This window comes from Anomalospiza imberbis, unplaced genomic scaffold, assembly GCF_031753505.1.
Source record: "Anomalospiza imberbis isolate Cuckoo-Finch-1a 21T00152 unplaced genomic scaffold, ASM3175350v1 scaffold_56, whole genome shotgun sequence".
Taxonomy (NCBI): Eukaryota; Metazoa; Chordata; class Aves; order Passeriformes; family Viduidae; genus Anomalospiza; species Anomalospiza imberbis.
In genome coordinates, this window is record NW_027100171.1 from 19,003 (window position 1) to 90,555 (window position 71,553).

Sequence of the window (71,553 nt, forward strand, 5' to 3'; positions counted from 1 at the left end):
CTGCTGATTGATTGAAAGCATTACCTAGAGTTTGTGCTATTCTTTATTTATTTATTTGCAAGGAAGGAGTCTCAGCACTCATTAGGTCTTTATTCCATTGACCCGTCTTATCAAGGCTTTTGAAGTGCTATAAAACAGGCTAATCAGGTGAGCAACATTTATATTCATGGTTAGAGTGGCTACAAATGAATTGATCAGGTCCAAGGAAGCTTTCAATGGACGAGGTTTGAGGTTTTGCAGCCCAATACTCCAAGATGCTGAGGCTCTTCTAAACGTTACCTTAGGGATAATAACTGGGAACCTCCCTGTGTGAAAATGAACTGCTCAGCAAGTTTGGTTTTCCCCAGAGAGGGTGGCAAACTTTGAAGAGCATGATTCCAGTATCATGGAACTGGTACATCTCTAACCCACGGATGGGAGGAGCAAACTTGTGTTTACAATAATGACAGGAGAGTCACTACAGCCACTGGGCACACCTGCAAGGACAAGGGTGACCAGCTTCAGACACGTTGTGGTATTTAGAAACATGTCCATAAGAACACAGTGCAACTGCAAGAGCAGGACAGAGCAAAGGCACCGTGCATGTCCAGCTGCCAGCTGGGATGGAACGTCCCAAAAGGCGTGGCAGTACTTCACTTGGTGTTTCCTTCCAGTACCCTGCAGTGTAAGGACAGACAGCAGAATTTTTTAATTTTTATTTACAAAATAACAGCATCATTTTTTCATCCAATGCTGAACCAAGCCATCTTGTGCTGTGCTTCAGGAATTGTTACCTTTCAGATCAGATGTAAAGCCAAGCCAATGCCCTAATCCCAAGAAGCATTAAAGATCACTCCTACTGCATTTTTTCATTAATGGTAATCCTGATGCCCTGGCCATATTCCCACCGAGATAATTGCTATTTACCTCTGCAAATTCCTCCCTTTGTTTCTACAGGGCCTAAGCAGACAAAAATCATCCCTATGTAACAGCACCAGCATGTTTATTCTGTTCTTCCCCCAGGTTCTCTGCTTGCTGTATTGGGAACATGGTGCACTCCTGTCTCTTTTAGCAGCAGCATTACCCTGTGTCATTTCAGCAGGGGATGGTGCAATGCCACATGCAGAGTGGAAAGAGGGCTTTTGTCAACACTAGACTGAATATCCTCCAGGTGCTAAGAATTTCCTGAGTAAGCTGAAGCAAACACACATTAGTCAATGTTAAGTTCGAATCTCCCCAAGCACAAGAAGGAAAAAAACCCAAGCCTGAGACCAATGTGACTTTTACCAGAGAGAGTACAGAAGACAAATCCTTGGTGAGGAGTGAGTGGCACTTGAGTGTGCAGACACCACACTGCACCATCCAGGACTCTGGCACCCAACCCCAGCTTCAAGGTTCAGGGAGATGGTACACTTGCATCTTCCCTCCTTCAGCCTCATTTTTAATTGCAATTACTTTATGTACAGGAAGGTTGTTATTCACTAAGGCGGAATTCACCTCTTGGAAATTAAGCTAAACTTCAGGAATGAAACCTGGTCATGTGGACATGACCAGGAAATTGGTGAGGCACTCCTAGAGGGAAAAGTCTTTACAGAAACATTTAAGACATTTCCTGGCTCACCCTTTGCAAGTTGCATCACCTCCTAGCAGGAGCTCAGGCACTAGTTTTTACAGTACAGACGTTTTTTCTTCTCTAACTTTTAACACAGAAGAGGTGTTTTAATTTAAAAAGGTATTTGTCCAGAGCAAGTGTAGCAGAGATTAATCTCTCCATTCTTCAGAGCTGGCAGCACAGTCCCTCCAACAAACATGAGAGATGTGGGAACTATTTAAAGGAACGCTCAGCCAGCTGCATGCAGCACACTGCATGAAACAATATTCCTATCATTAAATACACCCCATGGAACATCCTTTCCTTGACATTACTGTTTAATGGCACAAGGTGATAGCCATCAAGTTACTGTATGAAATCCCAAAATATTCAAAACAGAGGGAAGGGACAAGGGGGTAAACCTATTAACTGTGACCTGTTAATGGGGCGTTGGCTTCTGCTCAGGTTCCAATAATCCATGGGCACAGGGGGTTCACTTTTTACCCCTTTAAGCTGGCACAGGTCAGAGAGACCATGCCCTCCTTCGTGGGTCACCAGGCTGCAGGTGCCAAATACTTTTTATTTTCTGGGCAAGCAGCAGGTCTCGAATCTGCACATGGCATACTCAAGACTGCTCAATGCATAATAAAGTACCTTCTTTTTGCAACCTCATCTCTCCCTTAGGCAAAGCATGGACAATTTTAAGGAGCAATTTTCAAATTTTTTCTCTCACTGCTGAGCTAGCACAGGCAATAGATCATCACTCCCATTTTCCTCCTTCCATCATGGCTTGTCAGTCACAATTAGAACCATTGCTCAGCTCCTGGATTGCTGCCTATGAACAAAGACAACTTTGAAAAACAAAAAAAAGTCAACTTCAAACCATCTGATCTCTTCTTTCATCCCTAGCCAACAGCAAACAACACTAAAACACAACAAATCCAGATGTTCATGCATTCAACAGAAATGATCAAAACATGTCACTGTCCTAATCCAAGTATTCAAAATGCAACAATCAAAATGAGGTATTAACAAGGGACAAAAGGATTTAGAGAGTACCCAGTGGTGTTCCTATCATTACCCAGAAATTATTTTTACAGTTATTGTGCTTTATGAAAGTTTTGTAACAGATCATTAATTTGACACAGAGCAGAAACTTCCCAAAAACAGTCCTAGTTTTTGAGCGGCACTAATCCAGCTGTACAATTTGTCAAAATTTTTTCCAAATTTATGAAAACAAATTCTTTACTATATTCCAGAAGATGAAAAACACCCTGCAGATGGAATGCTGGATATAATTCAGTCAGTAAAGACAGTCATGTTCATCAGAAATCAAAGGTATTAAATGAGGTTCAGCTTTGCACAGGATGTGCAGAAAAACATCACCTGCCTCATGGGAATTGTGTAGCTAACGCTCCACCCAAAAACACTTATAATTTGAACACAACATGACAACTTGCTTTTCACCACTTCCCACGAGCCTTCTGGCTGATGAGACTCTCCAGGATTTGCAGCAGAGACTGATGGCAATACCTGGCCATGGCTTAAGGTTGGCATTGGAGAGACACGTTGTAGTTTAACTTCTGTTTTAGAAAGAACATCCAAAGCTGGACTAGAGCTACTAGAACCTAACTTCTTAAACCAAAGCCGGACAAAGCTCTACTCGTGGTGCTCACACTGTGTCTGTGTTTCCACAGCAGGGGCATTAATTTCAGCAGTTGGTTCTGGTGGATGTTGGGTAGAAGGTCACAATTCAAGATTCAGCCCGTAGGTTGCTGTTCTCCTTCCCCTTCATCCTCATCAAAATTGGTTCATCCAGGTCTTAGACATGGTCTCCCAGTTCACAGAAAAATTTAGGAAAGAAACTGTCAGGAAAAGATCTCCTCCTATCCCAACAAACTGGTACTAACACCTGAGGGATATAAAAGCCATGACCACACATTAGTGATAACCGGCACATCTACAAATTCAAGATTGCAAATATTTACTATCTCGTTTCAAAATAAGGAGAGCACCCAAACAATGCCAAGGGAAAAGGGAAAGAAAACCCTTCCACAAGCTCCCTGAGAGCAATTGGTGTCACAAGGACTAAAATGTTGGGAAAACTTCTGTGTTGATGGGAAAACAACATCAGAGGTCAGAGATGCTCTGTATGCATGTCACTACCTGCAGCACCATTTCACTGCAGCTGACATGTCTAGAGAAAGGATTTCCAGCTGCCGATGTTTACTGAGCTGAAAAAGGTCAAAGAAATAGAAGTGACCTTTTCATGTGGGCCTGCTGGGTAAACATGAGGCATTGCTAGGCTTGAAAATGGATTAAAGGGGGCAGAAGGGGAGAAAAGCTCTTGAAAGAGCCTCCATGGATAACATCCAGCAGTGCTTCCCTGCTCCATCTAGTGAGATCTCAGCAGTCATATGGGCTTCACTTTGTTACATTTTCAGAGTAGGGGCTTTTGGCCAAGTGTCACATCTGACAGCATATAAAGACTGGAAAGCTCTCCTGCTCAGTCACCTAGGAAGGCAGACCCAAATGAGGCTGCAGGTGCACCCTGTGCTTTACTGCTATCACCACTTGAGAGACACAGAAACAATTGCATGAAATCTTGATTTCCCCATGGTCCTTCATTTGGGGAAAAGGCAGCACTTTGTCTCTTTAGGCCAGGGACAGAAGCTGCCTTAGCTTTGCACAGTCGGGATTTCAGCAGTGATCTCCTCTCACACCCCAGCTCTTCAGCAGTAAGAGCTAGCCAGGCCCTCGCTCTCACTTCAACACACAGCACCAAATTCTCTCTTCTGTCACTGCTACTAAGACCTCTTTAAAAAGTGTCAATAGAACAGGATTGCAAAGAGCTCTATTTACCAGACACACTGAACATGCATGATCCAACATCAGCATGCTGCTTCAGCAGCATGCACAGGAAACACTGAGCAACTCCAAAAAGCTCAAATTACATGAAGGCAAGCTTAGTCCAACCCTCAGTATTTAAAAAAAAAAATCTCAGACCAAGTGCTGAAACCATAGTGAAATTTGTAGAAGTACAACTACTCAACTTGCTCTGGTCATATCAGCACGAAGCTGCTCTTGTGAAGTCAGAAATAAAAATGGACAGCAGCCAACAATATGAAAGCTTCATAATTCCTTGGTTTTTAATATAGCAAAGTATTGTCTCAAAAAGCATATTTGTCCTAACTGCACCATTCTTCCATATCAAGTTAAAATTCAACATTTTGCTGACTTAAAAGCCTGCTGAGGCAAGTGACTATCACCATGTGAAATGGACATGAAAAGAAACAAGCAGGAAAAGAAATACAGCCTGACCAGTAACACATTTAGAACAGTCCTGCCATTTGAAGAGAACGTGTCATTTCAAAAGACAGAGCAGTATTTCCCTTTGTGTGCATTCTTTTTTTAATTTTACTTTTGTCCTAGAACATTCAAGTGCCTCTTGAATGTATTATTCAAACAGAAGCAATGATTAATTAATCAAAACTCCGTTGTATAGGGAGAAGAAAACTGGGCTCTTGTGCAACACCCGGCCAGATGCTCCAACTTAAAGGGAATCATAAGGGAGGATGTGTCAGCAAAAGTGCTTAATTATGCAGTAAAAAACAATGGAATTTCAGAGACAGCTTTAAGGGTTTTCGCAGCATCTCTTTTCAGTGCTTCTCTTCACCACATATAAACCATGTGCCCCTTTGCATATCCCATCTACCAGAGACACTGCAAAGAGTCTTGATCCAATCTCACGGAAACCGGCTCACACGGAACCACGAGCAGCTGGATTCAAAACTGACCAATGTCTCTAAATTATGCTGCTTTAAATGACAAGTGTCCCTGGTGAGAAGCTCAGTACTTCTTAGGTAAGGAAGATGGTCTGTGTAACAAACCAGGAATCAAATCTGGAGTTAAGAAGGCTCTTCTCTGCTTTTGGCTTTGTTGAGCTGTATAAGCCTGCTCAGTTCTTGGTGCTTCTCTTTCCTTTCCCACACTGCATCTTCTTAAAGCTGAGTATTCAGCCTGCAAAGAAAAAAGGAATTTAGAATTGTTTCAAATGCTTTAAATCATCCTAATATATTATCCTAATCCCATCTAGGACGGGTTTGAGCAGGGCTGTTTCAAAAAGGGAACAAATTTCTTTTCAGGTTTGTCATGGGCAGGAGAGGAATCAAAACCTGCAGTCCCTACAAAGAAAATGCAAACTGAGTATTAAGAGAAAAGTTCCTGACAGCAATAGCAATGATGTGTGAGAACAGGTTCCTGAAATTTTCTATTCTCAGTAGCCCAGACCTTCTGAAGCATAGGCTGGATACATTTCTGTCCCAAATAGTTCAGGTTGAGTTGCTCTGGCCACAGGGAAGAAATCAGCAATATAAGCTCTCATGATGTCTTCCAGCTCTACTTTTCTACAATTCCACATTTTTTTAATATCAGAAATTTAAAAGTTTCAAATCAGCATATCTTTTTCAAAGGACTGAGCTCTTCACTGTTTCCATTCATCAAAATATTTGTATTTGTCCTAATTCAACTACACATAAGAAATAGGTTCATCTTTTTTGTTTTTTTAGTGTTTTGCACAACATAACATTTTTGCTTCTGGTTAATACACCAAATCAGAAGCTACAGGAAAACATCAGCCCAAATAACTGATTTTTTTCCCCTGTCATTTAAAGCACAAACTAAGGTTTTAAGAGATTAAAAATAATGTAACAAAAATATGGAATGAAATAACTATTCACTACTCATCAGTCCTGGAGCTCAAAGACCACCAATTTTGTTTCCAACCAGTGTTATTTCTCTTGAGAATCACTATCTGAAACCCATAAGACAGAAAAAAAAAACCAAACCAAAACAAAAAAAACCCACCCAAAAAACCATAAAACAACACAAAAAAAAATACCCCCCAAAAAAACAAAACCAAAACCAAAAAAAGACCAGCTAGATGTACATGGACGGTGCACATGCATACAAAATCTCAAGGCAGAAAATGTGTCGTTTTGAAGATTCATATTTACTCACAATTCTTTATTGTCCCCTCAACTCCGTATTTCTTTCCCTATCCTACTGCATCCTTCTCAAGGTCACACTTTTCCACTTTCACAATCACATGCATTATCAAACTGCAATGTCATGACATGGTAAGGATGCAGACAGTAATGGCAGCAGACTCAAGAAGAGTTATCCACGAGGAAGAGTACACCACAGCAATTCTTCCTCAGCCACACAGTCAAACTTTCTGATTTGACTACCTAAACAGGCAATATGGGTTTTGCTTTTCCCAAGAAAACATATACCAGTATGCAGAACACAACCACCAAAAATTTAATGCCAAATTAATTACTCAAAAATATGCAATATGAGCAAAGACAAGTGCTTGCTGGATACTTCTCCTAGGTGAGAAGTAACTGGCAGATGCACCTGTCCATCCTGAATTTAAAGAAACCGCTCTGCTTAGGCCCCTTAGAACAATCAGTCTGTAAAAAAGTGAAGCCAATTACTCGTTGTTTGTTCTTTTTCTGAAAGCTGACAATTGCTAGGGGCAAAGCTCCATGATACACAGGTATCTGAACCCACTCTGCTTCAATTAGCCATTATGTCCAAATGGCCTCAGGTGAAACCAAGGGGCCTGAGGAGGCCCCTGGAAGGCAGGTAGCCCTTCTGCACAACTCTTGAGCTAATTAGCCCTTTCAAGAAACAGCAATAATTAGTGTAATTTGAGTCCCTTGCTACAAAGGGCACATTCCCTGCAGGTCCCTCTGCCTGGTGCTGCAGCAGGCAGACCTTGAAAGCTGGACAGCTGTGCTTCTGCCAGAGCTGGGTCTATAACATATTGATGCTAGCAAATCCTTCTCAAAAAATCATTTCCATGCTTACGTCTACTCCTTCTCCATTTTGTTGTTAAAGATTAATTTTTTTCAGACCTATGTCCCTGGGCTGTGGCTAGTTTCATTTTTAGCACTTACATTCACATGGATGATAAAAAATGGGTTGTTAATGGGTATACTATGGTGCAAAATGGGTTTGTTACATCATCTTTCTTTGATCAGTAATCGTTAATACTAGTTATGACAAAAAATAACCTACAGGTTTCCCTATCACCTGATTTTTTTTCATCTCACTGAATCAGAAATAACTGGGGAGCAGGTGCCAGCAAGACTGGTCCTATCATTGGTTGGGAACACTAATGTATCTTAATCCAGCTGGCCTAAACGCTTCCCAAAACATTGTGCACCATTAGCATCAGAGTCCAGACAACCCTCAAACTAATAAGGACAGTCCCAAGAAGCAGCTTGAGCTGATTTTCTTTGCCCTAGTCAGTATGTACAGCTCTTTTTACATTTGCTCAACCATTCTGTGAGGTGTATGACCAGGAGGTATCTGTCTCACTCCACTTTGTGAGCAGCTCAGGAAGGAAAAAAAAGAACAACTCACACACCTGTTTTCCCTTTTCCAATAGAGCAGAGCAGTTAAAAAGAATCAGCAATTAGCCATTATAAACCCAAGCCTTGCTTTCCACATTTGCACATCAAATGTGGTGATGAAGATGGTCACAGTAACAAGAAGACAGAGTGGCAGTGCTACAGATGCCCTGAGGAATTCAGTCCATGTTTGGCATCCTTTAAGGCAGATGAAAAAAATGAACTCTTGCTTTTTTCTTCACTGGCAATGGAACAAAGCTATTTAATTTTAGAACAAGAATCATCTCTTGTCTTTCTTCTAAGGACAAGCAAAGGAAGGTTGGAAAGCCACAAATCCACAGGCAAAGCCATGGCTGTGTCACTGCTCATCACCAAGGAGTGGGGACAGGTGACAGGTCTGGAGTTGAATCCACCTCCACCATGCCAGATATATCCCCAGCGTGATGGCACCCTCAGGCTTGCTCCCTTGGCCAACATGATCCTAAAACTGCCAGAACAGGCAGCCAGGGGGGAGCTTTGCTCTGGTTCACCCTTGACTTACTGCACACACATCAGTCAGTGAGGAATGACTTTGCACTCGAGTTCAGATTCCTGTTGAAACTCCTGCTTTGGACACAAACCCATGTAACTGTCTCCAGATGCAAGGGTCACAGCTGTACAGTCATGCTGCCAGATGTCTACCATGGCCAGTTACCAACCACTGACTGATTCTCTTCATTCAAGTGCCAGATCCCTCCTATTACAGCTCCTCTCCCCCTTGATGCCTTGCATCACAGCCAGCAGACTATCCTTCATCCTGAGGATCTAGGGTGCTCTTTGCCAGCTGCATCCAATCTTGCATCTATTCTTCATCTCCATTGCCACTACCAAATTATACTGTGAGATAGCTCTTCATGCAGATGAAGGCTGAATGTTAATTAACAGTGTTAATATCTGCCAATGTGTTTCCTTATCATCTCCACCAAGCTCTTTTACCAAGACATAATCAGCCTGTTTTACTTCTATCCTGGCTCTGATCCTCTGTCTGCATCTCTTGTTACCAGCCAGTGCTTCTACATCAGGTAAGTCCAAAATCCCCAATAGAACAAAACCAACACTCTTTCTCAAAAAGATCATGTTTCTCTCTTTGCATGAAATCTATCCAGCTATTTACATCTAAAAGAGTGAAATGTTCTTTTCCTTCTAGAGTGACTTTTGAGCCAGTCCTGGATCTTAAACCACTATTAAAACCTATTATTTGGATTGTACTGCCCCAATGCACAAACCTCACCTTCTCCCACATTTCCCCCTGCCTGCTCTTTCATTTCTCTAGGCCATGTCCCAAAAACTTAGCTTTCTAACACAATCATATTATTCTTCTCCAACAGCAACTTCCATTTGCTGCCCCATCCCTGTATTTTCCAATCAACATCTCAGCACACAGTTTTCCAGCCTTATCCTCCCCCAGTTTTACTAGGTCTTCCCTCATTCTCCACATTGCCCCACAAACAGAAAGGCTTCCTACCTGGTTAGAACACATTTCTACCCCAGTACTGGTTCTTCAGTGGTAGAAAACATTTCAGACCACAGTAGATTTTCTTTCAATTGAGATAGCTCAACATCAGCTTCTCAAAGCTTACCAACAACCAAGGCTCAGCTTCTCTGCTGCAAGAAACTCAGCAGACTACTTAAAGCTTCACAAACTTCTACAAAAGACCCTCAGCTCTCTACACATCCCTCATATCCCTTCCTGGTCATTAATCACTCCTTCCACCTGAGAGGGCAGGAAATTGCAGACAGATGGGTCCCTTTCAAGGGCCTCTTGACACCCTGAGAGCTTCCCTCATCTTCCTTCAAACTGCCTTCTTCTGCTTCTCCCCATACCCTAAAATCAGTGCTCATCTCCTGTGTTTGTGCCCATCTGTATCTTCTTCAAGCTTTTTTTTTTTTTTTTTTTTTTTTCTTCCTTTCAAAAGTTAATTGTCTAAATCACAAAAACCTTTACTTGGCTGAATGGAGTGCTCGCATAATCAATGGATCTGTAAACCCCGTGTTTCTGCTGCTCCTTATCGCCTGTTCACACCTTTAAAACAGCAGCAAACATCCACCCTACCTCCTCCCTGAGCGGGGCCACTGCAATCCCGTTATCTGACTCCTACATAAAGCACTCCAGAGCATTCCTTGAGACACCTTCTGCCTCCCAGGTCATGGCTGAAACAGTTCTTTAAACCAGGAATCAAACACTTCTCTTTAAAGCATTTCAGTGCTTGATAGAGAAACATCGTACATCGATTGCAATTAACAGGGAGGAGACATCTCCTTGCTCCACACGAAAACGTTGTCAGCTATTAACACCTTCAGGAGGCTCTGCTTGAGTGGAAATAGTGCACCTTGGGATCTGGGCTATCAATCTGCTCAGCAGGGGAAGGGGTCAGAGTGGTGAAAAAACAGCTATGTGGGCCTTCAAAACAGTTTCTCTTGCAATTCATTCTCCCCTTGAGTTTCTGTTCTAGTTAACAAATGGTGAAGCTGCCACACTTCTGATTTTCCACAGAGCTATCCTCAGTAAAAGCTGTCATGTCAATGTTTCCATGACATAGCCCTGGGGGCGGCGGGAGCGGGCTCGCCCGCTCCGACCCCGGGCTCGTCCTGCGGGGCAGCGGCGTCTCCCGTTCCCGAGCCTGCGCAGCCTGCTGGGCGTGCGGCGGCAGTGGGAGCCGCCGGAGCCGGGGCGCTGGCCGCTGTTCCGTCGGGCCCCGGCCCAGCAGGCGGGCAGCCCGCCCCGCTCCGCCCGGCGGGGGCGGTGCCCGCTGCGCGGCTCCGCGGCACGGCTCCGCCGCTCCTCGGGCCGTGCCGGGCTCCCTCGTGTCGGCCCGCGGTGCCGCGGCTCCGCACACCGCGTCTCTCTCTGCGCCCCATCCCTGCCCCGCGCCGGGGGCGGGGGGCGCCGCGCCGGGTCTGCGTTCCGCGCCGGCGCCTGTGTCCGCCGCGGTGCCCTCTGCCAGCGCTGCGGCGGGCGGCACCGCCGAGCTGCCGGCTGCTTCGGCCCCGCTCCCCCGCCTGCCGCGGGGGCTGAGGCTGCGGCGGGGCGCGGGGCTGTTTACCTTGAGCGCGGCTGCTGACGCGGCCGGCGGGAGACCGGTGGGTTCCCGTGGCCGCGGACCCTCCCCGTCGGCTTTGTGGACCCTCCCCGCCTGCCAGGTGACCGTGCGTCCGAGGCACCGCGGGCGGTTTTGGCAGGAGGTCCTGGATAAGGCTGAGGAGATGTGCGACTCTGCCTCCTCGCAGCGCCTGCAGGATCGCGGAGGAGGCTCCTCTGGCTCTGCTGCTGCTGCGGGGAGCGTGGTGTCAAGTGATGCTGCGCTGCCTCGCAGTCAGGCGGCTGCTGCTGTCCCTGTGGAGCCCACGGGACGGGACAAGGCAGGTGATGCGACCTTGCCAGGGGGTCCCCAGGCTTTCCCTGTGCTTAGGGGCGTTACTCACAGCACCCATCAGCCTTTATCGTTTAAGATGGTGAAAGAAATCCGTGACACCGTTGCCCAGCATGGTGTCGGGTCTGCTGAAGTTATGCGGACGATCCGAATGCTCCTTGCTGAGATGCTGACACCTTCCGACATCCGTTCTGTGGCACGTGCTCTTTTTGACTCTGTGCAGTTCGAGGTTTTTGAGGCCAAGTGGGCTCGTTTGGCGGCCAGCGCAGTGCAAAGGAATGCTATGCTCGGGCCGCAGGATCCCCTCGTGAGGATGACCTCATGCAACAAACTCTGTGATGTCACAGCCCAATCTGTGACCTCACAAAACCCACGCTGTGCTGTCACACAGCCCCTCTCTGACATCACAGCTGCTCTGTGCCTCCATGACACAGCCACAGAGGTGCTGCTGTCACAGATTGGGCTATGGCATCACAGAGTCTGTTGTGTGAGGTCATCGAGCAGCTAAGGCGTGATAGAGGGGACTGTGTGACATCACAGAGCAGGCTGTGACATCATGGCACGGCTGTATGACATCATAGAGCAGGCAGTGAGGTCAAAGTGTGTGCTGTGACATCACAGAGTGGCAGTATGACATCACAGGGAGGGTTTTGTGACATCAGAGAGTGGACTGTGACATCACAGAGTCGGGTATGAGGCCATAGAGCAGATTCTGCTGTCATGGAGGGTGGCTCTGTGACATCAGAGTGTGGGTTGTGACATCACCGGGTGGCTGTGTAACTTCATAGAGCAGGCTGTGACATCAAAGAACAAACAGTGAGATTGCAGGGTGACATGTCAGAGTCTTCTGTGAGATCACAGAGCAGCTGTCTGACATCACAGGGTGACATCTCAGAGTTGTCTCTGTGACATCGCAGGGGCTGTGTGACATCACAGGGGCTGTGTGAGGTCACTGGGGAGGTGACTCTGCCCCAGCCCCCCCTCCCAGTTCCCCCAGAGAATTCCAATGCTGCTCGTGCACAGCAGGGTCCCCTGTCCCCCCAGGTCCCCCCGCCCCCGGCGCCGCAGCCTCCCCCAGAGGATGTTCCACGAGATCGACCCCAGAGCCTGACACAGGGCCATGGGGGGCGGGACAGGGGACAGGGACCCCCGGCAGCGTGCTCGTATTCCCCAGGGCCACAGCCTGGCCCACGGCTCCTTCACCCTGTTGCCAACGAGGGCTTGAGAGCGCTGAAAAAATCCCCGGCAAGGGAGCAGCACAAACCAGATTTAATATTGAGCAACAGCACCACAAAGTTCCTTGGCAAGAGTCACTCTGCTCCTGACTGGACACTTCAGGCACACCAAGGAAACAAAGCAACAACAAAACCAAACAGAATCCAGGCAATCAAACCAGAAATGAACCAAGAACTGTCCCTGTGTGAGTGTGAGACACAAGGAAATGAGGGCAAGGATAAAAGGAATACAGGCCCAAGAGCATACAGAGCTCAAACTTAACAGAACTTGACTTATACCTTAACCTTAACTTCCACCTTCAACTTCACAATTTAGCAAAAGAGCAGCACTTTACAGTATTTAACCTAACTTATAACCTATGACTTTGCAATTTAACTGAGAAATAACATTTAACAATATTCAACCTGACTTATATTTTAAATGTAAAAACTTAGCAAAGAACAACTCTTAGCACAAATTAACTTATATTAGACCTTGTGATTTAACCTTACTGACAGGCCTGACTGGCTCAGCTATCCAAGGCACTCAGACCCCTCCGAGAGCAGCATTTCTGCCACATTTCCCGAGCACAGGCACTCCTGTGTGCACACAGACACAAAGAGTCAGTGCAAGGCACCTGTGAGAAATTCCCCTGAGGGCCGGGAAATGCTCCCTGCCGATGCTTTGGCATCTCCCCAGCGGGGGAAGGGTTGAGCCTGGAGGAGTGGGGGGATCGGCCCAGGCTCCCTCGTTGTTGGGGATCCCCGAGTGCAGCAAACGGGAGAGTTCCCGGCTCGGAGAGGCCCCACTCCGAGGGAGTCGCTGGCCCAGGAGAGCTCCAAGGGGCTCCTTTTGGAGCGCTGTCTGTAGGGCCCCAAGAGAGGGGCTTCAGTGCCAGCAATGTTTCATCCTGGCCGCACTTGGCATCCACAGCTTTCTTTGGCAGGGTGAGAACAGGGCTGTTGTGCCACCGAGGGAACAAAAACACTTCCCGGGGCTGCTCCTAAAGCAGCCAGGAGCTGGTTGGGCAGCAGCAGTGCCTGGAGCAGACAGTGTTTGTGATGAGCTCCAAGGAGCTGAGCCCAGGGGCTGTTGGCCAAGGCCGAGGCCCAGCGAGCATTTCTCAGCTGGCAGGGCGGCCGGAGAAGGTGGAGGCGGGGGAATAATTCACGCCCTCAGTGTGCTCCCAGTCGCTCCCACTATTTCCATGTCCGTGCCCCAAGTGCTGCTCCCAGCCCTGATCCGTGGGGATGGGAATGTCCCGCTCCCTTGCCGGGGCAGGGTCACACCTGAGCCAGGTGTGCAGGGCAGGCCCTTGCCCTGACCCCCAGCACTGTCCCAGCTGCAGGATCTGCTTCCCACCGGCCTCTTCCTCCTGCGGCCCCGAGCCCAGCTTGGTGCTGAACAAAGGGGCTGTGCCGGGGCCATCCCCCGGCGGGGGCTGCACACCCCCCTGCCCCCTCCCCAAATTCCCTCTGGGGGAGACGGAGCTGGGGCTGGAGCCCTGTGGGGAGGGACAAGGGGGTGACAATGGGATGGGGGGTGTCACACACGCTCTGGGGGGACACACACGGCCCCGGGGACCCCCCCATATCTTCTGCAGAGCCAGGACGATGAACCCCACCATGGAGCCACTGACCTCTGGCAGTATCTTGGGGGGTGGGGTCTGGTGGCAGCTTTGGGAGTCTGGGGGAGTCACAACCACCCAAAAACGCCCTCCCAGCCCCACAGCCACTCCCAGACTCCTCAAACCACCCCACAGCTCCCAGCCAGGACCCCCCCCCCCCAACTACTCCCTGCAAGATAAATGACCCCAAGAACCACCAAAACCCGTTTCCATCTCCCCCAGGACCCACCCAAATTCTCTGCAAGCCACACAGCCCTGTCAGGGACCCAAATCTCCCTCATAGACCCTGCCAAGCACCCTCCCAGCACCACAAATGCCCACAGGATTGACAGAAGCCCTTCCCAGTCCCCCCAGGAGCCCCTAAACTCCCACCTCCCATGGCACTGACCAGGAGAGGTTGGTGGACAGGAACATTTACAGCCAGGATCAGCTCGGACACTTCAGCAGTGATTTGGGCACTTTGGGGGAACATCCTGGATAGGGAGACCCAGGCCAGGCACTGGGACAGACAATTAGAATTCTTGGAGAACAGGCGGGCTCAGGTGGACACCTTTTGCCGGCACACCTATGAGATTGTGGACATTTCCCCTGCCTTTGATAGCTTCAGAACACCCAAATCCTCCCAAATATTCTATTGAACCAACCCCAAATTCACCCCCAAATCCAGGTAGATGGTGCAGCTTTAGATCTCTTTGCTCAATCTCTTTTTTTTCACCCCAGTTTTGGTTGTTTAGACAGGGTGAGGAAAGAAATTACTGAAATGGAAAAGACCTCCAAGATCATGCAGCACTGCTTGATGCCACCAGAAGAAATAACTGGACAGAGCGGTTGAGATTTTTTTGGGGTGTAAAGTCAACAAATTGCTTTCTGCCAGTGAATTTCCAGTTTAGATCAGAGTCCTGATGGATGTTCCTGCCCCTGTGTTCATCCAGGTGCCTATGGGGATCCAGGAGGACGTGGAGACCACCTTCCATGTGTCTTCTCAGCAGGGATCACTGGGAATGTGGGTCACCAGGGCTCTGACCAAAGTGGGTCCTCCCATGGGGGATGGAGTTGGAGCAGGGCACGAAGCTCTTCCCACAGCTGAGGCATTTGCAGGATTTCCCTTACCGGTGCCTCCGTTGGTGTTGGGTCAAGGTAGAGCTCCTAAAGAAACTCTTCCCACACTGGGGACACTCGTAGGGCCGCTCCCCAGTGTGGATCATTTGGTGGATGATAAGCTGGGACTTTTGGCTGAAGGTCATCCCACATTCCCCACACTTGTATTGTCTTTCCCCAGTGTGGATCCTCTGGTGACTGATCAAGGGGGACCTCTGGCTGAAGCTCTTCCTACATTCCCCACATTCATAGGGCTGTTCCCCAGTGTGGATCCTCTGGTGGCAGATCAAGTGGGATCTGCAGCTGAAGCTCATCCCCCATTCCCCACACTCGTAGGGCCTCTCCCAGGTGTGCATGCCTTGGTGGGTGACGAGGTGGGAGCTGCAGCTGAAGCCCTTCCCACACTCCCCACACTCCTAGGGCCATTCCCCGGTGTGGATCATCTGGTGCTGGATCAGCTGGGAGCTCTGCCTGAAGCTCTTCCCACACTCCAAGCACTTGTAGGGCTTCTCCCCATGGTGAACCTGCTCATGGCCCACCAGCTCCAAGCTCTGGCTGAAGCTCTGTCCACCTTCCTGGCACAGGATGCCAAGGCTTTTTGGGCTCCCAGGGTCCCTTCTCCCCTCCCTCTCTGCTTTGGGCTGCAGGGGCTCCAAGGAGTCCCCCCTGCCCCTCTCCAGGCTGTTGAGGGTCCCGCCAATGACGGCGCTCCCCCCTCTCTGGACTCCCCACTTTGTGCTCCTGGGGGACACAGGGCTCTGCTCCTCCAGGCTGCCTCTGCTGTCAGCTGCCACTGGGACCCCCCAGTGTCCCCCCAAGGGGCCTTTTCCGCTCGGCTTTGCAGTTCTTCATTCTCCAAACATCCCCCCAAAAAACCCAACCCAGGGACCCCCACAGGATATCTGGGCCGAGCTCCCCATCCCTGGTCACCCGTGGGATGAGGGGGTGATGGTGCCAGGGGGGCTGCAAATTCAGGGAGGGCTCTGCCTCGTGGTTCCTTTTCCTTTCCCTGATCCTCCTTTGTCCTTCCTCTTCCTCTTCCTCTTCGTCCCACTCCTCCTCTTCCATCCCTCCTCCTCCTCCCTAATCCCACCTCCTTCTCCTACTTCTATCCCTCCTGGCACTCCTCCTTCATCCCTGCCCTTCCCTCCCTCCTCCTCCTCCCCCAGGAGCAGCGACACCCTCGGTGCTCCGTTCCCACAGCCCTGGCAGCCCACGGCAGGAGCGGGGATGGAGCTGGGACAGGTCGGGATGGGCAGCGCGGGGCTCTCGGCTGCTCCCACCCGCTGGGGGCGGGGGGAACCCGGCCCGGGCAAAAGGAGAGGCAAACTGGGAAAACTGGGGGCTGCACATCCAAACTGGGCCTTGCTGGGGACCCTGCCAGGGGACTGCCAACCCTTGGGGCTCCTCTCGGGAGATCCGGGATGGGGGGAACGCAGAGAGGGCTGGGGGATCCCAGGAATGGCAGCACTGGGAGTGACTTTTTTGTACTGGGATCGTACTGGGATCATACTGGGAGCAGCTGGACCCATGCTGGGGCAGACTGCGGTCACACTGAGGGAGACTGGGATCATATTGGGATCATACTGGGATCACACTGGGTCAGAGTAGGAGCCTGCAGCAGGCAATTGAGACCATGCTGGCGCAAATAGGATACACTGGGAGTGACTGGGATCATTCTGAGTTTGACTGGGAGCAACTGTGAGCAACTGGGATCATGCTATGAGCAAGTGGGAGGAACTGGGAGTCACTGGGTGCATGCTGGGGGTGACTGGAAACAACTGGGCTTCTACTGGGATCAACTGGGATCATGCTGGAGGTGACAGGGATCATATTGGCAGTGAGTGCAACTACACTGAGGCTGAGTTGGAGTGGTTGTGAACAAATGGGATCATGCTGGAAGGAACTGGGAGTGACTGGGAGTATGCTGGAAGGAACTGGGCTACACTGGGAGAGACTGGGAGTGACTGGAACAAAAGTGAGGGTGAAAGGGAGCAACTGGAACCATGTGGGGCACAACTGGTTCATACTGGCAGTGACTGGGAGCACACTGGGCTCATCTCTAGCCCATACTGAGAAGGACTGGACTAATACTGGGAGTGTCTGAGACTGACTGGGAACACACCAGGCACATCATCCCCCATACTGGGTGTGACTGGGAGCACCTAGGAACACACTGGATGAAAGTGGGAGCAACAGGGACTGTGCTTGGTGCAAATTGTATTATAACGGGGAGTGACTGGGAGCAACTGGGCTCCTGCTGGGAGCAGCCCCTGGCGGCCCCAGGAGCCCCGCACCCCTTTCCCGGCCATGCCGCCCCTCCAGCCCCAGCACCCCCCATTGCCGGGGTGCCGGCACTGCCAGGGGTCCCCCCCTCTCGGGTTCCCCGCTGGGGCTTCTGGGGCTCTCCTCTCTCTGGGCTCCCGCTCAGGGCAGCCGCGGCTCTCCCGGGGCTCCCTAAAACCGGTGTGCCCCTGCCGCGGCTCTGCCGCCAGCGCCGCCTACCAGGACCCCCCTAAAACACCTCCCGGGCCCCCCCGATGTCTCCCCAAGAGCCAGCTGCGGCTCGGCTTTGGAGCCCTGCCAGCTCCAAACATCCCCCCAGAAAACCCCAAACCCAGGCAGCCCCGGGATATTTGGGTTGAGCTCCCCCTCCCCGGGCACCTGCGGGTATTACCGCGGGCGGTGAGGGAAGACAAGCACGCAACCAATACGATTGATAAGCAAGCTCCAGTTTATTCAAAGATCCAGTCAGTTTATATAGTCTTTTGCAAGCAATATGAGCAACAAGCTCTCCTTGGTCAATTCATAAAGGTTCATTGTTCTATGTTCTTCTACGTGCAGTTTCAGCTGTAGCTAAGTTTTTCATCTGCTAGCTTTTTACTTTGCTAAGTACATCTTGTTTTACATCCTGTTCTTGTACAACTCATATCTCAAGGATAGTCTGCCTTTTGCTATCTGTACATGCACAGTGTACTGTTCACAGGCCAGTGCTGTTTCCCAGGCCAGTTTCCCAGGCCAGAGCTCCTCCCGGGCACAGAGCTCAGGTCTGGGGTCTCAAACAGAGGATTGATGGAATAACTGTTCCATCAATCCATGACCCTGTTCCTGCAACCATTCCTCAACAATTCCCCCGTTTTTCTTTTGCGCAAGCATTGTTTGATTGGTAACTGATGAAGCAATTTGATGCATAACTCTCTGTAAGTAATCACAAATACATGGCAATAAACATACAAACAACAAAATCACTAAACCAACCATAATCAAATATTGATTGATAGAAAGAAACCATGGTCCCCGGCCCAATGATTTAAGCTAGTCATCTAATCCAAATCCATCTGCTTGTTGTAACTGAGTAGTAAGCCTATGCAATTCACTGATTTGTTTATGTATTGACTTTGAATGATCAGACAAATTCATGCAACACATACCTTCAAAATCTTCACAACCATGTCTCTGGGCCAATAGTAAAAAGTCAATAGCAGCACAATTTTGTAAAGTAGCATGCCTAACAGAGTCAACATCTAGCAAAAGATTAGACAATGCAGCAGATGTAGCATTAGTCTGTTTGGCAAGCCAGCAACCTAATCTGTTCAGTGTAGCTTGTGCCTTAGCTGCTGCAGCACCAGGAACAAAAAGAGAAGCAGTTATAATTGCTCCTGGGGACTAAAACTTTATATCATCTCTGCAGTCGCTCTGAAATGCATGGGTCAACCTTTTTTGTCTATGATGTTGGGATACTTTTAATATCATAGACATATTTGGTGTCAATAAAGACAGTCGTCCAATAGTGCAGGGACCTCCTTTAAGTCTAGAAGGAATACCAGACCAAGCACGATCTCCACAAATGAGAAAATACCCAGTAGGTAGCTGCAGTGGAGATGTAGAGGAAACTGAGACATGTGCTGAAGTGTAGTTACACCAATAAGAGGAATTTCTATATATTGGAAGGCTGGAATTTGCTGAAATTGAATACCTGCTGTTGAGATTCTGTTGCTGTACACTAGCCCAATTAAAAATAATGCATGCATCAGCCTTCACTGATCCCAAAAGCTCTAACTCTTGTGGCTCAAGAGGAGCAAGAGGAAGGTAAGGAACCCAAGAATCCCAGTTATCCACATTATATTGAGGCTGTGTTACCTTACAGGTTGATATCTTCTGAGGGCAAGGCCAATTTTCGACAGGTACCCCTACTAAACAGGTAGAAAATGGATTTCCAGGTGAAGATAAAGACAGACAGATAGTACTCTGATTTGTCAAATTAGCCAAAGTGACCCATATGTTTGTTTTCGGTTGTGTAGGAGCCCAAGCATCAGCATACAGCAAAATTGACAATAGCAAAATCAAAGGTATCATTCTGTCTAGAAATAGTGTCCTCCTTCTAGGTTATATTTAGTCCAAAGAATATTAGTCTTTAAAACATTATTTAGTTCTTGACAAATAGGCTCAAGCCGTAGTCGTCTTCGGTGGAGCCTTCGTTCATCGGTGGAGGTGTCAGTGGTGGCTGTGGAGGTGCTGGCGGTGGCCGTGTTGTAGCTGGACGTGTCCACTTGCTAGGAACCCACAAGGGACCTGTAGGTGTGGATACACACATATGACCTCTACCCATGTAATTTACAGGTGCTGGTCCTGACCAAATCCTTGTAGCAGGATGCCTATACATTACAGTTATTGATTTTTCTGTATCATTTTGTTTTGCAAGTGTTCCATGTACAAATGCAGGGGGCATATCATGAACACCAAATATACAAAGATGATTTAAAGTGAATAATGCTTTTGCCAATCTCTCCTGTGGATCAGTAATTGTTTTAAATTCTGCAAGGTATTGTTTTAAAGTTTGATTTGCCCTTTCTACAATGGCTTGACCTGTAGGGGAGTGTGGTATACCTGTAACATGCTTAACACCCCATAATTGCAAAAAGCAATTAACTTTCTTCTCTACATATGCAGGTCCATTATCTGTTTTGATAACTTCAGGTACCCCTAAAATAGCAAAACACAGTGTTAAATGTCGAATGACATGAACTGCTTTTTCTCCAGCTTGTGGCGAAGCCCAAATGAAATGACTGTAAGTATCAATAACTACATGGACATAACTAAGCGCCCAAATTCAATTACATGAGTCACATCCATTTGCCACAATTCATTCGGGCCTAAACCTCGAGCATTTACCCCCAGGCCGAGACCCGGTCCATTGTGATGACTGCAGTCTGGACATGCTCTGACAATTCCTCGAGCTGCTTCTATTGTAATATCAAAGCAACGCTGTAGCCCTTTTGCATTTTGATGAAACGAGGCATGGGCATTGCATGCTTTTGTGAAATTGTCCATAGGTACAGTTATTGACACCAGTCTATCAGCACGAGCATTACCTTCTCCTAATCCTTCCACCCACTTAGGACTCCTGATGTGAAAAATAGCATATGGAGCAGATCTTTGTCGTATTGCAGACTGCAACTGTGCGAAAAGTGCATTCAAGCGCTGATTTTGCACTTCTCGCAACAGTGCATCCTCAATACGCTGCGTTACCCCAACTGCATACAAAGAATCAGACACAACATTTATAGGATCATGCATCCATCGACAAAATGCACACACAATTGCTGAAAGTTCCAATGTCTGTAGAGTATCTGATTCCTGACCCTCTGTTATGACATGATTCCATTGTCCCTGTTCATTCCAGGTAAGAGCAGCTTTTCGAGATTTGTGACCTGCATCTGTAAACACAGTAACAGCATTAATCAACAGTGTTTCACAATATTTTGGCCGTAACAGCCAATTTTTTGAGGAGACCCAACGTAAAACAGGTGAAGACAGCGGTGACAATTGAATTTCAGCATTAGAGTCTAAAATGCTAGTTTGTAATTCAGAAGAATGTTGTAAAAACCAGTCTAAATCAGCCTGTTTTATCGGAACAAAAATTCTTTGTGGCTCTTCCCCTGTAATCTGTACCACCCTTTTCCGGCTTTTTCGAATCAAGAGTGCAGGTGCCTCCACACGTGGTTGAATAGAATTACAAGGCTGTAAAGGTCCAAACACCCATTCTAACACCTTTGTATCCTGCTGTTTTCCTCTTTTGTTTTTTAGCTGTTGAGTGAGAGCACCCATAAGGTGTTTTGGATGAGACAGAATAGTAATGTCTATAGGTAAGTCAGGATTTCTACGATCAACAGCTCTTTGGGCCACAGTATCAGCAATATTTGCCACAACTGCATGCTGCCTATCAGTCAATTGAATAGGTGCAGCGGGATCTGTACCTTTTAGCAATGGTTTTAATTCATCAAGTTCATCATTTGAAATACCAACAACTGGACGGAGCCACTGAATGTCACCTATGAATCGCTGCATATCATGCAGAGTGTGCAAATCAAGTTGCAGAGCAACCTTTTGTGGCTGAATGTGCATATCAGAAATTACCCAGCCCAAATATTTCCAGGGTGCAGAATGCTGAATTTTTTCTGGGGCAACACATAAATTGTGATTATGTAGCTGTGTGAAAATAAAGGCCTCTTGCTGAGTAGTAAATGGAGCTTCCTGTGCAAACAAAATGTCATCCATATAATGATATATCATCATATTAGGACAAGCAGTTCGAATGGGCAGTAAGGCGGCATCCACAAACAACTGACACAATGTAGGACTGTTGCGCATCCCTTGAGGAAGGGTCACCCATTCATACCGACTTACAGGTGCCTCACGATTCAGGGAAGGTAATGTAAATGCAAATAGTTTAGTATCATTTGGATGGATGTTAATTGTAAAGAAACAGTCCTTTAAATCAACGATAAGGAGGTTCCAACCCTCAGGTAACATGGCTGGATTGGGGAGGCCTGGCTGTAGTGCCCCCATTGCCTCCATTTGGGCATTGACTGCACATAAATCATGAAGCAAACGAAATTTACCAGATTTCTTTTTGATTACAAATATTGGAGTGTTCCATGGACTAGTAGAAGGTTTAGTGTGCCCCTGATTCAGTTGTTCATTAACCAGAACATGTGCTTGTTGCAGGCTTTCTCTTTTTAGCGGCCACTGCTCGATCCATACTGGATCATCAGATTTCCAGGTTAAGGGGATCGGGAAAGCCCAAGTAGTGACCGCTACTAAAAACGATCTTTTGTCACCAGGCGAGCTCCTAACTGCATAAGGATATCTCTGCCAAATAATGTTTCAACTTTAGGTGGTAATGGCATAACAGTAAGAAATTGTACACAAGTGCGACCATCTAGTAATAAACAATTTTTGTCCTTACTGCGGCAAACTGAAGCAGACCCCCCTACCCCCTCAACTCCAGCAATCATAGGAGAAAGTGACCAAGAGGTAGGCAAACAGTCCTTGCTGATGATAGTGATAGCTGCTCCAGTATCGAGGAGTGCCATTAGCTGCAGCTTTTGATGACCATTCTCCAAAAAATAACAGGAGCTTTGGGCCGCTCCTCCATGGGAAGACAAAGAAGTGCCATACCTCCTGTAGATCCAAATCCTGCCGACCCCCATTGCTGCTGTATGGTGGTCGAGGCAGCTTCTGTCAACTGTAATGTAGGCACTAGCGGAGCGATTTTACTGCCCTTAGAAATAAACAAAGAAGGATAAAATATCAGAGCAACAATAAGAATTTCACCTGTAAAATCAGCATCAATAACACCAGGTAACACAAAAAGACCCTTCAAACCAGTAGATGATCGACCTGAAAGAAGAGCACCACAAGGTTTATCTTTGCGCATTACCGGTCCCTTGATCCCAGTAGGGATTTTTACAGGCTTTTGATCAATCAGGGTAATGTTTATTGTGGTTGCCAGGTCCAGGCTGAAGCTCCCTCTTGTGTCTGGCTGGAGAGAGCTGGCTGGTTGCAGCTGTCTGGAGCACACCATACGGGAGCCGCCGTTGGGATCTTCGCGCCGCGGCCCTTCGCGCTCCGATTCGCGTTTCCCAATCGTCTACAAACTTCAGTAGAATGAGAGTTCACAGAACATTTGTTACACCATACTGTCCCTTCTCTGCAGTTGCGACAAAAATGTCCCATTTTCCACACCGGTAACATCTTATACGAGGTTGTTGCTTGAACTTATTTGCTGATTGTAATGGAGTCAGAGAAGCAAAGGCTTGTGTTTGGGCTTGCACCAAATCTTTCCCTATATCCCTGAGTGCTTCTACTAACATTGCCTGAGAACCTGCAGGAACCCTCGACATTCTTTCTAACATTTCCTCCACTGTTGCATCAGTGCTCATTGTGTTAAGAATACTTCTAGTGGAGGCATTACAATTTTCCAAAACACACTGTCTTAATAGGGCTTCCTTCATAAAGTCCTGTACATCAGCTAAATTGATAGCCTCAGTCACCCGATCCACAAAGGAAGTAAAAAACTCATCTCTGCCTTGCTTAATAGACATATAAGAAGGAGATACTGGTTTTATCTTAACCCTGGAGAGTGCTTCTTTAGCTAATCGCATAGCAGCCTTTAATACTTCAGCCCCTACCTGTGCCTGCATTTCAATTGTAGTGAACTGCCCAATACCCATTAATTGCTCAACAACAGTTACCCCAAATAAAGGGTCATTCCGTTGTCGTGGAGTTTCAGCAAAACGATTACATAATTCATGCAAATGAGCCTGCCACAGCATCAACTGAGACTGCGTCATAATCATTCTCATGATACCCTTAATATCTTCTGGAAGAAGCAAACCTGAGCTCCATATGTAATTAAGCATTTGCTTTGCAGGTTCCCTGTGTATTCCACATTCATTAACTGTGGCTCTCAATTGTGAAAGCAATTTCCAATCCACAGGATGATAATTGCCTGTCTGACCCCCTCCTGCATTTGGTGTATAAACAACAGGAAAAGCTTGGCAATCTATGTCAGAAATAGCAGAACACGTCATAATCCTTATTATTTATTGCTTCTTTTTGGATAGTTAACCAATCTATTCTGTGTATTACTGGTAAATTTTTAGGATGTTCTTGCTTAAAAGAATCACCAGCAGATGTCATTAAAACTTTTTTGTGATTGTTCTGAACAGTTTCATCCTGTAGCTGCTCTCTGTCACCCTCTGGGATTTTTTCATTATTTATTATTGTTCATTTCCAGGGAGAGGATCTGTGGATGAATGAGCAGCATTAAAGACAGGATTAAGAGCAGGAGGAGCAGTAGGTTGTTTATCACTCTGTCTGCTCTTAATTTCAATAATATTTCTTACTGGAGGAATAGGATTGTAACCAACCCCTAAAGAATGCATTCCTGGTTTAACCCCTTCTAGAGTGGCAGTAGCAACAGCAGCAACTTTCTTTTCTGCCTGATACCTCTGCAAACAATTTAAGACCGAGCGCCACGACCTCATTAACTTTCGAGCAACTTTGTCATCATCAATCACTTTAAACCAAAGAATATTCCCTAATTCACGCCACTCATTTACATCAAAGAGATCCCCCGAGGCTTTAAATAAGCCCTGAGCCCAACCATAGGCGTACAAAGCTGGCGGATCTTTCTCTAAATCTATATCAGCTAAATCATGTTTCTTTAAGAAACTATTAAGCAATTGAAGAGCTACTTCACTTTCCATAATCTGACCCTTAAGTGCAGCCTTTGTACCTCACCAGCTCTTCCCAGACAGCGAGTCTTGTCCTGACTCCTCGGACGGCGAGTCTTGCTCTGACCAAGGCTCGAGACGACTCCTTATGTCAGCATCGAGTCGAAATTTTAGCCCTCCGAACGCTACTTATTCGGTGCTACCGGTCCCACCGTCCTGGTCCACGAGGCACCGAGACCCCTGAGGGTCGCAAGGGTCCCTGTTCCAGGCGCCAAATATTGCCGTGGGCGGTGAGGGAAGACAAGCACGCAACCAATATGATTGATAAGCAAGCTCCAGTTTATTCAAAGATCCAGTCAGTTTATATAGTCTTTTGCAAGCAATATGAGCAACAAGCTCTCCTTGGTCAATTCATAAAGGTTCATTGTTCTATGTTCTTCTACGTGCAGTTTCAGCTGTAGCTAAGTTTTTCATCTGCTAGCTTTTTACTTTGCTAAGTACATCTTGTTTTACATCCTGTTCTTGTACAACTCATATCTCAAGGATATTCTGCCTTTTGCTATCTGTACATGCACAGTGTACTGTTCAAAGGCCAGTGCTGTTTCCCAGACCAGTTTCCAAGGCCAGAGCTCCTCCCGGGCACAGAGCTCAGGTCTGGGGTCTCAAACAGAGGATTGATGGAATAACTGTTCCATCAATCCATGACCCTATTCCTGCAACCATTCCTCAACAGGATGGGGGCGATGCTCCCCGAGGTGCTGCGAGCTCAGGCAGCGCCAGGGCCACGCGATTCCTTCTCTCCTCTCCTCCGGCTGCTCCCTGCTGCCGCTGCGCCTCTTCCTCCCTCCCTCCTCCTCCTCCCCCGTTCCCGAAGCCCCCGCAGCCGCAGGAGGGGCGGGGATGGAGCCAGGACAGGTCGGAACGCAGATAGGGCTGGGGGGGATGCCAGGAGTGGCAGTGACTGGGCTGTACTGGGATCATACTGGGATCGTACTGGGAGTGAGGAGGAGCAGCGCGATGGCTCCAGTGCTGGGGCTGGGGGCGCTCCTGGGGCCCCGGGGGGGCAGCGAGAGGTGAGGGGGACCCCCGGCACCGGGACTCTTTGGTCGCCCATTCCGGAGCACCGAGGGGCCCCTGAACCCCCATTCCCGGGCGCCGCCATCCCCCCGCACCCCCATTCCCGGCCTGGGTTCCACCCCGCACCCCCTTATCCGGCACCGGCAACCCCCACAACCCTTTCCCGGCCATGCCGCCTCTCCCAGCACCCAGAGCCCCCTTTTCCTTCACCCAGAGACCCCCTTGACCCCTATTCCTGCCTTTCCTAGTGCCCAGCTCCTCCTTTCCTCAACACCGAGGACACCCGGGACCCCATTCCCAGCCAGCCTAGGTTTTCCCACCTTTTGCAGGGAATGGGGACACTGGGGACCCGTGGAGCTCCCTTTCCTGGATACAGGAACCCCCTTAACCCCGCCCGTCCCACCTCTACCCACCCCAGCCTCCCCTTTTCTCAGTCCTGGAACTACCAAACCCCGTCCTCAGCTCTCCTGTTCCCCTATTCTCTCCCCCGTGCCCCGCCAGCCCCCAAATCTCCTTGTCCCCCCAGTTCTCCTGTCGCCACGTTCCCTGCCCGTGGCGCTGTTGGAGCCCGGCCTGGGGTTCCCCCAGTTCGTGTCCATGGGGTCCCTGGATGGGATCCCCTTCCAGCGGGGCCGGGCGGAGCTGCAGCTGCCGGGGGTGGCAGCCGGAGCCGAGCCAGGATCTCGGCACCGCCAGAGCCGGCACAATGAGCGGCACCGGCACCGGGGAGCTGCAGGTGCTGCAGTATGCATCCTGTCATTCCCAGTTGCTCCCAGTTCCTCCCAGTGTGTGCGCAGTTGACTCCCAGCATGCGCCTGGTACCTCCCAGTAACCCCAGTCAGGGTCCACTGACAGCCACTGCAATCCCAGTACAATTGTAGCTACTTTTGGTATGATCCCAGTCACTCCAAGTATGATGCCAGTCAGTTGTGGTCTAACTCCAGTTGCTCCCAGTCACTCCCAGTATGATGCCAGTGGCCCCCCGTGTGATTCCAGTTGCTCCCTGTCGATGCCAGCATGACCCCAGGAGCCTCCAGTATGATCCCTGTGATTCCCAGTCTCTCTCAGTATATCCCAGTCATCCCCAGTATGTTCCTGCTCCAGAAGCTTGAAGTGTATTCAAACTGAATATATCATCTTTAAAAAGACAGTGAGAAAACATGTTTTAGGTCCTGTTTAGGTTTTTTCTTCCTGTTAATACATGGCTATGTGCAATCTCCAAGTGACACTGAATCCAAGTACCTCCTCATGCAGTTGGAATCGATAGGAACATCGAGACCCTTCACGGCTGACAATCAGTCTCTGTCCCTACTCCCACCCCAGCATTTCCCCCTTCCAAGCCCTGCACATCCAAGCAAGAATTTTGTCTCCAGAGAAATCCCCAAAAGACACATTCACTCCTCTGGTGATGGCAACCCCATAAGCTCACGGACTAGTTTTCCCTGCAACATGCCACTCTGCCTGGGCTTTACTAGGCCAGGACTAGACCCAGAGCTAAGCAAACACATGCAGCAGGTGACATCAAGTTTTGCTTTCAGACAACCTAATTAACACATTCACATGCCCTTTCTTCTGTGACATCAGAAGCTGGCAAGCATGAGGACTTTGCTGTCAAAGGTTACAGTTTGCACTGGGCCCAGAAGTGGTTTTCCTTAAGGCAAAGCAAATTGAAATGCGAAGTTTAAAAGCTTCAAGTGACTATGAAAGGAACTGCCGAATAATTTCTGTCAGTGATCATGCAGCCCACCAACAGCGGGAGCTGAATCCAGAATTGTTTCTTCCAGATCTGCAGAAATTCATGACACTGGCAAGCACTGGTCCATGGGAACAAATGACTCCCTGGCTCTGGGCTGAATGGCACCCAGGCTGCGGTATAGATTTGAGGAACCCTTGGCACTTGTTACTGGCCTCACAATGCACTCATCCTGCAAATAAGGTGCAAACAACACAGTTGGACTGCTGTCCCAGGTAAATGTACCTACAGATGACTTTTCCAAAGCAGTGCATCTTTTCCCAGTGAAATACACAACCTCTTCTTACCTATGAAATTGTGATTGAAGACCCCTGTGAGCCAGATCTGTGTGAAATTGCAAAGGGGCAAAGCTTTGGGATTTGGGCACACTTCTCTTTGTTTCCTTGCTCGGGCCTTTTGTGAGCACAGAACACATCTAGGTAGAAAACTTTGGACTATACAAGATCTTTTGGATCCATTGTCCCCCAAAGTGGTCAACAGGTGGCCCCGCTGTAATGCCAAGTAACAAAGAGCAGCACAAATGACACAAAGAAAACATGGCAAAAGAGGAAGAGGAGAGGCCCAATGAGGAAAGGATGTGGTGAAACAATGGCTCATGGAGTGAGCTGCACTGCCATAATCACTAGACTAGCAGGTCCTGGTCTCACATTCTCCTCTTGGTTTATTTAAATTTTATTTATTTATTTACCTTTCTTTTTAGTCATCAAAATAAAATATATGCAATTAAAAATATGTCATCAAAATTTAAAGATACAATAAAAACATATTTATTCAAAACTACATCTAAAGACCAGAACATATGTACATCTATAACTATGAAGCCTAACACATAAATCCTATTCTTCAAACACTCTGCAGAAAGGTGGCAGCTTCCTCCTGAGCTTGGAGGAAAGAGAGCTCTTCTGGACGGGAGGCAATGGCTTGGAGGGAAGGAGCATAGAGGCACTGGCCAGGGAAAACCTCTTGGCAAGAGGGTAGCCAGTCAGGCCTGCAAAGTGGAGACACAAAATATAACAGAGGCCACAATGCAAACCTAAAGCATCTGAAGCTCCGTATTTCATGGGACGCATTTCCTGCCAACTTCTAAACAGCTGCCCAGGGAAACATGCTCCTGCTGGCAGACACTGGAGGCAGGCCAGGGGAAAACCCTGACCCACTTCCACAGAGCTACCACAGGAACAGCCTGGCCTCTGGGCTGCCCTGGGACAGCAGGGAGCCCAGAGGCCTGTGCTTTCCAGGAATGGCTCAGCTGCACATGCACCCTCCTGCTCCTCTCCCTGCCCCACAGCTGAGCAGCCCTACAGCTACACGGGGCACTGGGAGAGCACAGCTCCATGCAGGGGGCACACGCAGGGCACAGCTGTTCCCTGGCAATGTGCACAGGCTCTCTGGGCTGCCACAAGACCCTTCCTCCCACCAGAGATGGGCCCAGCTCCCCCCTCACCTCTGTGTGAGGCTGAGCCATGCTCAGCCTTCACCTTGTCCTCCCTGGCAGTGGCCCTGGGGTCAGCGCTGCTCCGCTGACTCTGCTGGGGCTCCTGGGCCAAGTCCCCCTGAGCCGGCCGGGGGCCGAGGCCTCCATTGCCAAGGCCGGGGTTCAGCACATGAGTCTCCAAGCCGAACAGGTCAGTGAGTTTCCTTGGGAGCAGAGGCATCCCAGCTCCTGTCTTACAGCATGAGCTCTTTCCCTTCTTCCTCTGTGTTTTTGTTGTAGACTCAGAAGAAGCTGTAATTCAGGTACAAGAGAAGAAGTGAATTCATTGAACTCACCCCTTTACCATCAACCCATCTAATGGGTAAGGATTCAAAGTGTATTTGAGTTCCCAAAAAGATTGGTTGTTTTTTTATTTTTCATGAAACTAGCATCAGTTTAATTTCTCTGAACAATATGGAGCTGGCAAGCCAGGAGAGGAGGGTTCTACTACTTCATGTGTTGCCCGTTGCCTCCCAACTACTACAGGATCCCTTTTCTTCCAAACAATCGGAAATTCACAGTGGTCTCTAGAATCTGACACTGTCAAGGAAGTAATTGTTTTCAAAAGTAGTTTTCAAGGCCTTTGTTTCTGTATGTCCCACTCAATTCTAGGTTGGGTTTTGCACTTTTGGGATTTTTATACTACTCTTTGCAACAAAGAAGTGCTGAGACACAAATAATGGCACCAGGTGTGTGACACAAAAGAAGCTCTTCTTTCTCCATCAGATCTGCCCAGGATGCTGTGAGCCTGTATTTGTAGGGAACACAGCGATCCTCAAAAAGTTCCACTTTTGCTCTCCTTACTTGTTCAAGGGGTTTATTCTCTGCTTGCTTTTCAGCAGAGACACGCAAACCCAAAGTAAACATGATCTGCCTCAAAATATTTCTATCCTGGCTAATACTGAAAATTCAAAATTCCCTTAAGAGAAGTAGCAGGGGGCAGGTCATTCTGAAATACTCTCCAACAGAGTTGTTTGAACTAAGAGAAGTAATTCTTTACATGGCTTCACAGAGGATAAATTCATATGGCAGCCAAGCATGCCTGAGAGGAATACCTGTCTTAAAACTGGATTCCTTCACTCTGTAGAATGCTCGGATCAGTAATAAAAGGGAGAAAGGTAAGGTTTAATGAGATGCAGCATATCTAGTCAGAACTAACCCAGAAAAAAATGTCACCTTACTTACTGAGCAATACTTCTCCCTAGCTGCACTAAGCATTCCAGCTGCATATCAGCAATTAAGGAGTCATTCCAAAGGGCTCGTACCCAGGATTTGGCAGAACTAACCCTGAGCAAAGGGACCAGGGGATCTGATCCCTTTTTCTGCATCAGCGGAATTATTTCTTCAAGTCTCATCTCTCCTATCATTACACACCCAGAGATGGCAAAGGAACAACAACAGACTTTGATTGAGGCTTTCAACTTGAAAGCACTGGCTGACCCAGATGCACCAGAGACCGCATTTTGTCTGGCACTATTCCACTTGTCAGGGATCAGGCAAGGCAGGGAGGGAGGGCAAGGCAGAAGGCATTTCCTCCCCCAGCCTCAGCCTGCAACACTGACACAGGCAGAGAGAGCCTGGGAAGAGATTTGTCATCATGAACCTGCCATAGGTGGCTTTGGGCTTGTGCTCTCAGAGGATGACAAACTCAGACCTTGCACAGGCTGCAGCCATTTGGAAGGCCCTTTCTCTCTAACTGGAAAATTGAGAAGGAGATTCTGTCAGAGGAGGTTTTCCTATTTCTGCCAATACAAAACCAGGCAATGTCCATGAATCTCCTTCAGATCTCAAAGGGTTCAGCTCAGAAATTGCCCCAAGGAAATGTTTTCGGCTTCAAAAGCAGGAGGATGGAGTAGGAACATTTCCCATTTCATGCAAAATGCCTTCTTTTTCCTTATTAATTGTGACGCTAGAAAGGCTGCAGGGAGATAAAAGGCATGTGCAGGATGGAGAGCAATGTTTCCTTTTCCTGCACTGCATTTCCAGGGCCCCAAGGTACCACTCCAGCTCCTGCCACTCAACACTTCACACTGGAGGAATTTCCACAGCACCACCAGCGAACACTCCCAGTGCCTGGGCTCTGGCAGAGTCCATTGAGCCCATCAAGGAATTGAAACAGATTTAAAGAAATTTTAAAAAGAATGGGTTTCAACCAAGCTTTCCAAATGTCACCTCTGAGTCAAGAGTACAATGGTATTTTAGGACAGACATGCCCTGTACCTACCTGCATGTTCACAGTTCTCCTCCTTGCTTCTGCTGCTGGATGTTGGCCTGGAGAAGACAGAGGCCAAAAGAACATATGAGGAGGTAGAAAGAGAATGGAGGGAATGGGTGTATCATGAAAGGAGGCAAACCTTCTCAGCATGGTCACTCTGATGAAGGAGGAAATGCAACACATAAACCTAAGAGGATGCAGAGCTAATTCATTGTCCTTAAGCTTTCCATTGCTGGAGTCACACAGAGCTGGCCAGGCTCGGTGTGAAACAATAGCCAAGTCCAGCAGAGGACCCATCTTGAGCTGCTTTGAATCCCTGCCTCCTCTTGCCCACCACCAGCAGTCATTGTTCAGCTTGCATCGTAACTCCCCAATTCTGCTGTCTCTCCTTTTTGAGCCAAGTGGCTCCTACAGCCTCTCTGAAGCAGCAAGAGCTGCTGAGCTGAGACACCAGTCTGTGTGGAGGGCAGCTACTTTTATACAGCTGCCAAAGCTTGACTTTGCCTGCTCGTGCCTTACCCTGGCGACAGTCTCATGCTACATGTGGTCAGAGCCCTGCTGTCTCCTGGGAATGATATTACACCTCCTGACACTTTCAAGAACAAACAGGCTTTTTCCAACTCAGCTGCTAGGGGAGGATATTCAGATTGCACTTTAAAAAGGCCCTACCAAAGATTTTCTATAGGAATGATACTTCTGTGTCTATTTCTTTATTTTTATCACTCGGATATGTTTGACAGCTACATTTTCTAAGGCATATCCAAGCCAATATCTTTCCATCAGGTACAGTCCTATAACTCTTCTCTAGCACCTTGCTCTTTTTGATCTTAAGCGCAGATCAAAATATTAAATGTTGATTGCATTATACATCCTTGAAACTTATCTGGGATCTCATTTCACAGTGCAGGCCCAGGCACAATGAAGTTATACCTGATGATTACAGAAGCAGCATCTGAATTTGCAGACACCTCTCCAGTAGCCTCTATTGGCCCATACATATCCTCAGGGGTGCAGAAGCTGACAGACAAGGATCAGAGAATGCAAAGATCTGTAGGATCCAGACCCATGCAATTCAGTTGGCAAATGACACCACAACCATTACAGAGGGAATCAACAGCCAAGTCCAGCAGAGGACCCATCTTGAGGTGCTTTGAAGCCCTGCTTCCTCTTCCTCACCACCACCTCTGCTCTTGGGACATCGGTGTTGCCTTTTTATTGTGCTGGATCATCATAGATGGGCATAATGGGGAATACACAGAGGTTTGCCTAAATACATGGGACACCTGACTGTGCAAAATTACCACACGAGATGGGAAGAGAGAGGTGATCAGCACACTGCAGCAGCAGACTCCTTGGCTTACCTCATCTCCTGGGACTCCTGGAATGCCAGCTGCAGAGAGCTTTGCGGAGATCCGGCAGCACTGCCGAGAGGGGGACTTATTGCCTTGCGAATGGCAGGGATCAAGGGTGGTCCCAATGAGCCCTTCTTCATGACCCCTTCAGTGAAAAAGGGCGAGGATGTCTGGAAAGAGTAGAACACAGTGCTCAGATCAAGCCTCCAGCCTTGCCTCCACTCATGCCTCAAGACATTTAGCCATGCATTTAACTGGGACCTGGCAGGAAAAGTCAAACTGATGGAGCAGTTTGGCCTAGGATGGGGAAAGGTGACCTAGGAAAGGGAAGTGGTGAGGGACAGCCCCTGTCACATATTTGCCACCTCTCCCCTTCTGCCCAGTTTTCTCCAAGAGTTGCTACATGCCCAGCTGGCATTCCCATGTTTGACATCAAGATGTTTCTGAGGTGCCACTGGCCTTTTGGATGGCATGGGGGTGGCTTTAGATCACTATTCTCTCCCCGCCCCTAAGGTACCTAACAGCCAGTGCTGATCTCCAGCCAAGTCCCCACAAAGCCATTCTGCAGGATGTCCAAACCTGCTTTTCTCAAGCCCCTTGTTTCTCCTGCTGCTGCCCTTCCCTCCTGCAGTTCCTCAGCAGCCTTTGAGCCTAGATGCTGCTGAGCTCTCAGGATGCTCACTGCCCTCCAGCCCCCACACATCCATCATCTCAGGCTCACTGGCATTTAGGAAATTCAGCAGAGCTCCCTGCCCTGCTGCTCTCTGGAAGGTCTCTGCCTGCCCAAGTTCCTCCAGGGCCCCCATGCCATGGCCAGGAATGGGGCTGGAGGCAGTAGGGGCAGATGCACACCCTTCCTTCATATCCCATCCCATTTCTGGTCCAGCTGAAGAGCCAGAGCAGAACCTGTTCTACCTTCAGTGAAGGGGTCAGTTCCTGTCAGGGAAAAGCTCTCATAGCTCTGCTGACCGCATACATACTGAAAATTTTCCACGCTGGACTTAGCTTGGCCTTCTTACCTTACATCCTGTTCCCTCTGAACTCAGCTCCTGTTTTTTTCTATGGTCCTCATCATAGCTGCTGCCATTTTTCCCATTTTCCTGCTCTCCACTGCATATCTGGCCTGGCATGGTAGAAGGAGAGCTCTTCTGGATGGGAGGCAATGGCTTGGAGGGAAGGAGCATAGAGGGACTGGCCAGGGAAAACCTCTTGGCAAGAGGGTAGCCAGTCAGGCCTGCAAAGTGGAGACACAAAATATAACAGAGGCCACAATGCAAACCTAAAGCATCTGAAGCTCCGTATTTCATGGGACGCATTTCCTGCCAACTTCTAAACAGCTGCCCAGGGAAACATGCTCCTGCTGGCAGACACTGGAGGCAGGCCAGGGGAAAACCCTGACCCACTTCCACAGAGCTACCACAGGAACAGCCTGGCCTCTGGGCTGCCCTGGGACAGCAGGGAGCCCAGAGGCCTGTGCTTTCCAGGAATGGCTCAGCTGCACATGCACCCTCCTGCTCCTCTCCCTGCCCCACAGCTGAGCAGCCCTACAGCTACACGGGGCACTGGGAGAGCACAGCTCCATGCAGGGGGCACACGCAGGGCACGGCTGTTCCCTGGCAATGTGCACAGGCTCTCTGGGCTGCCACAAGACCCTTCCTCCCACCAGAGATGGGCCCAGCTCCCCCCTCACCTCTGTGTGAGCCTGAGCCATGCTCACAAGGGAAGAAGTGACTTAGGTGAACTCCCACCTTTATCATCAGCACATCTAATGGGTGTGGCACTCAAGGGGAATAATTGTTAGTTATTGAGACAATTTCTTTGGTTTTATTATTCATGGAACTAGCCTGCATTTAATTCCTCTGAGCAGTATTGAGTTAGCAAGTCTGAAGGGAAAGGTTGAAGGCTCCAATGATAAGAGGGGAAAAAAGATTCCTTCTTTAAGCCGCCTCGTGAATCCATGGGAAAAACCCACACAGCTGTGACTGCTAGCTCTGCAAACCACAAAGACCTGTCAGCAAGCAGGCAGGCCTTAGTGGTGTTTCTGTAGCACCGTAATACCATCCTCAGGGTTGGCCCCGATCAGCAAGCAGAGGAAGAATGGGAAATTTATCTGTTGTGAGACCCAACATTGATGGCAATGAAAGCAACAGGACTTGCATCTCATGACCACATCCAATCTGTGGTCAGCTTTGGCCACAGTCCCTGTCCTGGCTGACAGTACGAATGATTTGGCTACTGTCAAAAGGGGAAAGCAGAGTAAACTCATGATAGAATATTGTGATTCCATGGGCGTCCCTGCAGGATCCTTTCTATCTGTCAGCCACCTACTCTGACACAGAGCCAGCCCTGACCCCCATGGACCAGTTTTCCCTGAAATCTGGTGGGATTTTTTTTCCATTTGGCTCCGGCCGTTCAGCTTCTTTCTATCCTCACCTTTTCCTTCAGTGGTCTTTCCTTTTCTGGTCAAATCCATGTTTGAACCCGTGCTTCTGCCTCGCAGAAGTATCTGGGTTTGAATCTGGGAAGGCTCTCAGAGTAGACAGCGATGGGAGCTTGGTGCCCAGCCTTAGAACAAGGTCGGGTGACTCCAATCGCCAGCGGTCGGCACAGAGAGGCAGAGCCAGACGCGTCTCCTGCCGCTGTGGTCATGTCAACCAAAACCTTCACAACCCCAGCGTGGGGCTGCCCCTTTGTGACACGTTCGCCAGTGGTTCTCTGGTTTCCATGGCTGCAAAACCCCACCCCAACTCCATCCCTTTCCCTTCCCTACTCCACAGCAGGCAGCCTTAAGCCCAGCCAGGCCAGGCCTGGGGGCTTCACACTGTCTAGGAAGTAGACCCTTTCCAAAGCTCCTTTTCAAGGCCTTTTTTCTGTAATTCCCACTCAGTTCTGGGTTGCAGCTTGTTGGTGTGGGATGTTGTTTATTTCTCTTCACATCAAACAAAGTGGTGGGACACAAACAATGGCACCAGGCGGTGGAAGTAAAAGAAGCTTTGCACTCCCCAGTAGATGACCCCACAATTCAGCTGGCCGATAGCTGTAGGGAACAAATTGACCATCCAAACGTTCCACTTTTGCTCTGCTTCATTGTTCCAGGGCTTTATTCCCTGCTTTCTTTATTGCAGAGACACCCAAACCCAACATAAACATGATCTGCCTCAAAACATTTTTGATCTTGGCAGTTCCTGACAATTCAAAATTTTCTTTATGGAAATAGCACAATAGGCAGGTCATTCTGAATACTCTCCAACAGAGCGGATAAAACTAATCATGCTTGATTTGGCACAACTAAGCCTGAGCCATGGGACCCATGGGTCTGATCCTTTTTTTTTGCATCCGCAAAATCATTTCTTCAAGTCTCATCTCTCCTATCTATTCAAAGAAGCTTTGCACTCTGCATTAGATGCCCCCAGTATTCAGTGGGCCAGTATGATCAGTGGATCTGTAGGGTGTAAATTGGCCATGCAAAATTCTCCTTCGTTGTGGCAGGGGTTTAGCCCCACTTTCTTTCCTGCAGACACACCCGAACCCAACATTACAACTTCTGCCTCAAAACAATTCTCATTTGGACTGTCCCTGAAAATTCAGAACTATACTCAGAGCGTTTCCCTGTCCCTAGGGAAAGGCTCCAAGGCTGGGCTCTCACCTGCACGGAATGAAGAAGAGCCGCTGCACTTGCCAGCGGCTCCGGAGTCTCGCGATCTGCGCTTTGAACGCAGCTTTTGTACACACTCTGCCTCTCTGGGCCGAGCAGCATTCCTGGGCATCGGCAGCATCGCTGCAGGCCAACATCCTCCAGGCACAGCTGCAGCAACGAGATTGCAACAAGTCCTGGCTGAAGGAGTCTCCAGTCATGCTGCAGCCCTTCACCTGCGGCAGAATCATCTTGTGCTGCCATGGGGGCAGCAAAGGGGGTGACGGGCTCTTTGCAGATGAGGGTCTCCTCCATGTGCTGCTGCTTGCTGGGCTGACACAGCTGCTGGTGCCCTTCCCCACAGCTGTACCAGGAACCTGTCTGGAAAAATAACACTGCCAGTGCCAGTGCCAGCCACCGATCCCTGCCATGGCCCTGCCCACAGGGCGTCCTGCCTACCAAACTGCTCTAGTCAGGTGATGTCAGACACCATCAAAATACATTCAAACGATGCATTTTCCACATTCTGCCAAAATCATGGCCATACAGTCCACATGCTGGAGGCAGACTGCTGTTGGCAGAATGGGGGAAGCCCCAGCAGCTGCTCTCCCCATGGCTGGATGGCCATGGCAGCAAAGGCAAGTCGCTCACCATACCCACTGCTGTGCGACCTAGTGCTTTGGACATGTTCCCACTGAATTCAGGCTGCTGCTACAGCAGCATCCTGCCTTCACACATTTGATAAGAAAGAATTGGAATGGCACACAGGACTCGCCCCAAGAGCTACAAAAAAAAAAAAAAAAAAAAAAAAAAAACCACCAAAAACCACAAAAAAAAAAAAACCCACTAAAGTGGGAGGGGGAGTGGGCAAGTGAGTTAGAATAGTTCACTCCTTTCTAGTACAAGCATACCTGGATTTAAGCAAGGACACTGGGCTAATCATAGAGGAGATTGGTTTGTAAGCCTTGTCTCTAGCAATTCCCACCAGTCTGCAAGCATTTTTCAGTAGATAGGGGTAGTTAAGATTTTACAGCACATCCATCAGCAAGTCTGAGCTGGAACTCAAAGTACAAGACAAATACTCCCAAATCGGCCACCCATGGGGAAAGGAAGAAGAAAAGCTGATGAAACAAGTGCCATTGCAGCTGAATTTCCTGCATTCATCCCATGCTCAAACCTTTCTGTACAAAAGCACCTCAGCTCAAATACACAGCTTAACAGCAAGGAATTAAAGTGTTTTGAGAGCATTTAAAGCCTGATTTCTATTACTTTCAAGGAAAGGCAGATGCTAAATTCCTTAAAAACACAAATGGGGGTCTATTTGGGACTGTATCGTTCAAAAGCAGGAATGGAGGTTTAAAATTGCAGAACCGTTTCCATTGGAAAAGACCTTTAAGATCGTAGAGTCCTCCCAACAACCTGAGACCACTGACACTGCCAAGGCCACCACAGAAGCATATCCCAGGAAATGTCGTGAGATGGGACATCCTTCTGGTCTCCTTTGTCTCCCCAGGAGCCCCTTGGAAAGAGAAATGCCCACAGGGGTTTATCTGACTCCTTCCCAGACAGCCTTTTCCTTCACTCCCAGGTCTCATTTGCTCCGCAAGCTTCACGAGCTTGCTCAACTCAGAGGAGCCCAGGTGGGAGAAAACGCTGCCTGGCGTGGGGCTGTCTGATCCCTGTCTCACCTTGATTCCATTTGCCCCTCTCCCTCGCCCGTCAAAGAGACCGAAGGATCCCCCGCAGCCTCACGGTCCTGCAGCAGATCCCAGGCACGTTCCCTCCTCCGCTCCTTGGTGGCCCTGGGGAGGCTCCAGAGCCCTCCCTGTGTGCGGGACAGCTGCTGCAGCACCGCTGCGCCTGCGTGCGAGCAGCGCCCGAGGAGCAGCTGCACAAGTTCAGAGTCTGAAGCAGAATCCTCAGCGCGCACAAATGACAACTGGCATTTCAGGGGCTGGCAGGAGAAGCTAAATCCATCTGCTCACTGCCCTTTCCAGCCATGGCCACGCTGATGCAATTGGAAGAATTGCCCTCACCTAGGAAGCTCTCAGGTGGAAGATAGGAGCAAAAGCTGCACATTTCTGAGGTGCTAGCTGCCAGTGACTCAGGTTTTCCTTCCAATTTCGAAGGCGTTTGGACTATTTTTACCATTTCAACTCTTTCTGTGTGTCCCTGTGAGCAAGTAAGCACCACAAACCCTCTCCCTCAAAGCCCTGAGGTACTGCCAAAGCAGAACTTGTTCATGCTCTTTTCTCCTGGTGATTTTATAATCCCACCCAGACTCTGATAGCAAACCCGCGCTGTAGACAAAAGACTGACCTTGGAATCCTAAGATTCCACAAGTGGGATTTTTTATCGAGGCTCTGCTGATTCTCTGTCACATATACTCCAAATTTAAATGAAATCAAATGTTTAAAAAAAACAGGAAGAAAGCAAATGTGTTCAGTCTAACAATAAAATAACTGGGTTATTGGGCCAACAGATAATCATGTTCCGCAGTGTATGTGTTCATATGTGTATCACTTTACATTTTAGCTGCACAAAATGTTGATCCAAAATTAGGTGGACAATACATTAAAAAAACCCTTCTCCAGTAGACTTCAAGAATATAGTAATGAATTATTAAATCAATTTGTTGGAAGTGGAAATTAAAATCTTTCTGGCATGTCTTTCCCTACAGTGTAGTTTATACATGAAATCCTGCAGACTGTGCTGCACAGAGTTCACTGACAGTGCATCAAATAATGAGGCCATACGTTGATGAAAGGAATTTTAGTAAAATATGCCATTGGACATACAGCAAACAGAATTGATCAAAGCCCAGCTGCCATATGAAGTACACATTTTTTAACCATTGCTAAACTGCATTAGCCTGAATTATTTTGAAAGTTATGATTTGACTTCTACACAGCTGACAATAAACTAAATAGTACTGGCAGTTAAGGAAACATGCTTTCAGGATTTGTAAAATAGAAATAATAAAAAAATGTTTTATTATATTAAGATGCCAACTACAACATGCAGTTGCCTCTACTTAACATTTGTAACATTTTGTTTTTATCGGAGAGTCTCACAGACTTTAGATACAGCTGTGAGTGCCTGCAACCATTTACACAAAATTACAAACTGTTGGGCAATACATTAATGCTTACATGAGATAATATAGCTACAAATTTTAGTACAATAAAGCATTAGCTGTGAAATGAAATTTACATTTTAAATAGTTATGTAAATGTAAATCTTTGTTCCTTTATTTCTTTCTGCTTTGGGCAGGGTTTGTTTTAGGGTTGTTTTGGTTGAGTTTTTGATTTAGTAGGGTCTGCTGAGTTCTGATGGTGTGCATGATCTGCAGGTTGTGCCTGCACACAGAGTTGGCTGTCTGGTGATGCCTCAGATGTGTGTATGGCTGAAATGTGTAATCTATTGCTGTATAGTGTGCAATTAATGGAGCCATACAGCACTAGGATCTGGCTGAGGTCTGGATTGCTTGGATCAAGGACAGGAGAGCCCCACCTACTTGCATCTGTAGATGTATCCATGCAGAAACTCACAGGCTGTTCCCTTTCAGAGTATGCACTGCTATCCACCTTGCTGCTGTATCCTGCAGAGCTGTAAGTCTGGATTTGATATATCACAGATTTCACCAGAGTGCTGCACTACTGTCCCTTCAAGCTGGGTTTTTCACAAATGTACAAAAGTCATGATAGGGCAAGTTCAAGTAACTAATCTGTAGAATACCCCATTGCCACTAGTTACTGGTAATGCCCAAAAATATCAGCCAGTTCAGACTTCTGGTCCCTGCTAGAGGACCGATGCTTCACTCCTGCATATTTTGGAAGGTCTCCTATGAAAGGAAATAGCAGAGAACGATTTTTCCATAGCAAAACACTGGCAAGAACTCCTGGAGGCGAAAATGAGACTGTAATCCTTCCTTTGTGTTGGCCAAGGTAGGTTTATGTTTCTTCCAGCAGAAGAATGGTGGTTGCAGGGTCAGTGGTTTAGGTGGCTTGACAGTGCTGCCTGAGGGTAATTCAGGCTGCAGCAGGACAAATGCCATCTGCTAGAGTTTAAATGCTCAGGCAGATCTCCCCAAAATGAGCATTTGTTTTCTCTGATGGCCATTGTGACATTTTTCTGGCTTTCCAGTATTTTCTCAAGAGCAGGCCAAGGCTGTTCCACAGGCAGAGCTTCCTGCAAGTGTTGTCTCCTTCACTCAGAGCTGAGCCAAACCACCCCAAGTGCTGCAGGTGGTGACAGACATTTCAGAGGAAAATTCTCTGTCTCTCTTTAAAACCCTTCAGACGTCAAAGTACGTGGTTTTCCATCTAGTCTACCTTTTCATTAATGTCTCTAGGAATTTTCATGCTACCGCTTTTTTTCTTTTCTTTGATACCAGAATTGCAAAACTCATCTTAGAATCACTTTTCATAGCATCAGTGTTTTTTTTGGTCTGCTGGGGAAACATGCTGTACTTAAAATAATGTAACACTGAGGTTTGGCTTAGGGCTCCTTTTGATTCTTATGTGTTGCTGAATCATGCCTTACACTGCCTTCTTCTTTGGCTTGTGTTCGGGTTTTGTTGTTTGGGTTTTTTTTGTTTTTGGTTTTTTTTTTTTTTAATGATCAGACTTGTAGGGCATTCTCATGTCTTTCTAAATAAAGAGCAGATAGCTGTTATGATGGACGTTATGATGGATGTTTTGTTATGACCTGAAGTCATAGTTCCTTCCGCAAAGGAGGAAAAAGAATCCATAAGAGATACATATGCATCTAACTATAGAGTGAAAGGCATGTTGATATTTCTGTGCAAAGATCCCAGCTTCACATCTGACTGGTGGGACATTTTATTTATGTCCCTACCTCCTCTTGGAAATACAATTTTCAGATGACAAATTGCTTTCCATCCTATCCTTTTTCTTGAACAATAGATACTGTGTTTGAGAAACAGCCTATAGAATGTAGAAAGCAGTGAGTCTGGTTGTTTTTTGGGGTTTTTTTTGGGTGGGGTTTTTTGGTTTTTGTTTGTTTGTTTTTGAGGAGACACAATATACAAATAATTAGGGCTAGAGAATAGCATTTGCTTTATCATCAGTCTTGGATTTATGTGTTACATGTCCAAAATATAGAATGCCACAGATAAAATTTCTCGGAATCACCGTTTGTAATGATACATAACATGTCTGTGTGCATGGCTGTCTATCTGTCACTTTCTGAAAAGATTACTTCTGTGTCTGTGTGAAATTTTTGAGTGCAATCCTGACCTCACTGACATTGACCTGAAAAATATCCTGATATCTTTTGAGGATGTAGTGCTCGTTTCCTATGTGTATAATTTTAGGTGCCCAACAGTAAATTTCATGGTCAGATGAGTTCTTCAGAGCAATGTGACACAGACCATTCTGTAAGGTTTCTACCATTTCAACCAGTGTTTATCTCCAAACAGACTACATGCCTGTTAGAAATGCTTCCACCAGCAGATTCCCTTCAGAAAGATGCTGAAAAGTATGAAAAAGTGAACAAAATAAGGGAGTTCCTTCCTCCTTCTTCTCTCATTTCACTTCCTTAGTCACCATTTTTTACTTGAGCTTGAGTTCATCTCAACAAAAAATCCAGTGTAATCCTCAAATGTATTTTCTCTCTCTATTGGAGAGCTTTATTTATTATCAGACGGTTCTCTGCAATAAGATTTTTTTGCTGACTCTGTTCCCTCAATTGTGTCCTCATTGTCTCTCAGACCCTTCATTTTTCTTTGCTTGATTTGGTTTTTCTCAAGTGAGAGTACAGCAGTGATTTTTCTTGCCAAGTTATTGGTGTTGAATGGATGGTGTGTAAATCCCGTGAGGAGCTCAGTAAAAGTTAAAGCCTTTATAGTTTTGCAAAACTCATTGTAAGCTGGGTTATGCTTCTTAGGAGTCTCTGCTAATTGTTTGGGTATTTAACAATAGCGAAGACTGCTGCATGGCAAAACCTCATCTAAACCAGGTAGACTAAACCCAGTGATTTATGCAACATAAAATGAAAAAAAAATCACTTACTGTAGGCTCACATAATGCTTTTTGATTTTACCATTGTATTTTTATTCATTAATTTCTCCTGGTGTTAGGAAGTGAGGTAATGCTGATCTGGGGTTTGTGTAAAAAGCAGTATTTTTCTGAATCCTGAAAGAGAACATTTTCTGGACTATAAACAGCACAAGACCTACTTAATAAGTAGGAGAATAGTGATGAATAATACTGCTTACCAGTTCTTGGATGGAGTTAGCTTTAACTGAGATTTCACAATGAAGAGAAAAGCATCTTCTGCCAAATAATAAACAGACCATCTATCTAAGGGCTACAAGAACATAGTTTCATTATGCTCTGGATCAATGTCATCTCTGTTAATGCAGAACTAAGTTAAGATTGTTAAGTAAGTCTGAAGATGTAATTTTATTTTTAGTCTATTTGACTTTCTAAGTTACTAATCTAAGCCATGTATGCTTACAGTTTTCCCTCTTACTAACAAAGGCAATTCAATATCCAGTTCATGATTATAGTACAGTTTTGAACCACACAGTAGGCAACCACAGTAATTTTTCTTTTGGAATTTGTATGATAATTTCAAGGTGAGATATCTGCATAATGCATTGGACACACATATCTGTATACTTGTAGTTAAAACAACGTGCTTTAAATTTGTGTGCATATAGATTTTCTACTTGTAATAGTAGAAAATAATCTACCTAAATAAACGGATATTTATCTCTTAATAAAGAGATGATAAAGAGATAATGTACCTTTCAATAAATATGAATTGTAGGTGGGGTAATTTTTGTTTCTATTGTAGCTGGTTAGTTTTAAATCTTTTAAAGCAATATATTTGTCTGAAAGGCCACTCATGCTATTTTGTTGATGTCTGGAAGGGACATTTTTTGCTCTCTTCTGACTCCATTGACCAAAATAAAATAAAACCACAAGATGTCAAACAAGGATAGATGAGGACAAGAAAGAAAAACTCCTGCATCAGTGATAGAAAATTACGTATTGAAGCTACGTGGCTTAGGCACCTTACTCATTAGGTTTATAATTCATTTATAAGCTTATAGTGACTAGATTTTATAAGCTATAGTGGCTAGATTTATAAGCTTGGAGTGACTAGATTTTATCTAGAGCTTATAGCTCTAGATTTTCAGTTGTCACAATTTGCAGCATTGCTATTAGATTCACTAAAACTGAGCCACAACTCTTTATTGGAATATAAAATTCTGAATTTTAAAATGACCTTGGAAAAATAGTGCTGGAAACAGGTTTTAAATTATCCTCCAATTCCATGAAGGTTTTTTTCACAGAATTAACCGAGAGTTTCCTGAATACAGTTTAAAAAGTGTGTGTTTGCAGATGGGTCACAGTCATTTCAGCTCTGGACGTGTTGACGCCAGGAGAAGTCGGAAACTACACAGTATTTGTGAATGCAAGATTTTGCATTTAGATAGGTTTGGGCTGAACGATCTGAAAAAGCTCCCATAAGCACAGAGCTCCTTACTGTCTGTGTGTTTGAGAAGGCTGAAGAGCTCTGTTTATTGCCACAAAGGGCCTGGAATAAATTATGTTTAGTAAATTGGCTCCAGGTTTTCTTGTTTCAGACAGTAGCTTCGGAGCAATCTGTTTTATAGGCTCCACTAGATGTGACCAATTGCGGGGAGGTGACACCTCGTTTCGCGACGTGCCATGGCACATGTGCCAGTCAGGTCTGGCCCCTCTCTCTGTCAGGATGGCAACCCACCCGCAGCTCCACTTTCTGTCTTCTGGCAGCGTTACCCACAGCCCGGTCCGAATTTATGGGCCCCGCTGGGAGGTCCAAGCAGGATGGAGCCAGGCTGCTCAGCCCCTCTCAGCCTTGTGCCTCCCGCCCCTACATGGGGCAAATAAAAGCTCCTTTATTCCGCTGGAAATGCCCCCGTTTTAGCGAGGAGTGTGCATGGCTTCCTTCCCTGGTCGGTCTTGCAGGTGATAATTAACACAGTGCAGTGCTATTTCCTAGCTGAAGCCAAGGTGGGGAAGCAGCTTTAGCCTCAACATTTTTCTTTTCAGACTCTTTTTCCTCATTTATTTTGGATCTGTTCATGGTGAGGAAGTTTTAGAAGGTGTTGGTCCTTAGCTCAAGTATCAAAGAACTGAACAAACCAGTAATTTTTTCTTGTCTGACCAAATTCTTCTTACTTTTGAGGGGAGGAAAGAACGGGGTAGTAGAATTTGCTTTTAGGATTTATGTTTTATTTCTGCTCATGGGACTGTTTGCTTCTGATCAGTGTGACTGTGGGTCTTTTCAGCACAGGACACTGATTGACATTGCTTATGTTACAGAGAGGAAGGATATTTCCTGAAGATAAATGGCAAGTTAGTTGGCCTGAAGTTCATTAACCTGAGCTAGACTGTTGGAAGGACTCTGTGTGGAAGCTGGAATTGTATTAGAGGATCATCATAAACTAAAAATATATGTGACAATCTGGCCAGATTGCAATGAATCTGAAGACAGGGCAGGGTTGACTCGAGCTCACAGAGCAGCTGCCTCCAGTGTAAACTAACCAACCGCCTTGTGAAGGCAAATGGTTTTTCAGAGACATTATTCAAATAAATGGGAAAAGAGGAAAAAAAAAAAAACCACCAAAGAAAACCTGAAGGTTCCCATTAGCAAAAAATGCCTAAATGAAAAAGTGAGGTTGTGAGCTATGGCCAAAGGCCTGAGTTTGGTGCTGATTCTCAATCAATTCAGCAAATGACAGTGCATCGACAAAATTGGTTTTTTAGTCAAATTTAGTCTTGATTCTTCACAGTAATTTGCCTCAAGAAAATGAACCCCAAATCCTTTGGTGAATTCCCTGTTGTCTGAGGCCCAGACCTTCAGGCCATGACGTCTCAACATGCTTGCAGTGAGACTGGCTCCCACTTAATTGCTTCTTTTTGAAGTATGGTTTGTCACTATCACCCTGCTGAAGATGGACAGGGCTGGTGTCTCACCTTCATATATTCTTCCCCCTCCTCCCCTCCTCTCTGTTCCCCTTCTTCCCCCTAAATAGATTTTTTAAAGGCAGTTTAACCCTACGATAGTCCAATCCACATCAGTCTTTTGTGGTGCACCCTCAAATAGATGTGTTGGCACAGAAGAAGTAAGGGCCTTCTCTTCAGGTCTCATTCTGTAATAAAGGGAAGGGAAAGATGAAACAGGCATTTCATGTTTGTCTGTTTTCTCGCCATGTCATCTCATGAACATGCACTCCCCTTGGCCAAGAGTAGTACATTCAGACACTGAATGTCAGTGTTGAAGAGGGGACTGAGAAGAAAGAAGCTCAGTGTTCTGCAATAGGAGCTACGCTTTGGGCATTTTACAAATTATTTCCCTCTTTCTCTTTCACCATCGTGCTCTTCTTGCACACTTCTTTGTCTTTTACTATTAACAGAAGTTCTGGAGGCTCAGAAAGCCCAAGTTTCATCTGAGAGAGATTTCCTCTGTTGGAGAAAACTGTTTCCATCCTTTCATGCCATGGTTCTGGGTGCTGATGTAGCTCAGAGTTGCCTGACCCAGGGCTGCAGGAGCTCAAATGCTAGACCAGGGGCCACGAGCTGTGCTGCATCCCTCATGGGCTTGTAAGGAGCCTCTCCTTTGATGTCTGTGCAAGTGCTGGCTGACGTGGGCGCTAGGATTGCTCTTTTAATCAGGCAGTTCCAGTACCTTTCAGAAAATAATTTTCATGGCAAGTCATGAGCCATTAATCTCTCAACTAACCATAACATTTCTTTACTCCTTGGTTTTACAGCATTACTCAAACACTGATATTTTTAATTTCACCAGCTGTCTCCCTTGACCTCTAGCATCATGCACTTGCAGGAGGAAGGATCTGGTCTTACAAGTATTTTCATACTCTGATCTCTGTGATTTATTAACCATCAAGTTTTGCCTTCAGAACTCAAGACACCATTTAAAATAATTTCTTGTGCAAAAGTGGAGTTATTGGGCAAAAGAGATCCTCGATAGCTGGGTACAAAGGACACCAGGATTGCTGTTGCTGTTTTCTTTTCAACTACTGTGCTGTGTGACCTTGAGGAAATAGGTTCACTGCAGCTTTCTGGTTCTGTTTTTGCATAGGGAAGATAAGAACAGTGATAATTGCTTTCATTTGTAAAACACTTCAAGATTTATGGACTATGAATGACACTTATTAAGTGAAAAGTGCTGCAAAGCTGGCTTAGTTGCTTTGCATCAAACTGTGCTAACAAAATCTCATATCAGCCTATTGACCCCAGCCTGAAACACTCATTAAAGTTTATAGGATGTTTTGGTGGATGAGTTGCAGTTATTCTGCTGGAAATATCATACTGAAAGCACTTTAAAATCCATCATCTGCACTGACTTTTTTTCTATTAAAACTAAACACAACTGCTTGTTCTACCCAATTTTCTTAGTTTATTCATGAAAGTTTTGATGGGTATGTACTCATTGTTAACGCTGCTTGTACCCCCATGGCATCTGAGACCTTACAGTTCATTCTAGTCATAGCATAAACATAAAATAGCTTTTGTACTGAGATAAAAAGTTATAAAACATTAAGATATCCAGTCGACTGGTATGAACTAACAAGTTGCGTGGTCACTTTTGAATGGCAAATATTCTTTGTGTGGATACTGTATTAATTTAATTTGTGCTTGAACTTCAGCTATGCTAGACACTGGTGTTGAAAAGTTTACATATTTTTCCAATGTCAAAATGTGTAAATTTAGTATTAAAGAAACAAAACATTTTTACTTGTACTGGGGAAAAAAATACTTTTGTAGCAAAGAAATTAAATGAGCTGCTCTTTAAAGATAGGTCTGGCTTGCTTACAGAATTATTATTTATGCAGTAATGCAGGTCTACAGATGTTTTCCTTTTTTTCTTCCAGATAAAACTTGTGTTGTTTGAAAAGTGGGGAGATAGTGCAAAAGAAGATGCAGAAGAAGAGAGCAGAATGAGAACTTTGCAAATGCCACATGCCTGCAGCCTGCTGTCTTTAGTGATGCTGTTCCTTCCAGTCACTGGAATGTCAAAACAAAATATCCCAAGACTGAAGCTTTCCTAGAAAGGTAAACTTTTCAGTGTTTTTTTTCTGATTCTGCTGCTTTTGTTTTGATGTGATGTTGCCAGCAGTTCATTTGTATTACTTACCAGGAAAACAAATCAGACATACAAAATAGAAGCCTTAAAGATGGATGAATTCTGCCTAGGGACGGTATTAAATTCTGGGGTTTTTTTGTCGTGTAGAGGCACATGTATCTGAAATAGAGCTGTCTTTTTAAACTATTATTTCTGTTTGCTCCAAGAGGATGTTAACAGACTACATAAATTCGAGGGGAGTTATACTTGAAACACTCCAAGCTGCATTGGAGATATTTCCATGTGGCTGGTGGGGATGATGTGAGACATGGAGTACATTCACATCTTCCTAGAGCATCAGAGAAGGTTGAGAGCGCTGCCTCAAGTGTTTCAAGGGGACTGACATTTATTTTTGCAGTTCTTTTTCTATCACTACGTTGGTATGTTAAACTCCACATATGTGGTTTTCTTTCTCCTTGCCTCTTTGGATCACCAAATCGTGTTTCTCTGTGGAATTTCTTAGTCTTGTGTGTAGTTCTTGTTGGGAATGGTATCTGAGGAGTTTCAACACAGACACATTTATGTATTAATGGACAATTTTTTAAAGGAGATAGATTTCTTGTTGCTTTGAATGTAGATTACACCTCCACAGGCACAGAGATGTGACACTGATGCTGTCTTCTTCAGCTAAAACAAATGCTCTCCAGTTAGTTAGATTTCATCTATGTCAGCACCCTGCCCTTACAGGAGCTATTTCTGCTCTGTTTTTCAAACTTATGTCTTCCTATGCATGGCAGAATTGCACTCAGGATGGTGTGATGGGACAGGCTGTAAACCCTTCATTGGGGCTTATGATACGTTTGTCATGAGTTTAGCACCCAGATGAATTTAATGAGTAAGCAGAATGTCATGCTATTTATTTACAAGCTTCTCTTTTGCTAGATTTGCATGCCACTGTGCATGCTATTCCACTGTGTAGAGATGTGTCTGGATGTGTTTGTGTGAGAGAGACGGAGGAAGCAAGATGAAAAGATCTTGACAACATTTTCATAAATTCAGGAAACAGTTGCACTCACTGAAGCCAATGAATACAGAAACTGAAAACCTGACATGAGTTATGAAAGTTAGCAGTAAAACCCTCCTAACATACAGCCAGCCTTCTCACAGCTAGGCCTTTTGAGATAATTCCCAAAAGCAGCACATACCATATGGCAATGGCATTTATTGTGGATTTGACACTCACGATTAGTGAATTCCTCTCAACTTCAAAAGCAGATAGCCTTTGGCAAAATCCTGATGGATGCATCTGGCAGGTAGAGAGGGGGAGAAAAAAAATACTGAGGTCAACACAGGAAAAAAAGAAATGTCTGAAATCTTAGTTTAGAATAGTGGCAGAGACCTGCTGGGAGTGGTTGGGAAAATGCCTGAGCTCGTTTAAAAAGACAATGAGCAGATGATTGATATTTAGGCCCTGACCCAAACTTTTATTAGCAACTTTATAAACCTTTCAGTTTGGCTTGAGGGATACTGTTTCCTGTCTAAACTTATCCACCTATATCCCTGTAGGGGGGAAAGCAACAACAGATACAGATGCAAAATAGCACATAAATCTTAATTTGGAGAGCTGTGATGGAACTCAAAAACCAGAAGAAAGAGAATTACGAGAATTTATTGTGCCTTGTCTTACCTTTTTGGGGGGGTGGAAGGTGTGTATTTTTCCACATGGATCAAGAAAAAATTCATTGCAGTTTTTTCACACTTACGTATTGTAAATGATACCAGTATGGCTTATCATAATTAAACCATATTTTTGTTGTTGATATCGGGATGTCAGATGTACTGCATATTCAATAAAGTTATCAGAATTAAGTCCATCTTCTTCACCCCAAGTGTTTCAGACAAAATAATTCCAAGGTTTCTGTAAGATGTAGGAGAAATGAGCTGTCTTGCCAGTTCTCGTAAGATTGTTAGTCATGTCACTGACAAGTCCTGGCATCTCTGTTCTTTGGAATTAAGACTTGAAATATCATGAGGAGGAGAATACAAAGTTCTTTCCCTTCTTTGTGGAAAACAGACGAAAACTGGCAACATCAGGCAGTTCCAGAAACCTGGTCACATGTGTGTGTTTGAAGGGAAGTTTTCATTCTCTTCCAGGTGCAGTGTGTTTATGGCATAGGTCCATCTTCTCAGAAGAGCTGAGCATTTGCTGGGGCAGGAGAGCTGAAAGTAAGCAAGATTTTGCTCCACAGTTACTGAATCTCCCAGCTGCATCAGTCAGTGGTGGATGGGGAAGAGGGAGAGGGTGGGGTAGTTAAAGATGTGTCTGTAACTGCAGGAGTGCTTCAAGAAACCACAGCATGTCACAGCTCCTTTGTGTTCAGACAGCAATTAAAATTTTAGACCTTCTCTTAATGGCAGTTACAGGTTTTCATCTTCTCTGGGTTTTCATCTTCAGAAGTGGGAATCTGTGCTGGAAATGTTAAGATATTCCAGCGAGTCATGTGGGGATCAATGCAATACAATGCATTTCCTTTATTGCATGCCATACTCTAAAAATGTGTTCTAAAAAATTGTGCATGTATAAACTAAAGCTACACACAACTCAATTGAAATATGTAGTAATACAGAATCAAAGTCATATATTCTCCACCTCTGTTTATATAATACACTGTGATCTTTAATCACATATCCTTTGTTCCCACATTTTCCCTGATCCATTAGTTGAAAAATTCTCTTCTTTACTTATACTTAACTTTTAGATACTGATTCATGTCATTACTATCCCAGAAATTGTCACTGCTTGCTCTTGTGATGTTTTTAGGGTGCTCGCTCTGCATAGACCTCACTTAATCTATGCATCTTAGATACTTCTACAACTTTGAGGTGCTTCTATTATTATGTTATAGCTTTAATACATGGAGGAGCTAACAAACTGTCTTCTAATAGAAGACTGACATCTTTAGAAAACCAGGGGATGAATTATTCCTGATTTTCATACTCTTTGTCTAGCTCTGCTTTCAGTCTAAGAGAACTGTGTGTATTTATCATTCATTTTCGTGCACCTGGACATAGCCTGTGACCTTCATCCAAACTGCAGAACTCCTTAAGCACAGAAGTGACATTCAGCTTCCCTAAGAAGTGCATCCTCCTTGTCTGCTGCATCATTTAACATGCTCATTCCAACGTCTAGAGCAGATGCAGAAGGTTTTCATATACCAGTCTCATTCATTAATGTCATTTTCAGGACAGCATCAGTTTTGTTACTAAAGAATGGAAGAGTCTGTGTCCTAATTCATATAAGTTCAATTCATACAGTGTAGACAGTCATGTCTCTATCTTCTGGGTAATAATATTTTTTAATTAATTGAGAGGTACTTCCATACATATTTTCTGAGTGTATCTCTAGGTTCTATTTTGTAGGGAAAAGTAGACTATAGCCAAACCAGAAGATTGATTGCCGTCTCAGGAAAAAAAAACCATTTGCATTTTACAGCTGTGCTTGCTCTGCTGGAAGAGGAAGCAAAACCAGACAAAGCCCTGCTCCTGTGGTAGCATCAGCAGCTGTAAATCTGAATGCTTATGAAAAACAAGGAAAGTGTGTTGAGTGAAGAAATGGTGTTTTCCTCTTGTTTGTTATTTAATTAATTTTTGGTGGTTTGTTATCTCTCAGAAAAATCTATCTCAGATTCCTTTGCAGAAAAACATGAAGTGTTTATGTGAGAGTGAAGATCCTACTACTGGAAGATTGTATAGTTACGCAAAAGATTTTGCCTGTTTTGTCTCAAAAGTGCTTTCTGGAGGCAGTTATCATTGAGACTTATAATATACCCGAGACTGATGATGGATGGGCACTGCTGTCCATGCAAGGAAAGGCTCTTGTATGTGCATAAACTAAATATAAATGTGAAGGCATTTATAAATAGAAAAACCAGCAAATTTCTTACAGACTTTTTTTTTCTTTTTTTAAGCTAGTGAACTTGAAGGTCAGATCCAACTATATGTTGCATTTTCTGTCATATAATTATCATATATATAATGTCCCGGAGAGCAGCTTCCAGTCACTGACATCAACAGTTTACATAGCAGATGAACTAAGAATAACCTGGGAGAACTAACCCATATCAACCTCTTAATATCAACCTCTTATATCAACTGTAGCTCACAACAGTTTTTGTGTTTTCATGGTCACAGAAGGGCCTCAGTTGGGTAAAGGAAGAATTGTGTTCAAAAAATACGGAACTATTCTGCTGAGTGTTCACTTTATTAAATCTTGGAAAATGAGAGGAAACAAATCTGGAAGAGTGATACTTGGCAAATAATTTTTGCTCCCTTGTAAAAAGAAGGAAGGGACAACATCAAAAACAGCTTCCCTAGAAGAATGCAGGGAAGATACATGATAAGTGGCATCAGCTCGGAAGAGAGTTTAAAACTCTTTATTGGAATACTTTTACTAATGACATCTGTTAATCAAATCCAATTCAGAGCAGTTTTAGCAATCCCAACATTATTCTGCTACACACCAAGGGGAGAGCGTGATCAGCCTGACGTCAGTGTCTGTCTAGCAGTGGCCATCTGTGGTCACGATGCAGGTACTCAAGTCACATCCTGCTTCCCTTTCCTCCCTCCCCATTTCTGCAGTTACATTTAGAGATGAGTTCCCCAAAGAAAGGTCGAGGAGTATAATCTCTCCTGTACTCACAGTCCTTTGGAGATAAATACACAAAGAGATAGCAGAAAGAGACAGAAGTTCCTTTATCAGTCAAAGAGATTGGCTAAGACTGTTTAAGGGAGACAATTTTGAAGATGGTGGGAGTGACAGAGGTACATCTTTGCACCAATTTGAAAACACAGACATTCTACTTTCTGAACAAAATCCTGGCTATACCAGAATTTTGCACAGTGTTGAACCACAGAGTTTGAGAGATAAGAGGTTATTGAAGGCATCAAAATTTTGTAATTAAATTAATTGGCCTTTTTAGGATGGTATTAACTCTTCCTGTGCATCATCCAAGCAGCCTGGATTTCTTCCAGAAAGAAAGAAATCTCACTAAATCTGTAACAGAGCATTAGCTTCCATGACATCCTACCCCAAAGTAATAAGTATAAATACTACTAATAAAAAATGTCCCCCACCAGTATTAAATAAAAGCCTACACTTGTACACTGAGAACATCCATGGGTCATGTCACCCAGATTTGAATTTGACAAGGGTTGTGTGTGAGGGTGCTTGTGCCTGCTCTGTCAAGGGAAGCTCTGGTGTTCCCAGGTTCCCGAGTGATGGATCTGCACTTGGTGTCTGTTGGGGCTCGGGGTGCCCAGGGCCACGATGAGTTCCCTGACCGGGCTGGGGACGGCGGGCGGGGCTGGCCTGTGCCGCGCTCTGGGTTCTGCGACATCGCAGGCGCCGTGTCACAATGGGGGCAGCTAGAAAAGGCCCCAGCGGGTGCCGCTGCCCCAGTAGAGCCTGGGCAAGCGGTGAGTGCACAGCAGTGAGGAGACGGGGCTGGGGGCTGGAGGAGGGCTGGGGGAGAAGCGCCGGTACCTGGGGCTGCCCCCGCATCCAGGGCCCAGCCCCGGCGGGAGCGCCTCGCTGAGGGCGCGCTGCTTGCTGGGGCAGCGGTGCAGGCCTTGCCAGCTGCCGGGGGCCCTCTCCTTCCTGCCGCCACATCCCTGCTGCTCCTGCCCCTCATTGTCTGTCTCCATTCCGGCCCCACTGAACCCCTTCTGTGTGTCCTCCTGCAGACCATGGCCTTACTGTCACTGCTCTTCGTGCTCGTGCAAAGCCTGATCCAGTACCCCCAGCCGGCTGGGGATGGGCTGGATGAGGCCACGCACCAGCGAATGAAGGAGCGTCAGGAGCTGCTGGACCGTGAGATGGCTCAGCTGCTGCAGGAGCTGGAGCAGGGGCCCCTGGAGCAGCAGGACGAGGGCTGGGGAGCCGTGCTCTTTGGTGCCCTGCAGCAGTGGCCGGTCTGGGTTCTTGCTGGCGTCCTGCTCTTCTTGGGCCTGTGGTTTAGCTGCAGGAGAAGGAGCTGTGACACCAGCAGCAGCAGCAGCAAGGACCAGAGCTCCTGCAAGACCTTGGGAGATGAGAAAGGAACAGAACAGAAAGAAAACAGCACTGATCCAGAGGAAGGTGGAGAAAACACTGACGTGACTGTGGAGGCAGATGACAGCAGCACTGAAAATGACAGAGGAGGCAGTCCTGTGGCTGTAGGTGAAGGAGACAGTGATGATGCCATTGAAGGCAATGATGATGTGAAGGTGAAGGAAGACAGCGATGTTCACAGAGACAATGGACATGATTTAAAGAAAGATGAGGGACGGAGTGATGGGGATGTGCCAGGAGACAGTTGTGGTGACGAAAATGAAGAAGAACCTGGCCATGTTGTTGGAAATAAAGAAGACCTAGATGAAGCAAATGAAGGAGAACACAAGGATGTGCGGGTGGAGCAAGACAAGGACACTGGAAAGGAAGAAGAAGGAGATGGAAATGAAGAAAAAAACAATAGTGTGACTATAAAGGTGGGCGACAACAATGACATAAATGAAGGTGAAGACAACATAGATGGACAGGAAAAATACATGGATGTGAAGGTGCAGGAAAGCAGTGATGCCAGTGAACAGAGAAGCAGAGATGTGACTGAGCAGGAAGATAGCAGTAAATGCGGGAATGAAAGTGCCCTTAATGGTTTTGCTGGACCTGAGAAAGAAAATAAGGATGTTACAGAAGAAGATGGCAATGATAGAAACAAGGTTGAAGAACAGGGTGATGTGAACGTGGAGGGAAACAAGAACAAGGATAGAAAAGAAGACAAAGAAGGTAACGTGGCTGCCAGTGAAAAAGTTGGCAGTGATGGTGGCAAGGAAGAGAGCGGCAATGGTGGACCCGAAGACAGAGAAGACACTCAGGATGCTGGGAATGAGCAAGGCATCCTTTTAGTGGATGGCATACAGTGGCCTGTGGAGGACCTGGAGAGAGGTTGCTCAGTGGTAGCTGAGCTGATGGAGAGCTTCACGCGTGTCTTTGTGGACAGCGTGAGCAATAGCTTCTACCCGGTGCCTCAAGAAGCCATCGGGGTGGGCAGTGCCTTTGAGGGCTGGAGTCCCCGTGGGTGGGATGGTGTGTACCACGTGCTGGTCCCACTGAATCCCCCGCCAGGGCACGTCTTCCACCTAGAGCTGAACAGTGCAGGGCAGATGGCAACAAGGACCTTCAGCGTCCGTGTGGAGCTTGCGTGCTTGTGCGAGAGGGAGCGGCTGGGCGAGAAGCTGTTGTGCTTCCTGCACCACTCGCAGGAGGAGCTGTGGCGGGAGCAGAAGCGCAGCCTCCTAGAGACACTCTGCACCGGCTCCTACCTGGATGTGGAGAAAACCTCCCGCTGGTTCTACCAGTTGGTGAGATGCTCGTGGCTGCACGTGCCTCAGTCATACTCATGGCACTTGGTGTTTCAGCCCTGCAGCCGGTCCTGCCAATTCCAGCTGAGCAAAGGCAAGAAGAGCCTGACGGTGGAGATGCTCTTTGGAGTGCGCCAAGGGGACTCTGACATCTTTGTGGTCAGCCATCCCACAGAGGCCCAGAAAGGCAACTCCAGCATCTTTGTGAGCAGTCAGCCCGCCGAGGCCAACATCATCGCAAGCACAGCATGGCCTGAGACATATGCTGTGGCAGAGGCAAAATTCTTCCAGCACATCGCCAGGCAGATGCCGTGCCAGAGCTTGCACCTGAAATGCCTGCAGGTCTTCACCTGCATCCTGAGGGGCACAGGTTTTTCCAGCTCTACCTGGAAGACTGTGGTCATGCACGTGCTGACCACCGTACCGCTGTCCCGGTGGCGCAGGAGGGAATTTGCACAGCGGCTGTGGGACGTCATGGCGTACCTGCGCCGCTGCCTGCACTTGAAACACCTGGAGCACTTTGTGCTAGGCAACGGGAGGCTTCCTGCAGAGATCAGCTTGCCGCCAGCAATGCGAAGGCTTCAGCCACTCAACCTCTTTGAGCACCTGGCCCGAGATCCTGCTGCCCACCTAGAGGCGCTGCAAGCTTATGGTCGGCTGCGATTTCGCCTCCGGACGCTGCTCTCCAGCTACTGAGAGGAGTTCCCTGCACAGAGCTGTGCTGGGGGGGTCACACCCGATGGCAGCCACGTGAACGCTGCATAATTGTTGCATTTGTCACTGGCAATCCTGAATCTGCTTTCCTGCTCCTGCGGAAGGAAGATGCTGCAGCACATGGATTCGTTGTGCAGACACATCTCTGAGTGGCCTTGCCCTTCACCTTCCAGTTACAACGGTGCTGTTGCCTAAGTCTATGAGGCAGAAACTGGCTCCACCTGCACATCCTCACAGAAGAACAGTGCAGTTGATGGAGGTTGCTTGAAATATCTCGAAGACAGCAACCTAGTCTGTTAGGGACTTAGTGTAGTCATTTAATGAGCTGTAGCTTTAATTAGACTTGTTTCTTAGCATTCCTTCCAGATGCCCTTTAGTCTTGTCAGTGTATAACTATTCTGCAAAGTTACCCTTAGTGTAGAGAAATACCCTACTGTAGTTGCTTGTCTGCTTTTAAATAATATTTGAATATCTATGTTTGAGAAATTAATAAAAGAAAATAAGTTTCTCAAATTGCCTGAAATGTGTCATTCTTTGTATTTAACCCTCTGTATTTAGAGAATGTCCTTCCTATACCCCTATCTGAAATAAAAACTTGTTGCAAACAGAGATGTTGGATATATGAAGTATGCTGTCTCTCAAGCATTTCCATAGAAATGCTTGAAGCTTGAAGTGAAAATGCCCCGAAGTGCCTGAAATTTTGCAGCAGAGTACTCCTGAATTTTTAGGAATATTTGGAAAAGTTTTCTTCACACAGTCACTTTTATACGCTCCTGGGGAACAATTCAGTCTGAAGAGTTGAAGTCAGAGAAGTCCCTAACTGCAAAACATGTGGTTCAATACATCTTTTTTTGTCTTCTCATAACCAAGGTTTTGGCACAAAATTGTGACAGTAGAAAGTCATTTTTCTGTTTTTCTCTTTTCTCTATTCCTGGTTATCTGTGTCCTTTCAAAGAGGCCCTGCTGGTCTATTAATATAACCTTTTCCACCAGGCCTATATAATATTGTCTAGCAGTGAGAGCCACTTTCCATGCACAGCTTAATCCATGGTCAGATGCAGCTAAACAAAATATGATTTACTTCTTGCCATACATAGTAGAGATTCATGGTAGTTTGGAAGCATTTATTCTCTTTGCCTTTGTACCAACACATCAAAGAACAAACAGTGACATTGCAGGGTGACATCTCAGAGTCTTCTGTGACATCACAGAGCAGCTGTCTGACATAACAGGGTGACATCTCAGAGTTGTCTCTGTGACATCACAAGGGCTGTGTGACATCACAGGAGGTTGTATGACATCACAGGGGCTGTGTGACGCCACAGGGGCTGTGTGACATCACAGGGGCTGTGTGAGGTCACTGGGGAGGTGACTCTGCCCCAGCCCCCCCTCCCAGTTCCCCCAGAGAAGTCCAACGCTGCTCGTGCACAGCGGGGTCCCCTGTCCCCCCGGGTCCCACCGCCCCCGGCGCCGCAGCCTCCCCCAGAGGATGTTCCACGAGATCGACCCCAGAGCCTGACACAGGGCCATGGGGGGTGGGACAGGGGACAGGGACCCCCCGGCAGCGTCCCCGTGTCTCCCAGGGCCAGAGCCTGGCCCAGGCCTCCTTCACCCTGTTACCAACGAGGGCTTGAGAGCGCTGAAAAAATCCCCGGCAAGGGAGCAGCAAAAACCAGATTTAATATTGAGCAACAGCACCACAAAGTTCCTTGGCAAGAGTCACTCTGCTCCTGACTGGACACTTCAGGCACACCAAGGAAACAAAGCAACAACAAAACCAAACAGAATCCAGGCAATCAAACCAGAAATGAACCAAGAACTGTCCCTGTGTGAGTGTGAGACACAAGGAAATGAGGGCAAGGATAAAAGGAATACAGGCCCAAGAGCTTACAGAGCTCAAACTTAACAGGACTTAACTTATACCTTAACCTTAACTTCCACCTTCAACTTCACAATTTAGCAAAAGAGCAGCACTATAGAGTATTTAACCGAACTTATAACCTATGACTTTGCAATTTCACTGAGAAATAACATTTAACACTATTCAACTTGACTTATATTTTAAACCTAACAACTTAGCAAAGAACAACTCTTAGCACAATTTAACTTAGCTTAGACCTTGTGATTTAACCCTACTGACAGGCCTGACTGGCTCAGCTATCCAAGGCACTCAGAGCCCTCAGAGAGCAGCATTTCTGCCACATTTCCCGAGCACAGGCACTCCTGTGTGCACACAGACACAAAGAGTCAGTGCAAGGCACCTGTGAGAAATTCCCCTGAGGGCAGGGAAATGCTCCCTGCCGATGCTTTGGCATCTCCCCAGCGGGGGAAGGGTTGAGCCTGGAGGAGTGGGGAGATCGGCCCAGGCTCCCTCGTTGTTGGGGATCCCCGAGTGCAGCAAACGGGAGAGTTCCCGGCTCGGAGAGGCCCCACTCCGAGGGAGTCGCTGGCCCAGGAGAGCTCCAAGGGGCTCCTTTTGGAGCGCTGTCTGTAGGGCCCCAAGAGAGGGGCTTCAGTGCCAGCAATGTTTCATCCTGGCCGCACTTGGCATCCACAGCTTTCTTTGGCAGGGTGAGAACAGGGCTGTTGTGCCACCGAGGGAACAAAAACACTTCCCGGGGCTGCTCCTAAAGCAGCCAGGAGCTGGTTGGGCAGCAGCAGTGCCTGGAGCAGACAGTGTTTGTGATGAGCTCCAAGGAGCTGAGCCCAGGGGCTGTTGGCCAAGGCCGAGGCCCAGCGAGCATTTCTCAGCTGGCAGGGCGGCCGGAGAAGGTGGAGGCGGGGGAATAATTCACGCCCTCAGTGTGCTCCCAGTCGCTCCCAGTATTTCCATGTCCGTGCCCCAAGTGCTGCTCCCAGCCCTGATCCGTGGGGATGGGAATGTCCCGCTCCCTTGCCGGGGCAGGGTCACTCCTGAGCCAGGTGTGCAGGGCAGGCCCTTGCCCTGACCCCCAGCACTGTCCCAGCTGCAGGATCTGCTTCCCACCGGCCTCTTCCTCCTGCGGCCCCGAGCCCAGCTTGGTGCTGAACAAAGGGGCTGGGCCGGGGCCATCCCCCGGCGGGGGCTGCACACCCCCCTGCCCCCTCCCCAAATTCCCTCTGGGGGAGCAGGAGCTGGGGCTGGAGCCCTGTGGGGAGGGACAAGGGGGTGACAATGGGATGGGGGGTGTCACACACGCTCTGGGGGAACACACACGGCCCCGGGGACCCCCCCATATCTTCTGCAGAGCCAGGACGATGAACCCCACCATGGAGCCACTGACCTCTGGCAGTATCTTGGGGGGTGGGGTCTGGTGGCAGCTTTGGGAGTCTGGGGGAGTCACAACCACCCAAAAACGCCCTCCCAGCCCCACAGCCACTCCCAGACTCCTCAAACCACCCCACAGCTCCCAGCCAGGACCCCCCCCCCCAACTACTCCCTGCAAGATAAGTGACCCCAAGAACCACCAAAACCCGTTTCCATCTCCCCCAGGACCCACCCAAATTCTCTGCAAGCCACACAGCCCTGTCAGGGACCCAAATCTCCCTCATAGACCCTGCCAAGCACCCTCCCAGCACCACAAATGCCCACAGGATTGACAGAAGCCCTTCCCAGTCCCCCCAGGAGCCCCTAAACTCCCACCTCCCATGGCACTGACCAGGAGAGGTTGGTGGACAGGAACATTTACAGCCAGGATCAGCTCGGGCGCTTCAGCAGTGATTTGGGCACTTTGGGGGAACATCCCGGATAGGGAGAGCCAGGCCAGGGACTGGGACAGACAATTAGAATTCTTGGAGAACAGGCGGGCTCAGGTGGACACCTTTTGCCGGCACACCTATGAGATTGTGGACATGTCCCCTGCCTTTGGTAGCTTCAGAACACCCAAATCCTCCCAAATATTCTATTGAACCTACCCCAAATTCACCCCCAAATCCAGGTAAATGGTGCAGCTTTAGATCTCTTTGCTCAATTTTTTATTTTCACCCCAGTTTTGATTGTTGAGAGAGGGTGAAGAAAGAAATTATTGAAATGGAAAAGACCTCCAAGATCATGCAGCACTGCTTGATGCCACCAGAAGAAATAACTGGACAGAGCGGGTGAGATTTTTTTGGGGTGTAATGTCAAGAAATCGCTTTCTGCCAGTGAATTTCCAGTTTAGATCAGAGTCCTGATGGATGTTCCTGCCCCTCTGTTCATCCAGGTGCCTAAGGGATCCAGGAGGACGTGGAGACCACCTCCCAGGTGTCTTCTCAGCAGGGATCACTGGGAATGTGGGTCACCAGGGCTCTGACCAAAGTGGGTCCTCCCATGGGGGATGGAGTTGGAGCAGGGCACGAAGCTCTTCCCACAGCTGAGGCATTTGCAGGATTTCCCTTACCGGTGCCTCCGTTGGTGTTGGGTCAAGGTAGAGCTCCTGGAGAAACTCTTCCCACACTGGGGACACTCGTAGGGCCTCTCCCCAGTGTGGATGCGCCGGTGGGTGACGAGGTGGGACTTTTGTTTGAAGCCCTTCCCGCAGTTGGGGCAGCGGAAAGGCCTCTCCTCCGTGTGAATTCGCTGGTGCTTGAGGAGACTGGAGCTGGTCTGAAACCTCTTCTGACACTGGGGACACTCGTAGGGCCTCTCCCCAGTGTGCATGCCTTGGTGGGTGACGAGGTGGGAGCTGCAGCTGAAGCCCTTGCCACACTCCCCACACTCGTAAGGCCATTCCCCGGTGTGGATCATCTGGTGCTGGATCAGGTGGGAGCTCTGCCTGAAGGTCTTCCCACACTCCAAGCACTTGTAGGGCTTCTCCCCATGGTGAACCTGCTCATGGCCCACCAGCTCCGAGCTCTGGCTGAAGCTCTGTCCACCTTCCTGGCACAGGATGCCAGGGCTTTTTGGGCTCCCAGGGTCCCTTCTCCCCTCCTTCTCTGCTTTGGGCTGCAGGGGCTCCAAGGAGTCCCCCCTGCCCCTCTCCAGGCTGTTGAGGGTCCCGACAATGACGGCGCTCCCCCCTCTCTGGGCTCCCCACTTTGGGCTCCTGGGGGACACAGGGCTCTGCTCCTCCAGGCTGCCTCGCTGTCAGCTGCCACTTGGACCCCCCATTTTCCCCCAAGGGGACTTTTCCACTCAGCTTTGCAGTTCTTCATTCTCCAAACATCCCCCCCAAAAACCCAACCCAGGGACTCCCCCAGGATATCTGGGCCGAGCTCCCCATCCCTGGTCACCCATGGGATGAGGGGCTGATGGTCCCAGCAGGGCTGCGAATTCAGGAAGGGCTCGACCTCATGATTCCTTTTTCTTTCCCTGATCCTCCTTTGTCCCTCCTCTTCCTCTCCCTCCCATGCCTCCTCTTCCCTCCCTCCTCCTCCTCCCCCAGGAGCAGCGACACCCTCGGTGCTCCGTTCCCGCAGCCCTGGCAGCCAGCGGCAGGAGCGGGGATGGAGCCGGGACAGGTTGGAATGGGCAGCGCGGGGCTCTCGGCTGCTCCCACCCACTGGGGGCGGGGGGAACCCGGCCCGGGCAAAAGGAGAGGCAAACTGGGAAAACTGGGGGCTGCACATCCAAACTGGGCCTTGCTGGGGACCCTGCCAGGGGACTGCCAGCACTTGGGGCTCCTCTCGGGAGATCCGGGAGGGGGGAACGCAGAGAGGGCTGGGGGATCCCAGGAATGGCAGCACTGGGAGTCACTTTGTTATACTGGGATCGTACTGGGATCATACTGGGAGCAGCTGGGCCCATGCTGGGGCAGACTGCGGTCACACTGAGGGAGACTGGGATCATATTGGGATCATACTGGGATCACACTGGGACAGAGTAGGAGCCTGCAGCGGGCAATTGAGACCATGCTGGCGCAAATAGGATACACTGGGAGTGACTGGGATCATTCTGAGTTTGACTGGGAGCAACTGTGAGCAACCGGGATCATGCTATGAGCAAGTGGGAGGAACTGGGAGTCACTGGGTGCATGCTGGGGGTGACTGGAAACAACTGGGCTTCTACTGGGATCAACTGGGATCATGCTGGAGGTGACAGGGATCATATTGGCAGTGAGTGCAACTACACTGAGGCTGAGTTGGAGTGGTTGTGAACAAATGGGATCATGCTGGAAGGAACTGGGAGTGACTGGGAGTATGCTGGAAGGAACTGGGCTACACTGGGAGAGACTGGGAGTGACTGGAACAAAAGTGAGGGTGAAAGGGAGCAACTGGAGCCATGTGGGGCACAACTGGTTCATACTGGCAGTGACTGGGAGCACACTGGGCTCATCTCTAGCCCATACTGGGAAGGACTGGACTAATACTGGGAGTGTCTGAGACTGACTGGGAACACACCAGGCACATCATCCCCCATACTGGGTGTGACTGGGAGCAACTGGGAACACACTGGATGAAAGTGGGAGCAACAGGGACTGTGCTTGTGCAAATTGTATCATAACGGGGAATGACTGGCAGCAACTGGGCTCCTGCTGGGAGCAGCCCCTGGCGGCCCCGGGAGCCCCGCACCCCTTTCCCGGCCATGCCGCCCCTCTAGCCCCAGCACCCCCCATTTCCGGGGTGCCGGCACTGCCAGGGGTCCCCCCCTCTTGGGGTCCCCGCTGGGGCTTCTGGCGCTCTCCTTTCTCTGGGCTCCCGCTCAGGGCAGCCGCGGCTCTCCCGGGGCTCCCCAAAACCGGTGTCCCCCCGCCGGGGCTCTGCTGCCCTCACCACCCACCGGGACCCCCCAAAAACACGTCCCGGGGACCCCCCGATGTCCCCCCGAGGACCAGCTGCGGCTCGGCTTTGGAGCCCTGCCAGCTCCAAACGTCCCCCCAAAAACCCCAAACCCAGGGAGCCCCGGGATATTTGGGCCGAGCTCCCCCTCCCCGGGCACCTGCGGGATGGGGGCAATGCTCCCGGGGTGCTGCGAGCTCAGGCAGCGCCAGGGCCACGCGATTCCTTCTCTCCTCTCCTCCGGCTGCTCCCTGCTGCCACTGCGTTTCTTCCTCCCTCCCTCCTCCTCATCCCCCGTTCCCGAAGCCCCCGAAGCCGCGGGAGGGGCGGGGATGGAGCCGGGACAGGTCGGAACGCAGAGAGGGCTGGGGGAGATGCCAGGAGTGGCAGTGCCTGGGCTGTCCTGGGATCATACTGGGAGCGGCTCCTGGGTGACCGAGTTCTACTAGGATCATACTGGGATCGTACTGGGAGTGAGGAGGAGCAGCGCGATGGCTCCAGCGCTGGGGCTGGGGGCGCTCCTGGGGCCCCGGGGGGGCAGCGAGAGGTGAGGGGGACCCCCGGCACCGGGACTCTTTGGTCGCCCGTTCCGGAGCACCGAGGGGCCCCTGAACCCCCATTCCCGGGCACCACCATCCCCCCGCACCCCTATTCCCGGCTTGGGTTCCACCCCGCACCCCCTTATCTGGCCCCGGCAACCCCCGCACCCCTTTCCCGGCCATGCCGCCTCTCCCAGCCCCCAGAGCCCCCTTTTCCTTTGCCCAGAGACCCCCTGGACCCCTATTCCTGCCTTTCCCAGTGCCCAGTCCCTCCTTTCCTCAACACCGAGGACACCCGGGACCCCTATTCCCAGCCAGCCTGGGTTTTCCCACCTTTTGCAGGGAATGGGGACACCGGGGACCCTTGCAGTCCTCTTTGCTGACGACAGTGACACAATTAAGCTCGCCAAATTCCTCCTGGATCTCCCCTAAGCCCCCAGTGGGGATTCCTGGGAGTTCCCCTGTGTTCCCCCTTTCCCAGGACTTTGGGGGTCCCCCCGACCTGTCCGTGCACCCCCAGATTTCTTCCACAGCCCCCTGTGATGGTAGGGGTGGGGGCCGAGTGCTGGTGCCCCCCTTCCTGCCGCAGATCCAACGGTGAGGGGAGTTTGGGGGGGTCCCCGAGCATTTGGGGTCCCCTTGGTTTTGGGGTGACTCCCGGGCACCCCAGGATCTCCCTGAACACGCTGACACTGCCCGTGCGCAGTGAGAAGGTTCATAGCCGGCACGGGGTCCCAGCTCAGTCACCGGCATCGCCCAGGAACCCCCAAACCCTCCTGGGACCCCCAAACCCCCCGGGACACCCCGACCTCCCCGGGACCCCAAAACCATCCCTCGGCCCTCCAAAAACTCCCCAAGACCGCAAAAACCCCACACAGACACCCCCCAAACCCTCCCAGGACATCAAAATTCCCACAAGAACTCCCAGCATGCCCCAGACCCCCCTGAGAATGTTCATCCCTGCAGAGGGTCCCCATCTCTGTCACCGGCAGGTACACCAAACCAGCCTTGGGTTCGCCCTGGGATTGCCCAATCACCCATTTGGGAATCCGTAAAACCCCCTGGGAACCCCCCAAAAATCCACCAGGACCCGAAAAACCCTGGAGATAGACAAAACCCCCCCAGGAATTCTTCAGGGAAGTTTATACTCAGCACGGGGTTCCCATCACCATCATTGGCATCACCCGGGTACCCCCAGATCCTCTCGGGACTCCCAAACCCTCCTGGGACCCCCAAACCCTCCCAGGTACCCCTAAATCCTCCCAGGACTCCCAACCCTCCCCGGGCTCTGCTGCCGGAATCCGCAGGAGTGGTGTTGGCCTCTTCAGGGGAGTTAGACTGGGACCCGGCCAGAGCGGGGGCCCTTAAACCCCAAAAATCCACCCTGGGGGGCAAAACATCCCCTACAGCGGCTTGGAGTGAGTCCCCCAGAAAAATGTCACTTAAAGCCGTCATGATCACCCCTGAAAAGGGGCTTGTGGGGCTGTGGCCCCACAAACACCTGAAAATGGGGAGGAAAAAACACCCTTGGAGTGGTGAGGTCCCCCCAAACATCCCTAAAAAGAGAAAAAATCCTCTTCAGAGGGGCCTGAAGACCCTTCAGGGCCCTCGAGGAGGGACAAGATCCCCTCCTCTGCTGGGGCCTCTCTGAGCCGGGAGCTCTCCCGTTGGCTGCCCTCGGGGGAGCCCCGAACGACGGCAGCTCCTGGGCTGAGCCCCCCTCAGCCGGGGCTGCGGAGGGAACTGGGGGGGCTGGGACGGGGCCTGGGGGTCCTGGGGTGACCTGGGGGAGCCTCAGTGGGTCCCACCTCCCCCTGTGCCCCCTCTCCCACCCCCTTCCAATTGTTCCCCCCAAACCTCCGCTCCCCCAGCTGGGTTTGGGCTGCTGCTACCAACACCCTGACCCACAGCGTGTCAGGTCGTGTTCTGACTCTGTCAGCAGTTTGGTGTTTTTGTTTGTTTGTATTATTGCAGTTATCTTTTAAGTTTTTCTAGTAAAGAACTGTTATTCCTATTCCCATATCTTTGCCTGAGAGCCTTTTAATTTCAAAATTATAATAATTTGGAGGGAGGGGGTTTACATTTTCCATTTCCAGGAAAGCTCCTGCCTTCCTTAGCAGACACCTGTCTTTTCAAACCAAGACAGATTTTGGTGCCCAACCTGCAGCACGAGGGCATCGAGAGGAAAAGGGAATAACAGTTCTTGAGGAACCTAATTTTTGTGTGCAGCTATAGAAGCCTCGTTAAGCGACACCATGTGGTCCAGCTTACCCTGGTTTGGGTAGCAGCACATGGTTGTGGCTGTGCCAGCGCCCCCACCGACCTCCAGCCCTGGGAACCTGGAGCAAGCGGAAACCACAACTTTGCAAATGCTACCTGTGCCTGAAGCAAATGGAAAGAGAACTGGGGTGTGAAAAATAAAGCTTGTTTATTTTCAGAAAAACAGCAATGAAAACACAGAACACATTTACATTGTAAGAATATTTGTAACAACAATTATCTATGGAACGTATATACCCAAGAACATATCTAACAAAAGTCTATGAAACGCATTTACAGAAGCCAAAAAGAAGCCCCAAAACCTATAGCCTAAAGACAACAACAAACTCCACAACGTATGTACAAAAGGGTGGCATATCTGTCTGGGATCTCCATCATCCTTGAGGAAAAGCAAGAGGCACAGTCACTCCAATCAGGCAGAGAGGGCTCTTCCATGTGCCCCCAGGCTGGCCCAGCAAGCGCAGCACAGGCTGGGGATGGCCACCAGAACCCAATGCACCGGGTCCCACATCCCTGAGCAGGGACCACCCAGCCCAGTCCCAGCCTGGCAGCAGGGGACCCGCTCTGCCTGTGGGGACCACATGCCTGTCCTGCTGCTGGTATTGGTCTTCATCCCAAGATCATGGCCTCTTCCTCATCTTTCTCATCAATGTCCATGTCCTCAAGGTACTCTTCCATTTCCACGTCCATCTCCTCTTCCACATCTACCTCCATCTCTTCTTCACCACTCTCTTCTCCATCCACTTCCATCTCCTCCTCTGTATCCATCTGCATGTCCACCTCCATCTCTTCCTCTCCACTCTCTTCTCCATCCACTTCCATCTCCTCCTCTGTATCCATCTGCATGTCCACCTCCATCTCTTCCTCTCCACTCTCTTCTCCATCCACTTCCATCTCCTCCTCAGTATCAATCTCCATGTCAACTTCCATTGCATCGTCTCCACTCTCTTCTCCATCCACTTCCATCTCCTCCTCAGTATCAATCTCCATGTCCACCTCCATCGCATCGTCTCCACTCTCTTCCCCCTCCACTTCCATGACCTCCTCTCTATCAGCCTGCATGTCCACCTCCATCTCGTCCTCTCTGTCTGTGACAGCCTGCAGAGATAGCAACACCTCAGAGTGGGGTCCCTGTCCCACCCCATCCCCACAGAACTCCAGCCCAGCCGGGCAGCTGGGGGGTGTCCACCTCCATGGAATGGCACCGTACCTTCCTCAGGACAAATGTGAGCATCCTGCAGGGACGGATGACAAAATCCAGGCAACAGAGAGCTTTCAGGACTGATGGGAGCATCAGGGCGCAGGTGACGAGAAGGGTGACAGGGAGCATGGTGAAGGGTGAGCTGGCACGAGGGCTGGCACAGGGTGGGCTGACACAAGGGCCAGTGGTTGTGTTGTGCTCTTTGCTGGACGCTGGAGGTTCCTGCTGGAACATCACATCTGTGACATCACAGTGGATCTAAAGAGCATCTTGTTCCGAGCTGAGCAATCTTCCCCAGCCCATGCTGCTCACAGCCCTGTTGCCAAGGATGGGGCATCCACAGCCTGGGCCAGTGCCTCAGCAGCCTCCGTGTAAAAGAGCAGCTTCCTCAGATCCAACTTCAGTCAGCCTCCTGCAGTTGAAAGCCATCCCCCCTTGTCCTGTTGCCACGGGCCCGGCTGAACACTGTCCCCGTCTTTCCTGTGGGACCCTTCCAGTCCTGCAGAGCTGCAGTGAGGCCTCCCCAGTGTCTCCTCTTTCCAGGCTGAGCATCCCCAGCCCCACTTGGACAGCAGTCAGGTAGATCAGGGGGAGTCAAGGCTGAAGTCAAACAGCATCAGGAACTGGGAGGTGGAAGCTTTAGGCCCAGGTTTGCCTCTATAATAACAGTGGAGGGGAAGATGGTGGGACACTGGCTCTGTTCTAACCGGTGAATATTTTCTTTTTTTTTTTTTTTCCTTCTTTTCTGTCATGCTGATGCAGGTGTTGCTGTTTGCAAGGAAGCTTGGCACAATGTCCATTGTCTTCTCCATTTGTGAAACACCGAGCAGAGTCTGGGCAGGCTGATGATGCAGAGCAAAACCTGCAAATACACCGGTGATCCTGAGCCTGGAGGATGCAGCTAAACCCGGCCAAAAATAATTTCTGGAAAGTCAAGCCTGGTTTACATTTTCTTGAGTTTGGCTACGCCAACTTCACCAGTCATTCATAAAAAACCAAACATAAAACTGAAACCAAAACAGACAAAAACCCAAACAAACAAACCCACACTAAGCAATCAAACAAATAGATAAAAAAACCAAATAAAACCAAAGAGAATGAGGAGTTAGTATTAGTTGTGAGGATATCACGGCAGGCAAATGGCTGCTTCCCACAGGATCACCATGAAAAGCCACATATAACAGCTGCTCCAAGATATAGCTAACAGGAGAACTGTAAAAGTGATACATGGCCACTTTGGGGGCAGCTCCACATTAAGGTGAAGGATGAGCACACAGTGGTACAGATCCAGCATTCCCCACCCTCCAGGCTGCTGTGTGCTCCTGATGATGCAACTGAGAGCTTGGATAGCAGCAATGACAAACCTGCCTCTGGAATCAAAGTAGCCCCTCCTTTCTCCCCTGAACAATCAGCAAATTCTTGGTTCACCGACGCCTCTGCCAAACGAGAGGGGAAGGTGTGGAGATACAGGGCAGCAGCCCCCCACATTTCCTCTGGTGAACTAGTTATTACTGGGGGAGAAAGCAGTGCTCAGGCTGGGGAGCTGATAGCAGTTTGGAGTGTTTCCCAGCGTGAGGCACAGAATACCTCTCTTGTCTGTATCTACTCTGACTCCTCTGCTGTGCACCAAATGATCCCAACAATCCAGCACATTACCCTGGCCAACCTGTGCTGCTGGACCTCCCTTACTCTAGGGCTAGTACCACTTGTGCTAACACCCCCTCTGAATAAATATGCATGGGAAGCCTCTGGTGCTCTAGGGAAAGAGCATCGGATCAATACATGCTGGATAATTCCATCATTCTAACTTTTCTGCCTCTCGGGGGCAGGATTCTGTTGTGTTTACTTTTACAGAAGAACTCCGAGGGACATGAAGACCACCTAAACCATGATAAAACTGGTGATAGTTTTCTGCATCCTGCCACAACCCCATGGCCAGAAACCAGCTGAGTGGTCTGAAATAATTGTGGTAGCATGCAGAAAAAAAGTGAAAGGATCTTTTGAAGCACGAAAAGGTTTGTACGCACCCAAGCGTACAGGACTGGCACAATTTCACATTAACACAAACTCTAGAAGAATTTTGGCTTTGGTCTAAAAATACTGAACGGCTTTTTATTTTTTTTTTTTTAAGTTTAAAGTATTGATTTAAATCCTGGGGAGAACTTGATGTTAATGTTGTGACACCTACCACCCAACCACCGGTTACGCTTGGCCTGAAAAGTTTTGAAAGTGGACCATACATAATCAGGAAAACAGGTCAACAACAAATATTCTTTAATCCAGCGTGGTCTCTCAAACAAGTCAAATTGCTGATGCAAAAAAATGTCTCAGAAATTCAGCCAGCTTGTTCACCTTTTTTGTAAACTTTTTTCAGGATTGGACGACCTGGTTGCGACAGCGGAACCCTTCTAAAAGACGGATGCTAAGAGACATAACCGGTGCTGTGGGAACAGGATTGGGAATTCTAAATAGCATTGATTCAGAAGTATTAATGAACACATTGGCTGCCACCACCAGAGATTTGACCAAATTCCAACAACTACTGCAGTCGTCCTTACTGGCCTTGGGAAGACATCAGTGCTTGCTATCAAACATATTACCAAGTTGGGAGGAAGCGAGCGTAAATGATCACAAATTGACCCAACCCCAACGGAGGCACCGGTAAGGGAAATCCTGCAAATGCCTCAGCTGTGGGAAGAGCTTCGTGCCCTGCTCCAACTCCATCCCCCATGGGAGGACCCACTTTGGTCAGAGCCCTGGTGACCCACATTCCCAGTGATCCCTGCTGAGAAGACACCTGGAAGGTGGTCTCCACGTCCTCCTGGATCCCCATAGGCACCTGGATGAACACAGGGGCAGGAACATCCATCAGGACTCTGATCTAAACTGGAAATTCACTGGCAGAAAGCGATTTCTTGACATTACACCCCAAAAAAATCTCACCCGCTCTGTCCAGTTATTTCTTCTGGTGGCATCAAGCAGTGCTGCATGATCTTGGAGGTCTTTTCCATTTCAATAATTTCTTTCTTCACCCTGTCTAAACAACCAAAACTGGGGTGAAAATAAAGAAATTGAGCAAAGAGATCTAAAGCTGCACCATTTACCTGGATTTGGGGGTGAATTTGGGGTAGGTTCAATAGAATATTTGGGAGGATTTGGGTGTTCTGAAGCTACCAAAGGCAGGGGACATGTCCACAATCTCATAGGTGTGCCGGCAAAAGGTGTCCACCTGAGCCCGCCTGTTCTCCAAGAATTCTAATTGTCTGTCCCAGTCCCTGGCCTGACTCTCCCTATCCGGGATGTTCCCCCAAAGTGCCCAAATCACTGCTGAAGTGCCCGAGCTGATCCTGGCTGTAAATGTTCCTGTCCACCAACCTCTCCTGGTCAGTGCCATGGGAGGTGGGAGTTTAGGGGCTCCTGGGGGACTGGGAAGGGCTTCTGTCAATCCTGTGGGCATTTGTGGTGCTGGGGGGGGGTCCTGGCAGGGTCTATGAGGGAGATTTGGGTCCCTGACAGGGCTGTGTGGCTTGCAGAGAATTTGGGTGGGTCCTGGGGGAGATGGAAACGGGTTTTGGTGGTTCTTGCGGTCATTTATCTTGCAGGGAGTAGTTGGAGGGGGGGGGTCCTGGCTGGGAGCTGTGGGGTGGTTTGAGGAGTCTGGGTGTGGCTGTGGGGCTGGGAGGGCGTTTTTGGGTGGTTGTGACTCCCCCAGACTCCCAAAGCTGCCACCAGACCCCACCCTCAAGATACTGCCAGAGCTCAGTGGCTCCATGTTGGGGTTCATCGTCCTGGCTCTGCAGAAGATATGGGGGGGTCCCCGGGGCCGTGCGTGTCCCCCCAGAGCGTGTGTGACACCCCCCATCCCATTGTCACCCCCTTGTCCCTCCCCACAGGGCTCCAGCCCCAGCTCCGTCTCCCCCAGAGGGAATTTGGGGAGGGGGCAGGGGGGTGTGCAGCCCCCGCCGGGGGATGGCCCCGGCCCAGCCCCTTTGTTCAGCACCAAGCTGGGCTCGGGGCCGCAGGAGGAAGAGGCCGGTGGGAAGCAGATCCTGCAGCTGGGACAGTGCTGGGGGTCAGGGCAAGGGCCTGCCCTGCACACCTGGCTCAGGTGTGACCCTGCCCCGGCAAGGGAGCGGGACATTCCCATCCCCACGGATCAGGGCTGGGAGCAGCACTTGGGGCACGGACATGGAAATACTGGGAGCGACTGGGAGCACGCTGAGGGCGTGAATTATTCCCCCGCCTCCACCTTCTCCGGCCGCCCTGCCAGCTGAGAAATGCTCGCTGGGCCTCGGCCTTGGCCAACAGCCCCTGGGCTCAGCTCCTTGGAGCTCATCACAAACACTGTCTGCTCCAGGCACTGCTGCTGCCCAACCAGCTCCTGGCTGCTTTAGGAGCAGCCCCGGGAAGTGTTTTGTTTCCCTCGGTGGCACAACAGCCCTGTTCTCACCCTGCCAAAGAAAGCTGTGGATGCCAAGTGCGGCCAGGATGAAACATTGCTGGCACTGAAGCCCCTCTCTTGGGGCCCTACAGACAGCGCTCCAAAAGGAGCCCCTTGGAGCTCTCCTGGGCCAGCGACTCCCTCGGAGTGGGGCCTCTCCGAGCCGGGAACTCTCCCGTTTGCTGCACTCGGGGATCCCCAACAACGAGGGAGCCTGGGCCGATCCCCCCACTCCTCCAGGCTCAGCCCTTCCCCCGCTGGGGAGATGCCAAAGCATCGGCAGGGAGCATTTCCCTGCCCTCAGGGGAATTTCTCACAGGGGCCTTGCACTGACTCTTTGTGTCTGTGTGCACACAGGAGTGCCTGTGCTCGGGAAATGTGGCAGAAATGCTGCTCTCTGAGGGGCCTGAGTGCCTTGGATAGCTGAGCCAGTCAGGCCTGTCAGTAGGGTTAAATCACAAGGTCTAAGCTAAGTTAATTTGTGCTAAGAGTTGTTCTTTGCTAAGTTGTTAGGTTTAAAATATAAGCCAAGTTGAATAATGTTAAATGTTATTTCTCAGTGAAATTGTAAAGTCATAGGTTATAAGTTCGGTTAAATACTGTAAAGTGCTGCTCTTTTGCTAAATTGTGAAGTTGAAGGTGGAAGTTAAGGTTAAGGTATAAGTTAAGTCCTGTTAAGTTTGAGCTCTGTAAGCTCTTGGGCAGAATCTGCTCTATGGCCTCATACCCGACTCTGTGATGTCACAGTCCACTCTCTGATGTCACAAAACCCTCCCTGTGATGTCATACTGCCACTCTGTGATGTCACAGCTCACACTTTGACCTCACTGCCCG

The 71,553-nt window shown here is 48.5% G+C and overlaps 1 protein-coding gene, 1 long non-coding RNA gene and 1 pseudogene across 2 annotated transcripts; 1 reads left to right on the forward strand and 2 right to left on the reverse strand.

Moving 5' to 3' along the window:
- Window positions 1–15,365: 15,365 nt before the first annotated feature.
- Window positions 15,366–60,336, reverse strand: LOC137467267 (zinc finger protein 436-like; annotated as a pseudogene).
- LOC137467269 (uncharacterized) lies at window positions 33,766–35,396 on the reverse strand. Its single transcript, XR_010995473.1, has 2 exons — window positions 35,165–35,396; window positions 33,766–33,965 (listed from the first exon to the last, which is right to left on the reverse strand). It is a non-coding gene; the product is annotated as an uncharacterized lncRNA (long non-coding RNA).
- LOC137467283 (inositol 1,4,5-trisphosphate receptor-interacting protein-like 1) lies at window positions 36,387–55,756 on the forward strand. The gene is made up of 2 exons (XM_068178781.1): window positions 36,387–36,645; window positions 53,689–55,756. The coding sequence occupies exons 1-2, from the start codon at window positions 36,387–36,389 to the stop codon at window positions 55,563–55,565; spliced, it is 2,136 nt and encodes a 711-aa protein (XP_068034882.1). The 3' UTR covers window positions 55,566–55,756.
- Window positions 60,337–71,553: the final 11,217 nt, after the last annotated feature.

What these genes read in the sequence shown, in the direction of transcription:
- LOC137467283 (XM_068178781.1), top strand. Translation starts at nt 36,387, where the DNA reads ATGAAGAAGAGCCGCTGCACTTGCCAGCGGCTCCGGAGTCTCGCGATC. An exon ending in CCATGGGGGCAGCAAAGGGG is followed by an intron (nt 36,646 to 53,688) that starts GTGACGGGCTCT and finishes CTGTGGCTGTAG; the next exon opens with GTGAAGGAGACAGTGATGAT.